Source organism: Aplidium turbinatum, chromosome 7 (assembly GCF_918807975.1).
Source record: "Aplidium turbinatum chromosome 7, kaAplTurb1.1, whole genome shotgun sequence".
Classification (NCBI taxonomy): Eukaryota; Metazoa; Chordata; class Ascidiacea; order Aplousobranchia; family Polyclinidae; genus Aplidium; species Aplidium turbinatum.
In genome coordinates this window covers 9,445,923-9,518,011 of record NC_137478.1, presented here as the reverse complement: position 1 = coordinate 9,518,011, position 72,089 = coordinate 9,445,923, and the positions used below count along the sequence as shown (strand labels likewise).

At 38.3% G+C, this 72,089-nt stretch overlaps 4 protein-coding genes across 4 annotated transcripts; 2 read left to right on the top strand and 2 right to left on the bottom strand.

The window, feature by feature from the left end:
• The first annotated feature begins 887 nt into the window (after nt 1-887).
• LOC145774487 (uncharacterized) lies at nt 888-9,863 on the top strand. The gene is made up of 4 exons (XM_082585745.1): nt 888-1,541; nt 1,906-2,022; nt 6,845-7,063; nt 7,813-9,863. Exons 1-4 carry the CDS (start codon nt 1,225-1,227, stop codon nt 8,717-8,719), a joined length of 1,560 nt encoding a protein of 519 aa, XP_082441871.1. The 5' UTR covers nt 888-1,224; the 3' UTR covers nt 8,720-9,863.
• Nucleotides 9,864-20,065: 10,202 nt separating this feature from the next.
• LOC145773730 (uncharacterized) lies at nt 20,066-31,979 on the bottom strand. The gene is made up of 16 exons (XM_082584865.1): nt 31,925-31,979; nt 31,717-31,833; nt 31,243-31,422; nt 30,949-31,065; nt 29,889-30,057; nt 29,103-29,237; nt 27,386-28,342; nt 26,870-27,026; nt 26,538-26,584; nt 25,603-25,850; nt 25,133-25,367; nt 23,882-23,911; nt 23,031-23,667; nt 22,066-22,874; nt 21,005-21,857; nt 20,066-20,598 (listed from the first exon to the last, which is right to left on the bottom strand). Exons 2-15 carry the CDS (start codon nt 31,807-31,809, stop codon nt 21,007-21,009), a joined length of 4,665 nt encoding a protein of 1,554 aa, XP_082440991.1. The 5' UTR covers nt 31,810-31,833; nt 31,925-31,979; the 3' UTR covers nt 20,066-20,598; nt 21,005-21,006.
• Nucleotides 31,980-44,132: 12,153 nt separating this feature from the next.
• LOC145774766 (cation channel sperm-associated auxiliary subunit theta-like) lies at nt 44,133-50,970 on the bottom strand. The gene is made up of 5 exons (XM_082586074.1): nt 50,820-50,970; nt 50,122-50,278; nt 49,094-49,255; nt 45,078-45,218; nt 44,133-44,651 (listed from the first exon to the last, which is right to left on the bottom strand). The coding sequence occupies exons 1-5, from the start codon at nt 50,938-50,940 to the stop codon at nt 44,531-44,533; spliced, it is 702 nt and encodes a 233-aa protein (XP_082442200.1). The 5' UTR covers nt 50,941-50,970; the 3' UTR covers nt 44,133-44,530.
• A 7,628-nt stretch (nt 50,971-58,598) lies between these two features.
• LOC145774709 (uncharacterized) lies at nt 58,599-68,336 on the top strand. The gene has a single exon (XM_082586001.1). It carries the CDS (start codon nt 58,718-58,720, stop codon nt 68,216-68,218), a length of 9,501 nt encoding a protein of 3,166 aa, XP_082442127.1. The 5' UTR covers nt 58,599-58,717; the 3' UTR covers nt 68,219-68,336.
• Nucleotides 68,337-72,089: the final 3,753 nt, after the last annotated feature.

Sequence of the window (72,089 nt, the reverse complement as noted above, 5' to 3'; positions counted from 1 at the left end):
GATTTTGGGCATCAGATCAAGCAATTGATATTTTATGTTATTGCATTTTAGGGACCTTGTTTTTAAATTTCCAGTATTTGGGGCAGTAACACTTTTTATCTTGTGAAGTCACCATCATAGTATACGGTAGGCACTTTAATGTATTACACTTTCCCAAAGTAGTAACGCAATCATGCGTGACATATGACATCACTGATGTTTGAAATCACCTGATTACAGCCAAAGATTCTTTTTGCACTCAGTTCAGTTTTTAAAAGAAAACGAGGTGAGAATCGAATCCAAGCAATCGAAATGACTGTATCTCTTGCCCAAACTCTTATCCACTTGTCTACGCTGGTGAGGGCGATTCGTTCTCTTAGTTTAGTTTGTACCAAAAATCTTTCGAGAAGATCGCTCACAATAGCACGTGCTGAGTCACATTACTACAATCAGCTGATTCCCGAGAAATCGTACACTATGTCACGCATGATTGCGTTATTGTTTTGGGAAAGTGTAATACGTTAAAGTGCCTACCACGGACAGTCCTTATGACTATTTGACTTTCAAAAATGAATTCGTTAGTTTATGTCCAAGCACGGTATCATTTTGTTATGACTTTTATCTCTTTGGGTAAAGATGGTTATTTCCAAGTGCAGTATTTGTATTAAAAATGCTTATTGAGGAAATTAAAGCGGAGCAACCCGGCTACCAATCTTACGTTTGCTGAAAAAAAACAAGCAACAAGAAATTGTGCTACATTTGAAAGATTAAAAATACCTCTGTACATCCATTGTTCCTTTTGTTTTGTAGTCTATGCTTATACAAGTCTCATACGCTTGGGCAACTGCACACCTGTCACAACAAGAGCGTGTTTAATACGTCACTGGTGTCTTTTAAACAAGATCAGGATCAGTTTGCAAAGAATTTTATTTCCGTGTTGTGGTAGGCTAATTCGCTTTTTAGAAGCAGTAAACCGTAGTCTGTTTTGTGCACTTAAGGTATTCGAAAGTTGTAGTAACATCGTAAACAGAGAAAATATATGTTTTATTAGCCTTAAATAACCACCTAAACAGTAACATGTAATCCATTTTTAAATAATATTAAATTTGTCCGTTTCGGTTTATACATCATGCTTTGCTTATGTCTTAAAGGTTTAGAAGTTGGCTTATAGAACTGACCTTTTTAATCAGTGCTGGATTTAAAGTGTTGACAGCGGAACGCCTACTCCCTACAATCCCTGACAAGATGGCGGCCGACACTGCATTACTCTCGACATTTCCTTTAACAAAGTCACATCCAGCAGCGGGAATTTTAAGAAATACCAAACATATCAATAGCAGAAGGCCCCTTACGACAGGAACAAGCAGGCACAATTCTGAGAACATATCTACTTCAATAGTGAGATTAAACAAGCATAACAATAGCATACCTCTGCCAGTTGCCTCCTACTACTACACTACATCTACTTTTCCTTCCCTGTACGCAACTTTTTCCACCGACAAGCTGCGAAAGAATTCTGTGACGTCCAACACGAGCCATACCAAAAAGCATGTGCAGTTCAGGTGTGTAGAAAATCGTGTATATGAGATTATTATGTACTTGTAATATATTATTAATTGGGTGTACATGTTTATCCTGTGTATACAAAAAAAATCGTGCATTCGGGGAAGTATTCGTGTACTTTTAGGAAGTAACTACAGTATAATTGTTTTACTGATCTAAAAAAGAGTAGCGGATCTAAAAACAAGTTAGGAACACTACAATTTCAAGGAAGCAAAAAAGTGTTAGTAAATATTAACGCTTAAGGTTTAAAGAAACAAATAATCTGGTAGGGGTTTAAGCTTGCATTCGTGAAAATTGTGACAAATTGTACCTTGGTTTGGTCTTTTCGTGTGCTTTAACGCTTTGCGTTTTTGTATATTTCAGAGTGTCAACAAAACCAAATTCAGAAAAAACTGATGGGCCAACAAAAATTTCTTCTCTTACAAAGCCATCTACAGAATTCAAACCTAGTCATGAAGAAGCTGTAAAAATTCCACTAAGGTAATTATACTACAGGTACATATTAGAGTAAACTGCAAAAAGTGTGCAAGTTCTATTTCATCTGCAGCTCCTTGAATGTTCTTGCATTTGATTTTGATGGTAATGAACGCAAGAATGGCTACCTGAAAATAGCAAGAAAGCAATTTTTCCAAGATATGTGGATTCAAATGCATTGAAGTTAGAATTCGAAAGTGTGACCAAGAATAAATAGGAAAAACAATTTACTTGTCCCAGCACGTCTCAAGATCTACATCTTTGAACACTTCGTTACAAGATCTTGAAAATTACACATCACTTAGAAAACGCAAATTTCATTCTCAAATATTAATAGTTTTGTTATAAAGTGAATTGCGTTGTGTACTGAACAGAGTAAAGTAAGATGGACTGCACAGAATATTAGAATTATTACAAAATAAGCATTGTAATTTGGTATATTTCATGCAACAACCACTATTTTAATTTATTTAAAAAAGACGTGCACATTTAATTAAGTCTTAAAACTGAAATCCACACTGAAGCATTGTCAATAAAGGTTCAATTTGCATTATTCAAAGCTTTGTTTTATCGGTCAAAGTTGCAATTTTGTGAATGAAAAGGTTGTGATCTTGCTAAAAGTAGATTAGCAGACATTTCAGGCGATAGCGCAAACTTGGGCAACTACGGCCAATCCGTCGAGTTGAGTCTTCCAATCCTGCACGCCTTTGTTGCTAGCCATGGTTGCTCTACAATACATTTTATAACATTAAACCGTGGTCTACGCAGTTAAACACTTCTTTTTTCTCGATTAAGACAACTGAAGCAGTGTTAAACGCCGCCAAACAAATTACTCCTCAGCTGCTTCGAAAACTTTCCAATTTTGATTCCATTTCACCTGAGTGGTAAGATCAAGCTGCAGGTTTAGCGCAGGCAAGTTATTATTTAAACTCAAAAACAATTGGCCTTCCATTTATAGAAGAGCTCAACTAGATGTAAACTTTAAAACGAAAAACAGTGTGCACCCGCGGTATGGCAGAGTCAATGCTAACTAAATTATTACAGAATGATGCTTTTCAACATAATTGCATCAGAAAAAAGCAATTGACGGTGAGCGCCAAGCGTTCAAAACTAAGCGGACAGAGAAATATTAAAAAAAATTTCACCAACATCACATCAACCGTTTCATATCTTAGACTGTATACCAAAGATGTTATTGTTTAAAACGAAAACAATATCCGTTTCCGTTTTGACACAAATCATCCTAACTATGTCAGCACTGAAAAAACGTCATCAACGAATGGCTACTTCCAGGAAATTGACAAAACAATCAATTTCAGCAAAATACTTTTATTCCACAATTTGCTATTCAACGCCCAATTAGTCACTATAAGCTTTATGCTGGTTTTTAAACTAGCAAAAGACAAAAAGCCATTTTATGATGAAAAGTTTTTCAACCACTAAACAGCAGTGTTGTACGCGTCAATGAAATAAATTGACGGCGTCAGCGTCAGCGCGAATTGCCTACAAACTTTGCGGCGTAAAGTACTGCGTAAGCTCTTAAAAAAATTGACGGCGTCAGCGTTAGCGCTAATTTCTAGCGCTATTTTAGCCAGGGTCTCACAAAGCGGAAGTATTTCAACCAAGTGTAGGCTAACAATAGCTATAAATAAAAATCAGGTTTTATGTGTATTGTAATTAGCTGCTTTAGCTTATTAGTTAGCCTATTTCTTTGTAGAAACACAAGCTTTTCAAAACGTTTGTCTGACAATCTGCTGCGTTTGGGACGCATAATATCCTTTCCAACTGAAAACATGCGTTCCACAGCAGCACTGGATGGTATTGGTGTGCAGGCCCGGATTTTAGGGGGGCATAGAGTGCAGGTACCCCTGGCCCCCTTTTTGAAGGCCCCCCGACGTGGAAAAATTGTGATTTTGTGTTTTTTTACTATTAGCCTTTGAAGTTTCTCCAAAATGCTGTGCAGTGCTGGATTAATGCTACTGTAGACGTAGAGGTGGTTTTTCGCGCTGAAGGCGCAAAAATGTTTTTTGCACTGGGGTTCCCGGGTCTAAACGTACCCCTGGCCCCCCATTATCTAAATCCGGCCCTGTTGGTGTGTTGTATTTCAAAAACAAGTCTTGAAAACGTTTACTCGGAAAGGTAGCCTATCACTGTTCCAAGCGTGCTGTGATGGCTTAGCATAGACCAGTGCCGGTCTTTGGGTATTTCGGGCCCTGTGCGGAATATGCTTTGCGGGCCCCAAAGGCAATGATCCAATTCAGTAGCGTAGCTAGGTATTTTGAAAGGGGAGGGAGTGGTTTGACGGTTAGCGGGCGAAGCCTGACGGCGTGAACGCCGAAGGCGACACCCAGCGGCGGGGGGTCTGGGGAGCCTTCCCCAGAAAATTTTGAAAAATTACTTTGAATTTGGAGCATTCTGACAGCATGTTCAAAATTTGGGTATGAATATTATTGTAAAATGGTGCTGTCCGGTGGCATCATGGTGGCATTGCAAAAGGATAAGATCATGCATTCTTTGGCATTTTTCGGAAATAAAGCTATGTTGGGTCTAAATGCAACCTATTTCGTCCTCTGAAAAATTCGTACCCCGATTTCGTACCCTGAAATCGGAGTAACAAAATCAAATTTCGACCTATTTCGTCCCCTGAAAAGATCGAGGGAAATTTGAAATGTTTGCGGCAACCCCGATCAGCAACTTCGGCTATGTTGTTTTTTTTTTGATCTTTTCAGGGTACGAAATAGGTTGCACCTCTTGAGTCTCTATGTTTTCTTGTTGAATTGACTTGTTGAATTTTTCCATTGGAAATGACAAAATTACTGCATTTTCTGAGTAAATTGCGGGCCCCCTAATTTGTGGGCCCTGTGCGATCACACGGTTTGCACACCCCAAAGACCGGCACTGCATAGACCCATATAAATCTTATTTTAACATGGTCCACTGCACCAACATCGCTCTTTTCAGCTCTTGAAATAAAGTTTCTTAAACCTCCGCGATGACATTCATTGATTTTTTGCTTTCTCTCTCTGGTCCCTTGTTCTCGATACTGCTCACAATATGAGTGATCGCCATTTGGCAAACGTCTTCCGCTTGTATTCCAGGGAGCCATTCTAACCAACGCGAAAGCGGGTAATTCAGATGAGTCACGTTGGCCAGAATACATTGTGAAACTCTCATTGTGAAACGAGATTTTCCATGAAAGCAAAAAATGACGCATAGCGCTTGACGCTTAAAATCGGCAAAATAGTTGGCGGCGCTATCACTTACGTCAACTAAAATATAAACTGACGGCGCTAGCCTCAGCGTCAACGTACAACACTGCTAAACGGTTCGGAGAGCTTTACTATTGTATCTAAATGCGAAAGACAAATATGAACAAGAGAGATTATCTTGATAAGCAACAGAAATCTAACCACAGATTTCTATTAACTCATGCACATATCACATCTGTTATGCAATTAACCATAACCAAACTAACACCAAAGTTTGATACTTTGGCAATATTTTGCCAAAGCACATCATTCATATTGGGATCAAATCTAATTTTGTGAAACGTTTGTCCTGTTTAGCAACAGCTGTCAAATGAAAGTCATTGTACATAAATTAACCGATAATACTAGTGCAAACACTATTTATACGCTATATACTCGCATGGCCCGCCTGTCAAACTTCGTGAAATTTTTAGCTCCTAAACCAAAAAGCTTGCCCGCCCCTGAGTTGGCAGTATCTTAGAAAAGTATCATTTAAATACAGCTTTCTCTTTGACCGAATTCTGCCCACAAAGATAGAAGTGCATATTTACACACATTGCTTTTGTGACAAACCGACTGGCATGGCAAGCTATAAGACAAGACTTTTTGATCAAACACTGAATATTGCACGCTTTGTTCAGACATGTCACACGAGCAAATAAATTCATCTTTTCAAGGCATTTGAAAAGATTAATTTGCAAATCGGGCGCGCCGCGAGTTGACAATGCTGTAGATTTTCGTTCAATAAAGGAACTATATTTGTTTTTCAATATCAATTTATAGTTTATTTGGACATTTTAATTCTAATTAATCGTTTGTTGAAAGTCCCTTCATTCTATCAAATAATATTTGTCCTATTACCCATTCCCAGGTCATCTGGTAAAGTATGTCATCTTGTGAATTAAGTCAAATCTTGCACAGTACACCATTTGGTTTTAAATTTCAATCAATTTATCATTTATCTGTTTCGGAAGCTAGTGAAATAAGCAAAGATTCAAGGCTAAAATATCAACGGCAAAAATTGTTTGACATCATTTGCTAACTTAAATGAAGTCACTTATTATTATTTTTCATTAACGGTATTATTTATCGAAGATTGATCAAGTATCTGTTTGTTGGTGAAGCTGTTGGCTTTATTGCGTTAATGCATTTTGCAAATTAATATTAACGTGAATATGTTGATGTGTTGCAGTAATATAAGTAGAGTTGCAAAACTTGCGTAAGATCAAGGTATCGAGTTGCTGCAAAAGCCGAACAAAAACTTCGCTGCACATAAAAATGTTCTTACAAAATATACCTTACAAAAATTGCAATGTTTGTGATTTTGAAAACATCCCCTGCTTTAGTTGTGTCTTGGTTGTTAACCTGCTTTTATTTCATAAATAAAAAGGTCATCTTTGCTTGAATGGATTAGCATCTTTCTGAACTTTCTGCACAACAATTTGTTTGTTATTTTATTGTTCTTGCAAAATATCAACTTATCATTCTGTCTGGACCATCAAAACAAGCATTTCTTATTTTCTGGGTAAATTAAAATGCAGAAAAAGCCGATTTGTAACGTTATATATATTTTTTTGAAGGTCTTCCGAACTTGACAAGGTGTCTAGTGAAAACACTACAACAAATGTTTCTGGAAATTTGGCTTCTGGGTTACCGGTGAAAGGTCAAAATACAAATCAGTTTTTGAAAAATGAAAATTTGCCAGCTTTTAAAGAAACCAATTTATCGAAAAACACCATCAGTGTCAAAAGTTCCGAGTGCAAGAACCAAAATAATCACGGATTGAAAACAACACCAAAGTAAGACAAAACATGTTTGCTGTGTTGATTTTTTAGATTCGGTGTGGTACTGGTAGGGTACCCTTGCTTTCTAAAGATATGCATCTCACCAAACAAACAACTAGCCTACTCATACACTTTTTGTACCTTTTAAAGTTTTGCCATCTTATTCTGTGTTAATGGCGTGCAGGTGTATTGGAACTTGTTGTGCTTTTCCAAAAATACGATAACAGCAGAAACAAAATGCATTTTATAGAGTTTGTTTTTCTTTAATTTATGCTATTAGTGATTACAAACAGTATGGCGCAACCGTCTTGTCAATAGGTTTCGTCTTGCTATAAACTGTGGACATTATTAGCAATTACATTGCCACTGAATTAACCGTAGCTTACTGTATCAGATTAAAAAAACTTGCATTCGATATTAATGTTAAGTTTCCATTTATTTACTAAGTGTATTTTGCTGTGTAAAACCGATGCAGTACCAAAACCAGTGAGGCCTGTATAAATATACACAACTATAACCTCCTCTCTTTTACAAAATAAACTAAAAATATGTTTGTGTTGAAACGATCTGAAAAATTGTAGCTTGATTAATTTTGTTGTACACCCTATGTTTTGTTATAATTGTTAATGTTTTGATAATGTACTATTTGTCGTTTTCGTATAACTTGTCACATACCTGATGTTTTCAATTTTGTTCTTAAAAAACTGAAAACTTGAAAATCTTGCTTCCGCTTCACGCAATCCAATATTGTTACTTTTTTTCAGAATTCGTCTTTTTGAAGAAAAAAACATCTCTCAGGCGCCCGCTAGCGTGCAAAGGAACCGTTCCACTTCGCTGACAAACTTGTATCGTGTACGCTCAGATGAGGTTACAAGCAGGTCTAGAAAGATCAGCTCTAGCACAACCCTTTCATTATCACCTATCAACAAAAAGAATCACAAGAAAGTGAATAGCTTTCTCATAGAAAATAATACCACACCTGAAAAGCCTGCTCTGAAAAAAGAACTACGTAGACACTCATCAGCAATTTACCCTAGAAGCTTGTCTCAAAGCTTTCTCATTTCCTCGCAGAAGTCTTTCAAACATACCACAAAAAATACAGTCGATGGTAAAGTAACTTCAAATAACAAAACTACTTTTGAAAAATATTATTCAGCACAACTGAAACTTTCTGATGATATTGCTAAGCGCTTCCACAACGGAAGCAAATTATCTTATTCAAATGGAAGACGCAGCTCACAAAGCAGCATCAACAAAGCCATCAACCGTTCAATCAACTCACACGAAGTTGAACTCACAAAGTCAAAAAATACTTCTTCATCTTCAACATCTCAGGAAGCGCATAAGCAAAACAGCTTAGAATCAAGCCAACAAACAGATCAAACACCTTCTACTTTAAATGCAACTATCACCACTTCTACAGTACCAACAGTTTCAAACTTAGCATACATTAACTCCTCTTGGGATCACGCAGACAATGCCAAGAGTCCAAGTTTGGATCATTTGCTGCACAGACCAAAAAGCGTAGGATCTCTCACAACTAAGTTTTTGACTCCAGAGCAATTAATAATACGTGAGTCTGTAGAGAAAGTCCAGCGTTGGATAAGAACTTTACCAAAGCATTTTGATGCAATACAAAATGTACTACCACCAGTACAGCAAGACTATTAGTCACATCACATTTTTTTGGGGTTTTTAATTCAAAGTCTTTTGATTCTAAGCAAATTGATAGTCTTCACGAAAATAAATTTATTGTTTAGCATAACTGGTGTTTGGAACGCCTGGTTAATCTAATCAAAAAATAAAGAGGGCAAAATGTAGATATTAAACCCATGTGCAGCAAACTTTAAATGGTACGTTTCCAGCACTGAAGATGAAGACAGTTTATTTTCGAAAAGACTGCTGAACATGAGTTTAGTATCTACATTTTAGACTCTTTATTTTGTGATTGATCTGTGTGTTATCTTTTTACAGTAAATAAATTTAGCCTGAAAAATGACTTAGATTAAAAACTTTATCACTTGGTTAAAGTTTGAAAAGTTTTCAATTGGACAAAGGTTTCGTTTAACAACGTCATAACATTCCAACTTTAAATATATTACGTAATAACACGTCAGTTTAAGTTCATAAATAGCAGTATCTTGTTCAATTTTTGTTCATTGCTTTTATGTAAATATTTTTTTATTTGCCTACGTTGAAATATCAGCAAATTGCTGCACAACCTCGCTTCAATATGTTGGATAAAATTTATGTATTTTTGGGGTGTATTTCCTTTTTTGGATACTTAATCCTTGCACATTAGAGTGATGCTTATTATGGTATACTTTTAATTGGTGTATTTCTTTAGTTTATAAAGAGTTTTTTTTTCTGTGCTCAAACGCGTTTTTAAATCGTTTTCTGTTCAAAGAAAATTGCATTTTATTAGGCGAACGAAGAATAAAACAAACAAAGAAATCTGATGAAAGACTCCAGATGGAGATTATTCTACTTAGCAAGTAGCACTGTTGTAATATTCTCAGTGATTATTATTCTTTTATGAGACTGTACGAACACGGCCTTGATGTAATACATTGCACAAGAGACAATCGCGTAACTTTGTCGTAACTTTTGGAACCTCATGTTTGATCGCTGACGTCAGCTTGTCACGAGTTTGCAGTTACACAATTGTCAAGTTCATTCCATTCTTTTGTTTATTTTGTTTTTCAACGTTCTCTTAACAACATGGATGCGGTATTTTTATCTCTTTGAACTTAAACAAAATAAATGAGTAAAAACACTTGAAATAAAGAAAAGGATAACTTCAAAGTCTTTTGTATATTTGATTTCAAAAAGTTGTGAATCAGGGCATGTTATCGTCATTTATAACGATAAATAAGTCAAACAAAAGCAAAAGTGTCGAAATACTTTTGTGCTTACGTTTGTTAAGTCTTTTCGGAGAAACCGGCATTGAATTGACAGAAAAAAGAATGTGTAGGTAATTAGTTTTTCACCAAAGTCAACGATGGGCAACAGTGAACATCAAAATGTTGATTTTGTAATGGGAAACTAAACACGTTTCCGCAAGACATATTGCAAATCTCAGAGGAAGAAAAAAAGTTTGCGAGAAAGATGCGAAGTCTATAAATTTAGCCATAAACATTCGCACTTTCTTTGCTATCGTGACAAACATCCAGACAAACCTTGTCCGCCCCGTTAGCTCAGTGGTTACGCGCGCGGCTCAAGATCACGCAACACTGGTTCGACTTTGGGTGTGCGCTTGAGCAACGCATTTCAGGACTGCTCTCCATTCAGCGGCACCTAGTGAATGGAACAATTCCCCGCCAACACCACTTCAACAATCGAAAAACTTCACTCAAATCATCTCGGTAACCGGCCCTGCGTCAAGTGTCTCTACAAGAATGCGAAATTACCAAGAAGAACCGATCAAGACTTTGTCAGTCCGAGATTCAAAACCAACCAACTACCTGTTTTTGCGGATTTTTGTTTACTGACGATTTCACAAAACAAACCGTTAGGTCTACAGTATATTCTTCTGCAAAACTAACAGAGAAAATCAAGCACTCAAACTATGCCCATGCTCCAGTGTACGAGTGCGCAAATGTCAAACTGATTTAACTTAGAATCAACTATGTAAATTACGGGGGTGCAGGGCCTCCGAGAGAAATCATGACTGGTCGGGAAACAATATGAAAAGTGGGCCCCAAAAAAACATTTTTCAGCAAAAATACAAGTACCGGTAACGAATTTGTATCATGCGTTGCGTTGCATCATGTGTCTTACACTTGGCTACTTTCCTCATCCTGAAATAGAATTCGTTTAAAGTTTCGATTTCAAACAACGTGTATATCTATATGCAGTGGCGTACGCAGGATTTTCTCAAGGGGGGGGGGGAGGGCATTGAGAGTAGCGTAGCCAGGAATTTTGAAAGGGGGGGTTTTGACGACCGGCGGGCGAAGCCCGACGGCGTTTTCGCTTAATACGACACCCAGCGGCGGGGGGTCTGGGGGGCCACCCCCAGAAAATTTTGAAAAATTACTTTAAATTTGGTGCATTCTGAGAGCATTTTCAACAAAAATGTGGGTATGAATATTCCTGTAAAATGCAGTTTTGTTTAAAATTAGGCTAGTTTTTTTAGACTGAAAGCATCATCCCCAAGCATAAAGAGACTGAAAGCATCATTCTCAATATCATGACGCCACACGCGTGCCAAGTGAGGTTGTAACCACCCCCCTTGGCTACGCCACTGGCCATTGATATCCCAGATGTCTTCATGATATCCCAGTATGGTTTTAGTTTAGACTATATCCATTTCTCTCTCACTAATCACTGTAATAGGCTTACAAAACACTATGCTACATTGGCATACCTGGGGTGGAGTAGGTGGAGTGGGCCATGCATTTCGTATTGGCTTAGTTTATAAAACAACATTGTTACAGTAATTGCTTTGACAGAGCAATGCAAAACAAATTAAATGCCTTAATCTACGTCGTTAACTACTAAAACAATTTTAAGAGGGGGGGGGGGGCATGGCCCAATGGCCCCCCCTGCGTACGCCACTGGCTGCAGTATGGGCGGTATTGCATGCGATCGGGCTGTCAACGTTTCGTCATTTTTAAACAATTCAAAGAGTTCCATAGTTGCAGTTTTGCTAAGACGGAAACGTTGACAAAACTACTTGTCGCTAAGTTGATTAAAAGGATCTGCATGATCGCGAACAGGCCTTTCAATGTGAATATTTGCATACACTTCATCGAAGAGTTGCCTAAAAGCAATGGTTTGCAAATTTGTGAGAAAACGAAAATACAATTATATGCAATAATATACTGTGACCAAAGTATCAAACCAAAACCTGTGTCAATAACGCCATGTTTCAGATGGACTAACTAACCCTAACTTTTTCAGCTGATCTGTGCCCAGACAGCAAGATTCGTCATTTTTACATTGATTCAACGCATAACGGGTTTTGCTCTCTGGGTGGTCCTTTCAGTAGTGCTGTTCGCGTTAAAAACTTTAGTTAAATCATTCCTCGCTTGATTATTTTGGAAAGGCTTTTTTATCATTTTTTTATTTATTTTCCACCACTGGAAAGTCTTTGATGAGGTCAATAAGCAGTTGACGTTCAGAATCGTTGTAATTAAATCCTCTTGGTATTTTTATTGAAATAAGAAATGACAATGCAATTTACATTAAAGGGTTACGGGAATTTGTATAAACTATGTTTATCTAAAAGCGCAGTAAACTCGCTCATCAAGTTGCTCACTGAATTTAAAGCAGTAGTTCATATCTTAGCGATAGTTAACTGACGCGAAGAAGTGTTTGCGTATAGCTGAGCTATATTCCTGCTAAATCAACAAATAATGCAATGTTGTGATATTTAAAAACCACGTTAAGACAACGTTATGCCAATAAGCACATGGTTTTCGTTTGCAATAATTCATCAATTTGAAAGAATCAGATAACTCAGGTCATTTTTGACGCCTTGAAAGTTAAAAATACCGTAGTACAATTGTAGGAATACTGTTGCCAGTTTATGACTAAAAGGGCGGGCGCATAGACTCTCTTTAGTCTGAAAACTGTCAAATGTAAGATAGTTAATAGACTTGTTTTTTCCTGGCATTGCAGACAAAGGAAAAAGTATGACCAATCACAATTGTATGTTTGCAAAAGTGATGTTACAAGCAGTATTACTAAACTGCGTGTCAGCGTCTGGTTATTCAACAACACAAAATAGGCATTTCAAAATTTACACCACCAGCAATAACACTAGTAACCTACTATTGTCAGCGTCTGAACGAAGTCTAGTTATTCAACAATCAAGCTAACTGTCAGACCGAAACTCTGCCTGCAACCAAGCTAAGATAACAGGCACACCTGCTTCACATTAAAAACTATCAAAAAAGTTTCGTGGCCTTTGCACCAGACGGTCTATTTTTAAAAAAAATGCTGTAACAAACCTCCTACTTTCAATACTTCCAGTATTATTAGCCAAACACTTTTTCCTTCAACAGAGGCTTAAACCACCTCCGCAGGTGGCTTATATCTTTCGGCTTTTAAGCCGAGTATAAGCCTTGCTAAAGCGTAAGTCTGCTTTCTGAATCGCAAAATCGACGCCGCAGACTTTTGTCCAGACAGACTTAAGCCGCCTTAAGTCTGGTTTCTGAATTCCGCCCTCATAGTTCCTACAACAACTTAAGCTTGCGAGTAGCCTACTTTCCAGCTTTCTGTAACTTTGATTACATCTTCCTTTAACTTCATTAAATTCATCAGCTTATTGCCCATTCGTCGTCGTCGTGTGAGCCTCCTCTGGGGCCGAAAATCATTGAACAGTTCTTTATCGCTGCATAAATAGGTTAGTAGAGTGAATCTCGCTTAGGACTGTAACCTAGGCTACATAATGCAGAGAAGCACAGGTTTGAAACTGCTCAAGTAGGCTGCTTGGAAATGGTATAGCTTTTTTTAAAATTTCTTATCTGGCTTGGCTGCAATTGATAATGACATACAGTAAGCTTAATCGATCAATTACACTACCGGTACTCAAAAATGGTATAATATTTCGACAGCAGTGCACACCATGAACTTCAACTCTAGTGCATTTAAGCAATGACATCCATAAGCAGAAAATAGGCAAGAAGGGTTTACTTTCTTCAATCTTGCTTGGACACTTTTCCAAATATGTTGGATCCATTATCGTTATCTATGGTCAGACTTAGGGATTGTAGATCATAGGGATGCGAAGCTTCATCCGCTTTTGGCTTATCCTCAACACTAGAAGGGTTACGTTTTTTTGTAATTTACAAAATATTTTACTTTTTATAGGTTATATAAGAAGAGTGAAGTTGGTTTTAAAGTAATTTAAGGTTTTTAGTTGAAAGCAAGCCAGCAGTAAAGCGTAAAAAAAATGTCAAATTGGCAATTGACCCTTCTAATGTTGAAGGAACAACGGAGTTGCGCGTCCCGTAATGTACCGTCCCTAGGTCAGACTGCACATCACACAGTAGCCTAAGACGATTGAGGTTTAAGATCCAGTTTAAGTTATTGTTTCTTGTCCTGCTGAGTGATGGAATGGATGAGCTGGTAGATGATGATGTCCTGATGGTGTTGATGAAGCTCTCATCTCCTTTTGCGATATGTTGATTATAAAGTGTTGCGTTTGCTGTTAATATCTACAAACACAAAAGTACAGCACAAGCAATCGATATTATTGTTATTGATTATGGTTATTATTGATTATGGTTAGGAAAGGTAGGACAATTTCCTTTCAACTGATTGCAGTCATTAAGATCCTTCTTGCACTCAGTTCAGTTACAGAAGAAAAAATAATAATAACAAGAGGTGGGAATCGAAACCACACCATCGAAATGACTATTACGTTGCCATAACCTATTGGGGGGGGAGAACAAGCACCTTCTCGTGGTCCCTCCCGTCAGTACCATATCTTTGAGAAAAGATATGCGAAACGAAGCTTGTCACACTCGAGCAAACCAGGCCCAGGTTCAGCCCAGGGTGGATAGGGAAACGCCCTTGTCAGGGCGCGGCAGCTCCTCTGTCGAAAAGTACCGACGACCCACCGTACTGCAGCTGAACACCGAGGGCATCACGGCCAGCAAGCTCAGCATCATCGAGTATCTGGCCACAAAACATCAGGCCCTCGTTATTCTCCTCCAGGAGACCCACTGCACATCTGTGGATAAGTTGGTATTACCCAACTTCACACTCGCAGGCGCAACCATCAGCAGGAAACACGGCCTCGCCACGTTTGTCCATGAGCAACTGAGCTGGACGCCAATAGACCAGTCCAGTGCCCAGTCGGAGATAGAGTGGTTATGCATAGACATATCAGGCTATCACATCATCAATGTCTATAAGCCACCACCCTCACGCTTAACACCAACAGCCATCCCAGTGTTCCCCCAACCCAGCCTCTATGCTGGCGATTTTAATTGCCACCACGTTGATTGGGGCTACAACACCACCAACACCGACGGAGAAAGCCTGGCCTCATGGTCAGCCAATAACAACCTCACCCTACTGCACGATCCCAAGGGTGCAGCGAGCTTCTTCTCCGGACGCTGGAACACTGGTACAAACCCCGATCTGGCTTTCGCAAGTGATGACCCCGATAATTGCCAACCGGACAGACGTGTGCTAGAGAAGTTCCCCAGGTCCCAACATCGACCCTCGATTATCACGGCTCCAACGCTCATAATGCCTGTCCTGAGCAAGCCTGTTAATCGATGGAACTTCAGAATGGCTAACTGGGAGTACTATAGCCTCCTCACCAATGAAGCCACACAGTATCTCCCATCCCCTCACACCAACAACGTGGAAGAAGCCTACCAGGACTTTTGTGATGCAATAACATCAGCGGCAAAACAATCCATCCCCCGCGGCCGACGAAAGACCTACATACCGTGCTGGGATAAGGAGTGCGAACGCCTCTACTCCGACTTCCTCCACGCCCCTCAGGGCAATGACACCAACAGCTCAGCCACAGCTCTGCTGGCAAGGCTGGACTTAAAGAGGAAGGAGCGCTGGACAGAAGCCGTTGAATCAATCGACTTCACGCACTCCAGCCGCATAGCATGGAGTACACTGAACAACCTAACTGGCAGATCACGTGCCTCTCGTCAACAATGTCCTGTTTCAGCAAACTCCATCGCCTCACAACTTGTGGAAAACGGGAAATACAAATCGAGAGACCGTGAATCTGATAGATCCGTCTTGCAAGAAATGACGGACCTCTGGAGGGTAACAACCCCAGACGGGGACAACATCTCGGGTGAGTTCACCCCGGAAGAATTTTCCGCCGCCCTCCAGCACATAAAGCCAGGTAAAGCCCCGGGCCCTGACCACCTATGCCCGGAGTTGATACTCCATGCTGCTGCCTCCTTAAAGTCCTGGTTAAAAGACTTCCTTTCCTGCTGTTTGCGCCACCTGAGAATTCCCAGAATCTGGAGAAGAGCCCTTGTGGTTGCAGTCCCTAAGCCGAAGAAGCCCCCAGGGGACCCGAAGAGTTACCGTCCAATCTCACTGCTCTGCATCCCCTTCAAGATCCTCGAGAGACTCATCTACGCTCGTGTCGAACCAATAATAGATCCGCAGCTCCCCCGTGAACAAGCTGGTTTCCGACACGGACGATCAACCGTAGATCAGGTCACACTTATGACCCAAGACATTGAGGACAGCTTCTCGGCTAAGAAGAAGGCTGGCGCCGTGTTTGTTGATCTCACGGCTGCCTATGACACCGTATGACATAGCGGCCTTACCTGCAAGTTACTCCGTCTGCTCCCTGACAGACACATGGTCCATATGATGATGGAACTTGTGCAAAACCGCAGTTTTACCCTCACAACCGGTAGCGGTCGTCGAAGCAGACTACGCCGACTTAAAAACGGCGTCCCACAGGGCTCAGTCTTGGCTCCTCTCCTGTTCAACATATACACCTACGACTTGCCCCCCACCACCTCCAGGAAATATGCTTACGCAGACGACCTGGCACTCCTGCACTCAGCAGGAAACTGGCAGTCAGTGGAGAGGAACCTCAGCCAAGACATGCAAACACTATCAGCATACCTCCAGAAATGGAAGCTACAGCTCAGCAAATCAAAGACAGTGTCGGCGGCCTTCCACCTTAACAACCGGGAGGCACAGCGTGAGATAAACATCAAGATTGATGGGGAACGCCTGCCCTACTGTGCCGAACCTACATACCTCGGCATAACCCTGGACAGGTCACTCACGTACCGCCGGCACTTGAAGTCACTGCGCAAAAAACTATTTACACGCGTCGCACTTTTGAGGCGATTGGCGGGTTCAGGCTGGGGAGCTGGTGCTAAAACTCTTCGTACAGCTACCCTAGCCCTTGTTCATTCCACCGCTGAGTACTGCGCGCCGGTCTGGTGTCGTAGTTCTCACACCCACCAGATTGATACCGCCATTAACGACGCACTGCGTACTGTGACTGGATGCCTGCGTCCCACTCCAACGGACTGCCTACCCATCCTAGCAGGCATCCAACCCGCTGAGCTACGCCGTAAAGGAGCCACGATTTCTCTCGCTCGCCGCGCTTTGGACCCCGACCATCTCCTCCATGCAACACTCAAGAGACCACCACCTATAAAGCAGCGCTTGAAATCAAGACGCCCCTTTGTGCCTGCCGCACAACAACTCCTTAAGAACGCAGAACTTAGTTTAAGTGCGGCACACTGGACGAACCACATGTGGAACACGGAGTGGCAAAATCACACCTCCACGCTCCGTGACTTCATACCCAACGCCGATCCCCGTCCACCAGGGATGTCCCTCGCAAGGCTTGCGTGGGTCAGGCTTAACCGCCTGCGAACTGGCGTCGGCCGCTTTCGTTCGGACATGCACAAGTGGGGCCTGGCTCCTTCATCAGAATGCGAGTGTGGTGCCACGGAACAGACCGCAGACCATGTCATCCACCACTGCCTAACCCACCGGCCTCCACACGGCGCGCATGGTCTGAGAATCCTGGACGACGAGACTGCCGAGTGGCTGAAGATTTCCTGCCCTCCAATCTAGCCTGGAAAGATCGCTCATACGCCATCATCATCACCTATTGGCCACGCTGTTGGTGGTGACACATTCACTCAATTTACTTTGTTTTAAAATTGGTTAAATGGAAAAAAGAATCTTCAGTCTTTTCGATAAAAATCATCAGAATGTCACGTGCTGAGTCACATGACTGTAATGTCATATGTCACGCATAAGTGCGTTACTGCATGGCACAGAAGAATACGTTAAAGTGCGTACCACATTTATGAGCTCCGATGATACAAATCTTCACCTTCGCTAAGTTACAGGTCAAGTAGCTAGGTTGCACAATGCACAGGCTAACAATGTTAGCTCAGTGTAGCGCCAACTTAAGATCACACGGCGCTGGTTCGATTCCTGGAGTGTGAGCTTGAGCAACGCATTTCATGACTGCTGCTAAAGGATGGAACAATTTCCTGCTAACCACATTCAACAATTAGAAACTTCACTCTGTCTTCACTTCACAATGTTGGAAATCGGACCTGCGTTAAAAAGCTCCTCAAGCATGCGAAACTACCCTAGCGAACCGAGGTTTATTTGAATTGTTTTAAAAAAGTGTCCAGCTACTTTATTGAACAAAATGGGTTCTTTTGTTTTTTGAATCTTTATATCAGTTGGAAATTTTTTTTAAAAGAATTTAAATAAACCTCGGTTTGTTTTGAAATTCAATCAATTCCGTTTTTGTAGGCTATGCGTTTGACACCAAATCGCAGCTCATGCGTAGATCAAAATATAGAAAGTGATATGAATTCAAACTTGATACCGTTCCTTGCATTAGGCTACATTAGGCTATTCGAAGATTATGTAATTCTACAAAATTACGTAATAATGTAATACTGTGAAATGTTATAGACCAAAAATTGCATGTGGCTAAATTTTCATGTCAAGTTAAATATTTGTGCTTCGGGAGTGCCCCGCCAATCAAATGAGTCACGCCACTGTTTTGACCTATTAAGCTTTTGTGTACAACGAAATGGCAGATATCAGTGAATCTCCGAAATCTCATGGACCTGCTGAAAATGAAAAGCGTGTCTCCTCAAGTTGATCGGACACCTCGAGGAGTGCCCGATGGCTGGAGTTTTAATTTACTCAACAAATTTACTCATCTGTCTTAGATTGCACACGTTGCTGTAATTGAGACTTAAGTTACAATAAAACTGTTATGCCCGACCGCATTTAAACATTTGGTAAGTTTAAGCTCACCACGAGCTTCTCAAAGAGGTTGTTAAGGTAGCCTATGCATGCCGCTCTGGGAGTCACGGTCGAAAATCATTTGGGTTGGACCACAATAGCCCACAAAATATAAAAGACTGTATGTTTCGCCACATCACCAAGTCTGTATTACTGAACAATGAAAGTAGTTTAATGAGCACCGTAGCATCTTCCTAACACCAAATACAGTAGGCTGTGCCATTTATTTTGCATCATGCAGACTTATTTTCGTGTAGATTACATTTTACTGATAGCTTTTTTAATTCCTTTTTTAATGTGTCCTCATCTACCCTACTCGTCATCCATTTACCACCATAAGCTATTAAAAGATTTTGTTGCCCCAAATGTTGAATCACTTCTATAAACACGCGTTCTGCCATTTCAGTCTCTAAACGCATTTGACCTAGTAAGATGATAGAGACAAAATATGGGTTGGTAGACTATTTTTTTGGTTAGACTATTTTTCCACCGACTATATTTTACATCACTTCTGTTCCTTTGGATCTTGATTGGTCTAGGAGGGACCATTCCCTCACCAAACACATTCTCCATAAGATAACGTCGCTGGCATTCAGAAGATGCTTCATTCTTTTTTACTGCAAGTGTTTTCTTTACAGTAGCTATTTTTCTCACTTTTTCTTAGAATAGGGAGGGAATGAACTTTTTTACTCGTTCACGTTTACATTTTTCTATGATCGATAAATACAGTAGCTCCCAAAAATAAGTTTTAACCTTTCATTAATAAAATAAAAGCCTTGCAAATATGGTAACGCTTAGAACATCACACAACTAAAGCGAAAGAGAAAATTGAATTGAGTCCTGTCTTTGTCATGAGTTACCAAGGGGGTGGGGGACTTGTATACCTGGGACTGGTATATAAGTCCCCCCCCCACCCCCCTTGGTAACTCATGACAAAGACAGGACTCAATTCAATTTTCTCTTTCGCCTTAGTTGTGTGATGTTCTAGGCTTTTCCTGCAAATATGGACAGACACAAAATCCCATCAGCGTTGCCAGTTTGGCCAGTTTGTGTTTGTGGACAAGTTTCATTTTTTGAACATATTCTTTTCGAAAACACTCTTAGTTGATTAGTAGCCATTTGTTTGAGACAACACAATTTTAAAGCAAATTGAATACTATGAAGTAGCCTACTTTGTTTCTGCTTAACATTTTCAGTCTTTGTTTTCGTGTCTGACACGACACGAAAATGACACGAAATTACAAAACATGTTATCTGATATTTGGCGAAACAAAGGACAGAAAATCTTGCAATTTTAATTCAGCAAAAACTGCAATAACACATTGGACAAAATTTCAAATGAAAAGAGATTATAATTGATACAGAATACAGACTGAGGCCTGTTTTTCAATGCATAAAAAGCCAAAAAGCAACTTTTATATATTTGTTAAAAAAACAACAGCAGAAAATGTTAAAGGTATCCAGAAGAAACAGCTATATTGCACACGAATTCACAATCAAGACAGAACTGGTACTAATAGTAGCAAGCAGCATCGTTTAAGTACAACGAACATACAATTGAATAGACGAACAACAATGCGTAATAGGCTATATTTTACAGCTTAAAATTGTACAAAATTTCGATTTGTTGATTCTCTGCACATTTGACTTTAATTTACATCGATTTGTCTAGTTCTGCAGAAAGCATATAACCCAGCATATAGTTCTGCATATATCCACTTGTTAACTTCCACTTGATCTGGAAAAAGAAAGTTGTCTTTCGCAGAAACAAGTCGCCTACTGGTGCAGCTTGGTCATTGCTTCTGAAAAACTTACGGATGTCAAAAATGCTGGAGAAACGCGGGTAAATGGTAGGCTATGAACTGTCGGTACGCTAAAGAAAAGTATAGGACAAAAGAAATGGGTCTGGTTCGATTAATTATTAATTCGTTAAATAAACTTATCAACCTGAGATAAAATAAGCTATACTTTGCTTATTTAATAAAAAAAAAGACAAATTGAATAAAAAAGTTAAATTTTGACAATTGAATAGAAACTGCAAAAAATAAAATAACTATATAATAGAAAGGAGCTCGGTAATTTAGTGGATAGAGTGCCCATAGTCTGTCTTGTATGGCGCTGAAAGCAGCGCATATCTGCGATATTTGTTACACTGGTAGGTAGGCCTACAACATACATTGTTATCAAAACGGTAGTTACAAAACTTACTTTTAAGTTGTTGAGAGTGGTTTCTTGTTTTGGGTGGTCTTCTGTTTCTCGATAGCTATCGCGTTTTCATATTGTGGTTTATACAGCCAGCTTTGATAAGTTGGGTTGTTTGCCAAAGACGTTTCATCACTCGCTTGGGATAAACCAGAACCACAAACTATTGACTTGGTACTTGGAAGTTGTTTCTGGAAGAGATATGAAGAAGATAAACCAGAGTTTTTCTTTGTGTTTTCCCGACACTCAGTAGTCTCTGCAGGAGAAGGAAGCTTACTCGATGTAGATCGAAATACTTTAGGCACGGACAAAGCTGTTACAATGTTTTTGGAAGTTGCCAGCGAATTATATTCTGGTAAACTTGCAGATACAGAAGGAGAGGAGTTGAAATTTTCCACCTTCCTATCTTTTTTCAACAACACAGGCAGGCTTGGGCGAGTCAACTTTGAAGCAAAGCCAGTGGGCTTTGAAAGTGGAACTTGAGGTTTTGGCAATGGACGCTTCGTTTTTGTACCCTGTTCTGAGTTAAATATAGAGGCCTTGGAGTTTAAATCACGTTTTTCAAATTCAGTGATCATGTCCCTATGCAAAGAAGTGGTTTCTTTATGACGTAACTCAGGTGAGTCGAAGGATGCGACTTCGTGGGCATTTATTAAACTTGCGCTGTTATTGCATAAAATTCCATCAGAAGGAAGAGATCCAAAACTAGATCCTGTTTCTGTGGATCTTGATGTTGCGACTTCCTCCGAAATGATTGAAGATGGAAAAGGTAATCTTTGAACATTTTCAAGAGAACTTTTGCACGAATTTTCGGGGATCATTGTTTCATCAACAAAATTGCTCATACATCTTCTATTGCCTGAAAACAAGTCGAAGGATATGTTAAGTTAGTTTGTGTTTAAATGATACAGTCATTACTTTTAAGCTAAGAGTATACAAATGCCAAAAAATAAAACCGTGTGGAAATTTGAAACAAATAATTGAGTGTTTGTCAAACTTATGACAAACAAAGAAACCGTCCAGACGCAATAATTAAAAATAGATTTCAATTGTTAACAGTCTCAAACCTTGAGTCGAAATTTGAGATTCTTTTTGTGTGGCGTCATCTTGGATTTTAGAACTTCCAATAAACGTTTGGGTGTCACACATGCTTTGTTCAGGTGCTGCTTTCGTTTCCACAAATGTTTTCATCTTACGATACGTAGGAGAAATAGGATTGATAGAATATTGGTTTGAGGCAGTTGTTTGAGTTTCATGAAAGTCTGTTTCAATATTTTCATAGTTGGTTCCGTCTATTGATGTTACCTTTCTGTTCAAAGGAAAGTTTTCATAATGTGGATCATTCGAAGGCGTGATTTTTGTCTGCTTTTCTCTTAGTAGCTTGACTTCCTTTTTCAATTTGGCAACATTTTGATATCGGTCAGCATTTTTTGAATTTGCATAACCGTTGTTGCCTGGTTTACTTGCATCAGGGTAAAGTTCATTTGAATCATGACGTTGTTTTCGTGCAAAGTTTGAGGAACTTGCATCCACACAACGTTGCAAAGGCTTAACTTGTTCGGAAACTTCACTAACGGGAAAGCTCTCCTTTTCAATTCTATCTATGGTACTTCCTTCCGCAAATCCTTCATCAGATAACACTTCTTCAGCGACAACGTTCAAATTTGTTATAGAACGAATCCCTTCTCCTACTCCGTTGGGAAAAGGTTGGCTTAGCTTTCTTCCCACAGCAGCATCACTATTTTGTCCAAGTTTCTGCCCAACAAACTTTTTAACAGATCTTCCTTTATCGTGCAATGGTTCATGGTTTGGTTCCAATGAGAGTGTGCGAGGATCAATAAAAGGTTTGTCAGGCTTTGGAATAGGGTCGCGGACTCTGTAAAGCATATTGGTTGTGGGCTATTACTGTGTGAAAAAAAAAAAAAACACTAAATGAAACGTATTAAAAGTTAAGAAAAGTGTGTTATGAGAGTATGGCTTTCAAAAACTATCAAAAAATAAACAAAACATTCAATCAAAAAGTCATCCTCACTTTTCATTGCTCTTCTTCTTTGCGGCGGAGCTCGCTCGACTACCAGAAGATCGATAAAACTTTGCTTTCATGATGTCGACAAACGATTTAGACTCTTTTTTGTTGTTGTTTGTGGTCTTTTCTTTGTTTTCCCGGCTTGACTGTTCACTGTTTTTGCCATCATTGCAATCATGAACTATTTCAGTGTTTAACATATTTTCTTCTGTTACTGACCGTAGTAAGTTCTCTGGTTGAGGTTTAATCGGTTTCGAAATGTTAGTTGGTCTCGAAGAAAATCCTCGTTGGGCTAATTTTCTTTCTGAGGACTTGATCACGGCGGCTAAAGGCTGGTTTGATATCATCACGCGTGATTCGGAACGTTGCGGGCTTGACAAAACACTTTCTTTTTTTGGCCCCGATTGTTCAGCTGGTTGTTGGTGCCGGGAGGGCAAGTTTGTTTTCGGAAAGCGAAGCTGGGAAGAAACACCTTTTTCCGATATTTGATGGCTTTCTGTTGTGTTGGAGTTAAAAATACCAGTGGCGAGCGATTGCTTTGAAAGTGGTTCTTTTTCTTTGTCCACTGTCACATCATTTCCAACACTGCGATGTCTTCTCATCTGGCTGCATTCCGTTAAATTATCTCCAGCCGACCCTGAAACTACAAGGATATAGTTTAAACTGCGAACATATTTCATATAGCATAGCCTACTGAGGAAAAAAAAACAATAAAATGGCAACTTCCATAGCAATTAAGTTTCTAAATTCAACACTAAATTTTGTCAAACCAAATTTTGTTTGCACGAAAGTGAAGTATAGGCTAGTTAATTTTCCATGTTTAACGCAAGGTCTAAAGAGATAAATTAATATCTTACTTTCACTGTGGTGTCGATTTTCATATCTCTCTGTAAAATAGAACATCAAGTTAAAAAGGCAACGTCTAGTTGTACAGCATGTTTTTCGCCTCACAGTGTGAATAGAATTAAAAAGTAGGCTACTCCAGCCATAACCAAGGTTTATCAACATTTCTGTAGCCGTTGGTTGTTGTAGGCCAACAAGCCTGTCGAGTAGGGCTGTGCATAATAAAACATTTTGAAAATGATCAAACTCCCAAAACTACTTGTGTAAGTGTAAACTTTCATGCATTGCTTCTGTTTCGTTTACTATCGAAAAAACGTTTCTTGAACAAAAAATCCGTTTTGCATGCAATTTTGTTTCATTCGAATAAAATAAGTTTTGTAGGTATAGTAAATGAAATTTTCAAACGGGAATTAAGCATTAAAATGCGTAAACTGAACATTCAAGAATACATTTCAAAAAAAAATTATCGAAAAAAAATTGTTTACAATGGCACTGGCAAGGCCCAAAGTTCAATGTTTCATTTATTTTATTTTTTTCAAAATGACCAAAAAGTGCTAACACTGCTCGAGAATACGTCACTATCGAATGCAATAACAAAAGCCACGTTAACACTAACATCAGATCTGATGTTTTGAGCAAACTGTCTGATGTTTTGATGTTGAAATCTGGTGTTTTGATGTACATACATACATAGCCTACAGTTAAATCGCCCGCAGTAACAACTATTGCGCGATCAACTGATTGCTCGCCTATAGTGACGTAGACTGTACAGTCGCACGCTTCGCTGCTCACGCCCATTCTAGTTTTAAAAGCTCTGACAAAAGCGGGCGCGGAATGCGGATCAGACCGCAATGGGGCACAATTTTATTGAAAATCATTTTATGGTAGCATGTTAAACACAAAGAACGTGGAAAATCGCCGTCAGGTTTTTCCTTTACTATCCCTTTAATAGTCTTACTACTACCGACATCCAAACGATGCATTGTCGTCTGCGAATCTTAACAACTAAAGCTAAGACGATGTTACACCAGTAGGCATATTGCTTCATTAATATAAATCACTGCTTGCATTAACAACTGCAATCCAATGAACTCAAATTGTTAATCAAAAAATCTGGATGGCTTATAACAAGAAAGAAATAAAACTCTATCTACAGACTTGAAAATCTTAAAGCCGTTGAACGAGCTCCTAAGGATTTGTGAGCTCATTACAAATCATTGTCTATTAAGTTCTAAGTTAACTGCTAAGTTCAATATTCAATTTACTTTGAGGTAGTGGATGCTGCAACTTCAATCCACTAACGCCTCCTTTTAAAGGACTCATAACCTCGTAAGGATTACTAGGTTGTGGTTTCTGTGAGCACTCAGACTTTTCCGGAAGAGCGAAAACATCATCATCATTTTTGTTCTTGGTGGGTGCGGTTTCCGTGCGCTTGTCAGTGCTCATTTCCGCAGGAGAGGTCGGTGACGTAGTTGGGTTTGTTTGGAAATCGTTGGAAGCCTATAAATAAGGTTGCTTTTTGTCACGTTGCTAAAGCAATGCTGTTGATACTAATCAGTTCAAAAATGGGTCAACACAATGTAAGAAATCTGTATTATATTAAACAATACCTAACTGGTACTGGAACAAATTTTTTAGACAAAAAGAAAAAAATGTGAATAAATGGTAAAAGCCTCATTTGTTTTGATAGCAGTTAGTTTCAATTTTTTAGATAAATTCTGATACGAATATTCACCATAACTTTCATGGCGTCTTTTAGCAATTTTTCTTGTTCGGCTGCCAACTTCCTCATCTTTTCGTTTTCTCTTAACGCCTGTTCATACAAATGATCCAGCGACTGTGACTTTCGACAAGCAGCTGCATATGAACCTCGACGATATCCACAAGGCTTATTTTGTGGCTTGTTGATTTTATGCTTGTCCGCGAGGTGGTGCTGTTGCGCTTCATTGCGGTTTTTCCACAGACTCAGCTTTTTTGAGAATCCTAAAATAATAGAAACATTTTTTTTTAAATAGGCTATGAAAAAACCGAAAAAAAAACAGGAAAAACTCATTTCAAAGTTTATCTAATCAATCTGATAACAAATAAAGCGCCCAGAAAGTAGAAACTAAACTTATAGTCAGCAAAATATTCAAACACTAAACTGTTTACATTTTCAGTACTATTAATTAAGCCGTGTAGCTTGAATCATAAATGTTTCTTAACCTTCTGAAAATATCACTAAGATCATAAGCCGAATCTTGTTCTGTTACGTTGTGTAGACCTAGTTACTATTCACAGTACAAGTAGGCTTATATTGTTACAGAAGAATGACACAGAACAAGTTTAAAAACAAATTCCAACTTCAAATGCAAAGAAATCAAATTCAATTTTGGTTCGTTTTTATTTCTTTGTTTTCAAATTATTTAGAACGTAATTGGAAATATAAACAAATCAAAAATATATAAGTAAGCACTGGGCAACCATCTAATGCAGCTTTATGGTTGAAAACAATTTTTCCAGGTTTGTGTGAAAAAAACTAAAAATGATTTGAAATAAGTGTAGAATTTAAAGCACCAAAATATCTTTATTTCTGTCGGTAGCTGCTGGCTTGAGCTTGTCGGCCATGGACTGCAACACTGTTACCTTGGTATACTCATTTCGTTGCATTTACAGTATTACTATCCTCACCTTTGGTTCTTTTTGGTTGACTTTCCTCTTTTGTATCAGAGATAGATCTGAAACAAAATAGTCGATTTGCATTAGCCTGCAACAATTTTGATGTAAATTTTATTAAAATATATAATAACTACGTCTTATTTCTTGGAAAAGTAAAATTGGGAAGGTAATTTATTAGGAAAGTAAATTAAAAATGAATAGAACGACAAAACAATGATCATCATAAAACGCTCAATCGCTCATGTACTGTACTACATATTCAAAACATGCACAAAAGAACGACATGTTTAAAGATAAAATTTTGTCTTGTAAACAATAAAATCCACATTAGTAAAGCAACCAACCTGACTGGATTGGGATTTGTAGTCGACGCATCGGCACTGCTGCATCGAGAGCGCCGGTTTAAACCTGATTGAGCCAGATTGAGTGGCAGAGGAGATGCTGAGTTGAAACCCAATTGTTTTTTAACTTCTGGTGGGGTTGGCGGTGGGGGTGGAAGGTCTACAACATAGCAACTGAGTCCCTTCCACCATTTAAGCGATCACTTTTTTATGCATCAAATAGATAAACCCATTTGGATTCGTATACAGCAAAAGGATATTGCAAGCAAATTACACAACGCAGTTTCACGCTTGTCGAATTTCAATTGTAAATCTTTAATATTCTAAAAGCATAAGCTATAATATACAGTATAACTAAATAACAAATCTATGTTATCAAACAGTTTTCATTTATGTTAAGATTACAATCAAATTGTCTCTTTTCACTGTCAACATGTGGATTGTGAGAGCTTTCCGTATGGCGAAATTAGTAAACTGCTCAATAATGAATGGTTCATATGGAATTTTCAAATCACTCACCTGAAGTGGAGGAGCTTCGTAGAGCAGCCTTGTTATCGTGTTTAGGAAAGGAATTGAGTTTTGGAGGTCCACGACTTTCGCTAACAGACGATGAAGACGACTTTCTGGAGTACCTCACATTCCCAACGTTTTTTGACTTGTTGTCAGCCTGCTGGTCTGTTTTACTTGCGGCCTGGCAGTTGCTGTTATTTTGATTTACGTTTACCTCAGTGTGTTGGAAGACATCAGAACTATCAGAACAATCATATGCAGTTCGCTGGAACTGGTTTTCTTTGGTGTTTGAACACTTACTTTTTTGAGAAACATCATTTTCTGAACTGAAATTAGAAGAACGTTGAATACTTGAGAGTGTGGGTTCGTGACGTAGCCATCCGTCATGGGATATCTCAAACCTGTTGTTCTGATTGAAGTTGACCCTTTGGTGAGGAAACTGTGATGAATCAATCGCTTGATCAGAAACAGCAAGCGGTATGTTTTGCTTAATTTCAACTTCTTCGTAGGCTTGATTGTCGAAGGACTGATCAGCAGGGTCCAAAGGTGTCTGTTTACTTTCCAGAGATCGGATGCGTCTGCAAGCACGCTTCTGTTTCAACGGGTGCAATCCGTTTTCTGCGTTGTACTCTTCCAGTGGAGAACATTTTGCTTCTGCCACTGAATTTTTTGACACATTGTTTGAGCGTTTTGTACAACACGAACAAGAAGCAGTGGCACAAATGCTTGAAGGAGAAGCGTAATCTGAAGCAACAAAATTTTCTCTTTGGTCATGCAGTTGCTGGTAATACTGATCCAGTGGTGGTATGGGGGGTTGTGCTACAGTAGGACTGAAGTTGCTGCCGTTCAAAGAGTCAGAAATGTCGGGATTAAATAAAAAGTCATTCGTTGTAGATTTCTGCAGAGTGGAATACCATTCTATGATCGCCGCAAGGTCCGAAGCTTTGTGTGCCTCAAATACTGAATCTAAACAAATAAATCATGAAACACTGATAGTAAACTGATAAGACTGCGATCTCAATCAACTTTTACCCGTGTTTGTTACTGTTTGAGTTTATAAATTATTGGTAAGATTGAATTTGGAAAGTTTTTTGCAATTTTAGTTCTGATTAAGTCCAACAAAATATAGTATAACGATTTTAAATAGTCATGGAAGTTTGTCACCACTTCCTCATCATTGAATTTCTGTCTCGATTCTCATTCTCATCATCACTCGGTAAAGTAAGTAATTCTGTTTCAGTATATCCAACGTATGTTATTACGACCGCGACATCTTTGACTTTTTTTGTGTACTTGATCATAATCAAGTGAAAGGAATTGTACTTTTTCAATTTAAATTCGGCAAATGACACCTCGTGGATGTAAACAATCGACGGAAAAATTTGTTTCGAAAACTATGTTTCCACAACCACAACCGGAAACTTAAAACTGTCAACCCCGGTAACCGGGTTTAGGTTTGTGATATAGGATTTTATGCACATGCCAAGTAATCAAGATCATGTTTTATAAAGGAATTTTCAATCCGAGAATAAGGATGGATTGTCAAACTCGTATTTATCATTTCATAGGTGAAATTTTAGAGCTATACTGTAGATAAAGCAGTAAGAACACTTTGCATGATAATTTGATCTAAACCGTTGAAGCTCATTTCTCAGTCGTTTGTATATTTGTTGTTCAGATTTTATTTATCCAAATCTAACTTGTCTTACTAACATTTCCAACTCACTGTTCGATCCACCTTGACCTGGAGTGCTGTGCAAATTGCCCAAGGCTTCCACAAATGGCTCCATACTGGAAGACGTGTGACGTTGAGAAGTGTGATCGTGCTCAAAGGGAATTCCAGAACTACTCGAACCGCTTCCTAAATGTACCCAACGATACTATTAATGTCAAAACTGTTTCATCTGAATCAAGTTCCGGTTTATCACATGGCAACTTGGAGATTGCTTTTGAAACATTAGCCGCCAAAAACATTCTGCTTTTTAAAGGTTAGATTTGCTTTTGCTTTTTCTACTCCCGACTTGGAAAAAACGAAGCCATTTTTTATCTCGTTTTTATTTAGATGACGTTGCAAGTGTGTACACTGTACAGCCTAACACAAGGGAGCACAACTTTAGTTAAATTTTATCTAACAATTGTTTTTTTGATTGCCACTTGGGCTCTGATTTCAAAATTACATAAGCTCTTCTGCATCAGGTTAGGTTTTTGAATTAGACGCAGTCACGGATTTCAGCCGATTCAAGAGTGGAAAGGAACCAGCGAAATTTTGGAAATATAATTTACTCAAATTATAAAAACGTCATGTCTCATGTACAAGATTTTTTTGCTATGCTTGTACCTACTATAAATTTATCAACTTCAGCTCCAATATTGAACAATTAATCTCATACCCTGACATTTTATAGTTTCATCAAATCAACACCGGTTAGGCCAAAAATGTGTACGTTTTCATATATATATGAAACTCGGTAATTAATTAAAAGAAATAAAACTAATTAAATAATGCACAAACCATTAGGAGCCCTTGGTGAAGTAGGCGAGCTAGGATTGGAATTAAAAAAGCGCTGCTCTTTCAGCCTTTTGTTGTTACCGGCAAGTTGAAGGACTTGTCGTCTGAGATTGCTACACTCGTTCAGCAAATGTCTCTGACTTCTTTCAGATTCGATCACTTGCGCTGTAACCTATAATAACAAATTAATGTAGCAATAGGAGCATATTTCATCATCGGGGGTTTTATAGCTTAACAGTGACTGGAAGAGTGGAAGTGCGCCAACTGTTCCGCATTCGTTGTCATTCACTTTGATCTGATGTAGGCCATCCATTGTTTGTAACCCATTGCTCTGTCAACTTCGTGTGCTAATGTCATTAAATCAATTTGTTTTAGGTTTCCCTTGAATATGTTTGTCAGATTGTACAGTGTTTTGAAATTGAAAATCTGACAAAATTTCAAACACCACAATAGTTCTGCAGCACATTGCTGATACACCAAACTCAATATATCAAAGAAAATGAAGGGGTGTACCAGCAAACATTTTTAGGATTGGCCCATGATACTAGAGAAGGATCCACAGAGGATACAAACTGATATGAATGAAACTGATTGTGTCCAAGAGGAACATTCATATCAGTTTGTATCCTCTGTGGATCCTTCTCTAGTATCATGAGCCAATCCTAAAGATGTTTGCTGGTACACCCCTTCATTTTCTTTGAATTTTAATACATTCATATCAATAAATCAAGTCTACAAAAACCCAAGCATAAGTTTGCTACATAATCCTGAATTGTCATTGCGCTGCTGCTTGCAGACCGTAATGAAAAGCAAAACATGGTTACAATGTAGTTTCAAAAACACAAAAATATTATTTTAAAGCCTTCCAGAAGAAACTGTGGGCAATTTTATCAGAAGAACTTGTATATACTGTATATCTACATTGTGAAGTAAGCAACATTCATGCACTAAAATCGATAACTCAATCTATTGTTTATCAGAAGAAATTGCAAAAATCTAGTTGATTCATTATTTAAAAATAAACTGTCACAAAAAATATAGGGAGTGTTCAAGTTGCATTTACCTTGTCATACTCTGCTTTTTGACTTTCAGAGAATTTCAACAAATGTATGTTTTGGTTTTCTACTTCTTGTATTCGCTCAGTTAGAAAGGCGCAATATTTCCGAATTTCTTCGACATTCTGCAAAAATGCAACAAGTGCATAAGTTTATGCTGCAGTTGCCCATTGAGCGTAACAGAAGACACAGCAGTGGGGTTAAGAAACGTCACACAAGCAATAGAACATAAAACGGTTTGACGCAGGAGACGTGTGTCTGCAACACCTCATTGCGACAATTGATTATTTGCAGTCACTCACACTAATTTGTAATTGGCTAGTGGCTGATGGCGGCGATGCATGTGGGACATCTGTTGGTTGTGAATAACTTAAAGAAGGGTGTGCGACATTTTCGTACGAATTTGAAAAGTTTCTGCAATTATTCGTAGGACGTTCGCGTTTGTACACAGCCAAATGTGGGTGATGTGAAGTGGATACATCCTGAAACAACATAATACAGTTGAAGTTGACATAGGATTATTTAATCTAACAAGTAACATTTTGCATTGACTTGGTTTTAGAAGGCTTGGTGTCAAATAAAAGGTTTTGAAACAAAACTAAATCCAGAGCGAATCTCTTTTTTATTTCGGCAAAACCATAATAATCACTTCAATCACAAGAACCATCTTACCGTAGAACTAATACATTATCGCTAACAACAAAACAACAATATTTTTTTCAATGTTGTAGGCCTACATGCAATATTGCACTTGGCGAGCATTCAGGAGCGCTCACCCCACCATAACTTGATCTAGGCTGGTTGGTATGAAGCTTTGGCCCATTCTGGCGACTGTTGTGCCTTAATGCATCTCTCAGAGATTCTTCCATGTTGTCGTATTCTGACTTGAGTGCCTGAGACAGACAGTAGTGTTTAAAGTAAGTGATGTTTTTATTTAAACTAGCCAGATAACTTTCGTATATGATCACAACTGCACAAGTTTACCCGCAGCTGTTTTGCTTCGTTGCGAGAACCGGCGTCTTGTCTTGGCGCATATGCGTTCGGAGCAACGCGATTGTGTCCAAGAGGAGCAGAGCGATTGTGTTCAAGAGGAACAGAGCGATTGTGCCCAAGAAGAGCAGAGCGATCGTGTTCAAGAGGAACAGAGCGATTGTGCCCAAGAAGAGCAGAGCGATCGTGTTCAAGAGGAACAGAGCGATTGTGTCCAAGAGGAGCAGAGCGGTTGTGTTGAAGAGGAGCAGAGCGATTGTGTTCAAGAGGAACAGAGCGATTGTGTCCAAGAGGAGCAGAGCGGTTGTGCTGAAGAGGAGCAGAGCGGTTGTGTTCAAGTGGAACAGGCATTCCTTGGCGTGTTTCACGGTCAGACTGAACTTTCTGAAATAAAACAAACTTTATTTTAGTTTGCTTAAAGATATCCAAACACTTTACATGAGGTATACACGCAGTAAAGGTAAAAATCGTTCAAATACAATGAGAAAAAATGAATATAATTTACGTCTATCAAGTAATATTGTATGTTCTTTAAAGGCAAAGAACTTCTATGGAAACGTTCTTTTTTATGATTATAAAGTAATAGACAAAAAGTTTAAACACTTTAATAGTTCTAATTACAAAGCAACGAAATAAGTAATATAATGTGTGAAAAACTGGTGTAGGTTCACTTGTTGTTTTGTGTGCGGTAAAGTGTTGAATTTGTCATTTTCGAGAAATAAAAGTAAATTTGTGATTCTCAGTAAATTTTTAATGGTAGAAATAAGTCACAGGCAAAAGTCCTACAAAATAATTGACAAAATCTCCTGCTTGTAACTTTTATTCGCAAGTTTTAAAGCTTGATTCTTCAAATTCTTTTACAATGCGAGTTCACATTATTGGAAATCAATTTAAATGCCTAACTCAAGAGAGCTTAAGACCGTCACACAAAAGCCTCTATAATCATTGCATTATCTCCTGATAATGATAATTTTAGAACATTCAATTCTCATCCTTCCGAAAAAAAAATACTGCTAAACTACTACTCTGCGTCTATCGTAACCTACTTTATACACAGCATTATAATAAATGATTGTATTTATTTACATCTAGAGTGAGACAATCAAAACATTTTTGTGTATCAGGCAGATGTCTACTTGCTACATGACGTCATTCCTGAAATTGAAAATTTTATCGATGCAAGATTTTCTTGACAGGCCACTATAGTTTGTTAAAAATACTCGAATGTGTAATGTAGCCTATAATACTTTCCAATTCGTATCACGTAAATATATGAAAATGCTCTTTATTGCTCTAATCTTCCTTTGTTTAAAAATTAAGAACAAGCAGCGAGAAGTTCAACTGATTTTATTACTTTATTTTGCATAACATACATTCTCGTTTCAATACTGTATGCTGTAATAGGCTTACGGTAGGTTTGGACTTTTATTAGCTCGTTTGTTTCTTCTCGTTATAAAATGCGAAATTATAAGTTTGTATTATGTACTGTACAAGGCTGGTGTCAACATCATCTTTTTCAGAGTAACAGCATAAGCTATCACATACTGTAGTGTGCTTGTAGATATTTACCATTTTTTTTCAAATTTTTTTCGCAAAGGTTCAAAACTTTGCACGATTTAAGTGAAGAAGATCACGTTCCATAGACTGCAGAGGAGTACTGTTACGTCATATGAAAGCATAAGCATCCCCCGGAGACATCTTTGCTAAAATGCAGCCAATTGTCAAAGTAACCTACACATCCTATTGAAGCTGCAAAACAGATTGTAAACAAAATTATTAATCACACCAGAACAGCGGTTCTCAACCGAGGGTCCGCGAAGCGTTTTCAGAAGGTCCGTGAAAGTTTTAAGCTTGCATCATTGAGAAATTACGCTTTGAAATGCTTTTTTTTTCGGAAATATGGTATTTCCAACCAAAATGCAAAGATGAGCCAATATTGGCAAGTTACATGCTTTCTGCAAGATGGCAAGGCAATAGCAAGTAGGGTAGCTTAAAGACCTATAACAAACCTGACAATGTTTTTCGTAAGGGATAAAGCATGAGTATTGATTAGCTACAACATTTTAATTAGTTTTTTATTTTCAAAGCTTGACTGCTTAATAAGTTTTCCTCCTCGCAAAACTGATTAAAAAACACAATCAGTCTGAAAGATATACAGCAGAAACAGCATGCCAGAATAGTGCTCGCACATGCTTTCGCTGTTGGGTTAGAAAATACATCTTGTTTTAAACCAAGAACAAGTAGCCTACCCCTACATGCTGTAACTCAGCAACACCAGCTGTTCATCAAATTTATAATGTCTTCATAAAACTTTAAAGGTTGAATGCATCAACAGTATCCATCATTCATGAACTAAATAAATCAGCCGATCAAGATATATAATTTTTCGACAAATTTTTCCATTGTGCACTAACCGCAATCTGCTGTTTAGAATCGCCAATTATTGATTTGCTGTTAAGTTTCGCAAAAACTAATTTTTGATAAACTTATTTAATATAGATATAACTCAGAGCTGGATTAGCCTTTAAAGCTAGAAAGGCAAGGCCAGAGAGCAGTCGGGCCCCATAATTAACATGACCTTGTTTATTTTAAAGACGTCGACATATTAACCAAAAGAAGGGCACCATTAACAAGAGGGGTGTTTTATCTATAAAGCCGTTATATGAATGTGGAGTGGGACTCCGGAGGCCCAAATACTTAGGACATCTCTAGAACTTATTTCGGCCGTGATTTGACTAACTGAATAATTCGGCATGCAATTATTTTCAAGTCAGAGAATGACTCAGAACTTTCATTTTATGAACGAAATTCCTGGATGTTTGTGGCAGTAATTGCAAGTGTTGCGATTGTATAACATGGAAGCAAATTTTATTATATTGATGCTGTATTTTCATCAGAAAAAAAATATGAGATAAAACTTACTTGAAATACGCCTATCCGCAACCGCCTAGCTCTTCAAAAGCTAGACATACAAAGTTAAGCACTTCTATTGCTACACAAGCGAATGCTTTCAGTCAATTTCCGACCAATGATAACTGATTTCTGCTCCAAGATGAGCACTGTTGCATGTCAGACATTGGTAAATCGTGGGAAAATAAAATTTAAAAGGTTTAAAAAAAGCATTTTTCATATATCGTCTTTCCATGATGCAAGCAGTGACGAACCCAGGTCATTAACTTGTTTTACAACTTCACACCTTGATTGCGTGAAAACGTATCAACAAAAGTTCAATTGCAGTGCATTGGGTCTTACCGCACTTCGCAGTCTACATTGAACAAGCCACTCATTGATTTTCATCCCAAACTAATAGTAAAAATTGTAAAATGACGTGGCGCATCGGCTCAGGATGGTTTCTAATGACGATGATTACGAGTGTAGGTTTGCACGTAGTCTAAGTGAGGAGGTACAATTTATTTCTGAACAATCACGGTTAGATTTTAATTACTAAACAATAAAATACCAAGTTTTTGTAATTTTTTGCACTACTTCGAAAAATTATTAGGCTAGGTATATATTATTTATTATAATATACAGTATAACGTACATTTACTTTTAGCTTGAACATGGTTGTAAACAGATTACCAATGCTGGAATCAAACCAAACCCAATAACACTGACTTGAGAAAACAATTCAGCGCTTCACTGTGGCCAATAATTTAGTTTAATACCACATAACACTAAATAACCTAGCCTATTAGATAAAAACTTTCAACATTACACAAAAGTACTCAATGCCCAACAAAAAGTCAAGCAAAGCAAATTAAAGTGAAGGGTCAACAGAATATTCAGCCAATATTAAATCACTAATAATTGAGAAAGGCAAAGAAGTAGCCTATGTTATTATTACCTCAACCCGATCCACAAAAAGCGCAAAAAAAAGTGAAACATTTGTGTCATTATTTGCTGCAGTTCTTATTATGGGCAGCGTTCAGATAACTCTACTTTTTTTTCAAATATTACCTATTCACTAAAAAGATAAAGTCTTTCGGAAGATTCGTAAGTAACTTATATTTACTTTGAAAACTTAGTGTCTGTGTGTTTTTGCTTTAAAAGCCTGCTGGCATGTTCTAAAATAAAATTGTTTTTCCAAACTAGCCCGGCACCATTGGCATTTTTATTCATCCCTTCTGATCTGAATGCAGGTTATGGTTGAGTGGTTTACTGTGATCACACGCAACACTTCAAAAACGTCTCATGACTCGCAAGAAATGAAAATAAAATTATTTAGCTTTCTAGTTGTGAGGTCATAAAAGCTGAAACAAATAATTACGAAATGAGAAGAGTTGATTTTCTATAGCACTGATGTTAGTTTATTTTGTCTAAAAGATATTTATTTTTTTCTTTTAGAAAGCGACAGAACAATCATTTGCGTTCGGCAGTAACTCATCTTTCCTTTGCAAGACATTGAATCACTACTACTGACATTCAATACTCACTACTGACATTAAATCAACAAAAACTTACAGTGTGATGACAAACTTCACGACAAACAGTTATGATTTTTTTCATTTGTCTAGCTCACAATCAATCACCATTAAAAGGTTACGTCTAATTTTAAACAGGAACCAACAATTAAACTTTGCACCTCTCCTCTTTTGATAACACAAACAACCGTGCAAAACAAGATATTCCATACAATAGCCAGTCCCAGTTTGGGGATTAAAAGACTGGCAGCACATCATCTGTGTTTCGTGTAAGATTTCTTGTGAATTAAACACAAGCAGGTATAAGTTTCTCGGTGAGATAATCCGTCTAACTTCGTTTGGAAGCCCATGTATTTTTGTTTTTATGCGAGTTCGCAACGGAAGTCAAACATACGAGAACTTCAGAGCTCGAAAAATGAGCCGACTTTGAAAATAGGCTTGGTAGCCTTGCGTCACATGTTTTATAGATCAGCCAACAATGACTGCTCTGGCATATTAATGTGTAAAACAAAATAAAAATTTTCACAAAAAATACCTCATGGGCTACCTGGTTTCTACTACCATTTTGGAAAATATTATCATGCTTGGTTTCAATTTGTTTCGAAGAGTATTTTTATATAAGTTCGTTTTGTTTCGACCAAAGATAATTAGTTTTGAACTCCCCAAGTTTACATAGTATTAATACTAAAAACAATAAAAACTATTAATACTACAAAAAGTGCTCAATGCTAAGCAAAAAAGAAAAGCAGAGCGAATTACATCAAATATAGTTATTACTATCTGAAACCTTAACAGCCTGTTTCATCTTTAACGGATCATCAGAAGGGTCTTATTCAAATAGAATCATAAATAAATATAAATAAATATTCTGTTTGAATAAGACCCTTCTGATGATCCGTTAAAGGTGAAACAGGCTGTTAAGGTTTCAGATAGTAATAACTATATTTGATGTAGTTTAATACTACGTGTTTTATCTTCATACATAGAAAAAAACCTAAACGTAGTTGACCATTCAACATCATTTTATGGTTACGGCAGTCATGACAACAACTACAGTCTAAAAGCTATCAACTATAAAACCTATTGTTTGTTACATCCGTATCGAATACACTCTTTGTTCCCAGGCACCTTTTACTGTAATAGATGTTAGTCATCAACAAACATTTACACAAACAGCAACCAGTAAACTAAGCGTAAAACAATAAGTTATAACTCTTTCACTCCGTCTTTCTACTTGCCCTTTTGCAATTCAATGATGCTTCGAGGAAAACTGCACATAATTGCAATCAGATAAAATTAAAACCGTGACCTTGCGATTCGACTTTAGCTAATGTCTATCAACGTGAAAAATAAAAACATAGAACGTTATAAACACAAGGCAAACTTTGAGAGCCTCGGGCTAACTCAACGGTATTTCTGTCGTTAATTAAATCACCAGCTTGATGCTTTTGCATTTTAAAAAAACACTGCAGAATCTTTCACTCTTTTACGTTAAATGAACCTTTTCCGTTTTACTTTTTTTAAATAACATCCAAAAATGATAACCTGAATAAGTATTTAAGGTAATTTAAGGCCTGCATTTGCAAATTAATTTTGCTTATAGGCTACCATTTATAAATTTTGCGTCATGAAATGTAAGTTATGTTCAAGCGTAATTTAATGCATTCTGGTTGTAATTATTTGACGGATGTAGAAGATCTCGCATTTGAGCGGACCATTTGGAACCACAAAAATCTATCAGTCATTGGTGAAATCGGTGCTAAGTTTGAGAATCAGGCTGACCGCTGACATCAGGTTAGAAACTTTCAAAAATGTGATTCTCTATGGGCTACACATTAAACTTGACCTGATGGCAATCTCCGTCAGAGCCATGGTGGCAGGTGGTCTATAGACGTAGTTTTTCAGATCTGAAGTTAGTGCTCCAAATTCTCCCTAAAACATTTATAAATCTCAAACACGTATCATGATTTTTTGTTGGACAGCGTTATATAATTTGCATCATCAGATTCCCAATGGTATTAAATCATCTTTGCTCGATAGCCTACTGCTTACAACCAAATGGAGCCAGTAGCCTACGTATGCTTTACAAGCAATCTAAATATAGAATGACATCAATATGTAAGCTCTCTAGAAGAGACTTCCCAAGTGCTTGGAATAAAATATATCATCTTCTCTGCTTCTATATAATTGTATAACTATGATCTCACGTTGCACTTACTCATCACTTTCTTTGTCCTGAGCAAGAATACTCGCTATTGATGCATAAAATGTGATTGGGTTTGGGTAGACGTACCACTACATTTAATAAGTTGGGCTGACTTGCTTTTTATATTACTTGCGGTTGATTTTATTCCTTACTGGCAATGCATCGTTTCAAGTGTAATCTCACATGCGTGGTTTGTAAAAAGTTACTGCAGTTCGACACAGATAAAAAGAATGCGTTATCAAACCTGACAGGCTCGAATTTATCCAACTCCAAAACGCAGCCAAGCGAACCACAAGATAAACTTCAATTTAATACGATGCCTCAACGTAGGCAGACCTTGAATAGATGTAATAATAACAACACATTGCCTGCTTCACTCTTCGCCTTTTTTCGAGAAGCTTGATTCTCAGCGATTGTGTCAAAAACCTTGCTGTGGTTAGCTAATTATCTTAGCAGTATCAGCACGTTTTAAAAATTTAGAAGCGTACATTAGCACTGCACTCAACACAACAAAATACCATCCAAAAATCTAACTCACACAAAAACTAAAAAACTTTACAGTGCAGTTTAGTACTCTGCTATAATGCAGTAATGGGATTGGGATGTATTGTATAGTAGCCCATGTATTCCTGTAATTAGACTTAGTTTCTTCGAGGTACAGTAGAACAAATACTAGACCCAAATGCTGATGTCCAATTCGTATTGGCTGATATAATTGCAACAAAAAGTTGCATAAATTGAACTTAGAATGTAATATAACACAATAATTGTATTAATCTGTAACAACCTACACTATGATTAATAAGTAAACAAAATCAGTCAGTTTTGGAAACTTGTATACAGTAATTTATTGATAATGCTTTTGCCACTGTTAAGGCCACTTCTTTAGCATCTCATTCAAATATTTTTTGAATAAGATATGAATAAAATTTAAACAATATTTTAATTTTTAAGTTTTCGAAACTGGTTGATTTTGTTTATTTATTATGTTTAATCGTTCGGTTCATCGGTTGCATCCTAACCAAAAGATCCTTGTATAACTTTTCATCCTCAATAACATCGAAGAGCCAGAACAGAGGTTGAGAGACATTAACATCTGTTCCTTCAATTACAGTATGATTGCCATTTAATACAAGTAATTATTGTAATATAATATATGCTTCATTTATATACTGTAAAGGTTTACACTTTAATTCATATTATACGGTTATACCATATTTCAAGCAACTACAGTAAACCATGTGGTTCAAGACAGATTTCCGTGGGATGAAACGAAACGACCGATTCCTGTATGGGCCTTAGTTCAAAACAAAATGTAGACCTACAGTATTCATCAGTAAGAAAATTAATACAATTGGAAACGAAATGTGTTTCGCATAATTCAATTTCTTGATCGATCGAGGTAGAACTTTTGGAAATATTCTCATGCTGAACACAAGTTTTAAAACAACTTTGTATCTAATATTTATCACAAGATAATAACTTAAATAGCTTTCCGCTCTCACTCCGATAAGGTCGCTCATTTACGTTTTTCAAGAGTAGAAATTTAGCGGATGTTATATAGGCAGAGTAGTCTATGCTACGAAATTCAATATTCTCTGGAGTAAAAATTATAATTGTGGCATTCCTTTTGAAACTATTTCTAAAAAACCATGAAAAAACTATCAACAATGCTTTTTTATCAATGCGGTCAATGTCATGAACTTTGGTGCTGAGACGGTTCGAATTTCCAAACCCAGCTTTTATTTTTATCGATGCACAGTTGAGAGAGTTCCAACAAAAGACTCACCACTTTGAATGGTATTTTGTATCCACGGTTTTGAACCAAACTCTATTCAGAAAACCCTTGTTTCACATTTTTCTGAGAACAGTTCTACTAACAGAAAATTTGTAGATTAAATTTCGGTTGTTTGACGTTTTATCACGTTTGCAAACACCATGTTTCATCCGGACTTTTTTTTTATACCAAAAAGTGGAGGTCTCGAATCAAACACTAACAACACAAATTACTTCACAGATGGTAAAATGGTTCGCTGTTCACACAAAGAAACTGTAATCTATCTGAAAACCCACGCAATAGGCCTGATCGATTTGAATTGTTTTACGTTTTAAACGACTTCAAACACAACAAAAAACTTGGATAATTGGCTCTATTGAAATGCCGCCCTTCCTTGTTATGGATGGAATAATTGGGTAGCCTAAGTTCTATATCATGAATACACTACATATTCCACGTCGTACACGCGTCTCTGGAAAAATCCAGGCGAATAACTCATTACAGAATAACAGCTAACGTTGAAAGGATTAGGCTATTGCACCAGGATCGCAGATATTTGCTACGATTCCAAGGGAGAGGTTTTCATCCGTTGGGTAATGTTGCATCATCTCGGGTTCAGAAAAATCATTAAAACGCTGAGCTTGAAAAAATCATTAACATTTTTTGAATAGTCTATGATTGAAAACTAGTTTCGTCACTAATTGAGATGCAAATGAACAGCTAAATACAACAGAAGTTCTTTGTTTGTATCTCATAATAGTTTACCATTACTGTGTCTATTGAACTTTGCCGTAGAATAAAATAAGTAATTTAGCACAATTGAAAAGTAATGTATTTTCTTTCCACTGAACATATTACGCGTGTATGCCTCCATTTCACGTTGCTTTCTCAAAAAACGACATTGCCATTCAGAAAGCGTGTAGCTGCAATTTTCAAGTGCTGCTCTTCACAAGCCTGAAATTGCTCAACTTTGTATAAAACTAACAAATTGGTGTGAATTTACTCAAACAAAGGTGCTCGTTTACGTTTTTGACATTCATTGCAGCAACAAACAACCGTTTAGTGTTTAGTCAAGCACAACAGCAGCATCATGGTATTTTCAATAGTCTGCTATTTTAAAGTAGGCCTAGGAAACGGCAACAAAATAAAAAAATAGCCTCTTCTCTTGCAAGAGTTGTTGCGTGACAAAATTGTTAGAAAGGTCAAAGTTTCTGCGTTTTTTTTTTTTTTTTTCAAAGACTGACAAGGAGAAGAACATTTAAAATCTGTCATGAGCACGGTCGATGGATGGACTTTGTCATGATGCTGTCATTAATAGACTCATCTATATTTATAATGTTTTTCAATACAATTACAAAAGTCGGAACATCTCTACAAAAATGGCTGGAATAATTAATGTTTTTGAAAATACAAATAATGTTCACAAACTTCCGCATCCTCCACTCCATTCACCCCAATACCCACGAGCAACGTCTGCACATGAAACGTTTTACATCAAGGAGGGGTGAAGTTTTCAACCAAAGTGTCATACTGTATAATTTAACGCTTTGCTTAGTTACATTTTTTCCGATTCCTTGTGTGGATTGTAACTCCACAATATTGGTTCTGATAAATTCCTTCTCTAAGAATGCAATACTTGAAAATCTATGGATAGACTCACATAATTAAACGATTGCAGTTAGTAATTTTGCAGCAGAATATCGATTAAAGTCTCTTGAGGAAACATTTTTACTACTTCGAGCAGGGACGTCTATATCTGTGGCTTCAAACAAAGTCTTAAAAAATAAAATTGCAAATTTTGAAATGACTGGTGCAGCTGAACGTGACGAAAATGAGTGGAACTTTGTACAAATTACTTGTTTGGCTGAGTTATGGTAGATTGTAGATGCCACTTTTCCCTACACAGACTACAAAGCTACTGGAACAAGCTAAACCAAAGACCCAGTACCATTGGCTCAACCGAACAAGTGAGTGGGTTACTGAAGGTTTGCTCCTGACTTGAACTGTCACAGGTAAGCAGATGGTATGAAGCTACTAAAAACGTCGGTTGCTTCTAAACCTAGCCTAAGGTAAAACAAGCCTAATCTGCAGTGACATTTCTATGACATGTACTGTAAATTTGCTGGCCTTATTTTGCTTAACGATCATTCAGTTAGGGCAAGTTTTTTGCGTTAAAATGCAATATCAACTTTCAAGTATTTTTAGTTATTTGAAAAAGACTCTGATCAATTGTTTGAGCATGGTTTAGTTGCGCAAAGACTGTTTGACCTTTTGTTCTGGATTTTTAAACAACTAAGCTTAACTTTCTACTGTAGAAGGGTTATTTCAAACTGTCTTGTTTCACTGCAGCCATAACTTCCAAAAAGTGCCTTTTACTTTGACGCATGTAGCGAGCGAAATCTCACATTCCTTTGTGAAGAAGTTTTATCACGTAATCAGCGCGTCTTTAACCTGAAGGCGATGATTACTGTATCATATTTCTCACTTGCGTCATCGGTAAACAGCATTCACATATCCACTTATTCTGCCACAATTTGACTTGCAAAAATTGCTAATCATGCATAGATTTTAAAGGATTTAAAATTATCACTTTGTTCAGACTGAATGATGTAGTGACTGCAGATCATTTTTATTCTTTACTGACCTGCATAAAAGTTGACCATAAACAAGTAAGACAATAGAAAATTGAGTGAGGCTGTTCACCAGGCATTCAGTTACGGTTAATAACATGATGCGTTGCGCCAGTAGAACGCATCATGTTATTTAAGACAATAGAAACTTAAGTAGGAAAGCGCTTAAAAAAGTTGAAAGAAACCAGAAACTTGAATGAACATTGAACAAACAAAAACAAATTACATAAATTAAAAGTATTCAGCACACAACCACTTATACTGTAGTTCTTGTGGATATCATAAAAAACGTTTTGTCGTGCTCGTGTGGTATTTTGCTCTAAAACGTTATTCAAGACTAAACGTAGATTACAACGTCGAACCACGCAACATTCCGTACTTTACCAGAGTAATATCTGTTTTCTGTAGTCACGAAAAACATGTGTGAGATACTTATTATCACTCACAATTAAAAAACGGTAACATTAACCTCAACATCTTCAACAGAAATTTTACGCATAGAATCCAAATCCCATAAAATACTACTCTAAGGTTATGATGTACAGGCGTACGAGCCAGGGAGGCAGAAGGGCAGCTTCCTCCCAATTGTATTCATGCCTATTTGGATAGGCTACTCACAAAGAATCAAATTTGGTCAATCTGTGCATGTAACGATCCAAAGTAACATGTGGTTGCTCATTTTATTGAACATAGGCTGAATATAATGAAGATCGTACAAATTTTGTGGTTTTAAAAAAGGGACACGTGACCAGCAAGTACCCCCTCTCTAGATTCTCTATTGATGTTGCACATTGTTGTTTTGAAACAACGGCGCAATGCGAGCTTTTATTGCAAAAATAAATTAACCATCTTCTGTGACAACTTTTACCCATACTTGTAGAGGCTTTGACACATGGCTGGTTAGTGGTTACAGAGATTGGCAGAGTGAAGTTTCCGATTGTTGAAATGTTGTTGCCTGAGAATTGTTCCATACACGTGTTGCCACTGAATGGAAAGCAGTCCTGAAAAGCATTGCTCAAGCGCACACCCCGAAAGCCGAACCAGCACCGCGTGATCTTGAGTCGAGCGCGTGAGCATTGAGCTGACGGGCCACTAACCACTAATGTTACCTGAACGCACAAATGCCACCAAACAAATTCATGATATTTTTTCGAATCTAAGTAGTTGAAAAAGTAATAGAAAAAATGTATAGCAATTGGAGTAAATACAAAACATGATAAAAGTTTCTTTCATAACTATAGCCTACTTAAAGCACTGAAAAGAACAAAATAAATTTTGGACAAATTTACTACTTACAGTGGCTATAGTAAGTCAAGCGACCCTCTCTAGTCGGGCATTGCTGTATTTTTATAAAGTTGATGATTAACACGTCAACCAATATTGCGTTTAAATGGCGTATAGTTTCATTGAATATATTGGTATATTTTTTCCTCTAATTGCTGTTTTAGGTGCACAGTATACTCATGGCAACGCTATCTCCAAAGAAAACTAGACAATGATCCATTTTCCTCAGCAACTCAATGTCTTTTTTGAAAGCAGAACCATTCAAAGCTCTTTCATTGCTTAGTAAAATGCATCTAAGGTAGCTCTGGTTATGGTTATTCTCTTGACTGGAGGTTTGAGCTTGCTGTGTTTTTTAGGGTGCCTGAAGAACGTTGCCATATTGGTGTGTCGGACTATGTGCCTGAATAAATAGAAAATAACTATCAAGCGAAACCGCTATCGGTAGCCAAAAGCTGGGTAGTTTTATAATTAAAGATTGCATTGTATGTGCAAGTTGCTTGTAGTCACAAGTCTACGTTAAAGAAATAAATTACTGAACAGTGTTGCGCTTTAAATGATTTTTAACATCATGCTTTAATCACTTTCAATTGAATCCTCAACACTGCACAATTAAAGGAGACAAAAAGAGTTCATATTGTAAAATAAAATAGTTCTTATCAAAATAATTTGTGATTAGGTTTGTGATTGTATTTAGCTTTGTTAATTCTATTGCCCCGATAGTTTTGGTCTTCTTTTTTGGTGACGACAATAGTGGTTGCATCAATGTCACCAGTTATGTGAAGCATTATAGTCCGAATGCTGAAAAGAGAATGTGACATATACTCACGCAACAGAAATATCTTCTGAATCAAAGTAATTTATATTAAGTCGAAAAGCCAGCTTCTTTGCCAGTTGTTCTAATGCTGCTTTGTTTGGTGTCATTGCTGTGATTTGCTGTTCTTCGATGCGATAACCGTTTAGCACCAAGCTGAAAAAACGGAAATGAAGAACTAAAAGTAAAAACAAAATATTTATTTTTGTATTTTTTTAGATTTTAAAAGTATTTTTATATCATGACGACTTATCGCTGCAATACTAAAAAACGAAAAAAGAGTTAAGTTTAAAATTGGTATCAGCACAATGCCCAGAACTCACTAGCAGACATCCGGTATCTTTTGTTTTCTGAGAATGGCATATTTTATTATTATTAAGCATTTACTGCTTGGGTAAAGACAACACAAGTGATTTATTGAATAAATGATTGTCGATTAAATTACCAACTACACAACCGGCTTTAATTTTGTTCAGTGCCACCGTTAAATCATCCATGTACACAGAGAAGAGAAAGAGGCTCAACACACGTCCCTGTTTTACCTCGTTGCTCACAGAAAAGCTACGAGAAAAGTGTGACCCCATTGTATTTGCAAAAGTTGCTAGTCATACCATTGTACCAATAAACGGATAAAACACATTGGTAAACTTCGCTAAATTAATTTTTTCCAAACCAAATTGAGGTTGACTCTGTCAAAGGCTTTAGAAGAGTCTAGAAATACTGCAAACACAGGACTACTGTGTCCAACATAATAAGAAACAGTTTGCTTCAGCAAAAATCACACACACCAGTGCTATAATTTTGTAAACCAAATCGATTGTCATTACAATATAGAAAGACTCAAGTTGCACAACAAAGATCTGATTTTTAAACATTCGAAAAATCGTAAATTAAGTTTTTTTTTTTCATATCGAAACACAAGTCAACAAAAAATTGCTTTGATGTCGGGAAAATTAAACATATTTTGATGCAGGCTATACTTGGGAAAGGTATTTCAAAAAATGCATTTTGTCCACGAGCTCTTGATTTTGAGATATGGTGTATCAATTGTGTTGCTGGACTTGGCCTAGTTTCACATAACTCGATATCACCACAATTAGTTTTAAACCTTCGGCATGTTATTGCAGAACATCAACACAACTGTGTTATACCATCAGTCATAGGTGTACGAGCCGGGGGTGCAGGGGGTGCAATCGCACCCCCAATCTGTCGAGAATTTGGGCAATTTTTCATATTTGGGCAAGGTTTCACACCTATCTATCCTCCTTAGTCTTCAAAAGGAGAATTTTTGGAAAATGCAAATAATGCCAACCAACAAAGCTTGAAGTTGATATTTGAATTTTACACCGTGGAACAGGATTTCCTGGAATCGGAATATCAACTTTTTCACCAACTCACTCGCAACAGAGAAATCAAAACTGCTGTACAATGTACAGAATTCCTAATTTCAAATAGATTAGATAAAACTATGCCCCACTTTGCCAAAGCTGCAAAAATTCTAGCAACAGTTCCTGCAACTTCATGTTCAGCTGAGAGTTCTTTTTCCGGATTACGACGATTGCAGACATATCTGAGATCAATAATGGGCCAAACACGACTGTCAAACTTAGCTTTGTTGCACTTAGAAAGAACAACAACAAATAAAGTGGATGTCAATCGCATTGTAGATATATTTGGACAACGAAGTTGGCGAAACAAATACTTCTTTTAAATTTGTGTAGCCTATACCACCAGTCTACCACTAATCAATACTTTCTAGTTCAGTTTTGCAGTTTTAGAGCCATGCACTGGTAGTACTGCATTCAGCATTCTACTGGTTCGTTAGTGTAGTGTCAATTACACCCTTCAATTGTCTTTTGATGAATTTGTTGTTTTGCAAATTTGCATAGCCTAATGGTAGCCTATACCGTACCGCATAGACGTAGCCAGGGGGGGGGGGGGCGAAAGGGGCGATGCCCCCCCCAAAATTTTCAAAAATTTGATTCCGAAGTTGAGCCCTTTGTTGAAAATGTAATAAACAAAATTTGTAGAAATTTATAAAGTTTTCCAAGACATCTGGCTATTAACACCCCCAAGGATTTGTTTTAGACACACCATGGCCACCTAAAGATACGGCCTGATTTGTCACATTTTGTAGAAATTTTCAGGTTTTGCTAACTTTTGGCGAATGTTTCAATAATTTTTTCTAAAAAATTATATTTTTACACTTTCTTTACTGTTTTCCTCATACGACACAATAGGTTTTAACATCCTCAGATGTTGAAAAACAAAGAAAATTTGATTTCGAAGATTTTAGTCAGACTGTTGATTTTTCAATCACAGTCTGATTCAGCGTTTTTCAACTTACTTTTTCACATTTGCTACTGCTTCCTCAAGGCAACAAAAAGCTTTTATATTATTAAGAGACAGCAAAAAGTAAAAAAAATATAAGAAAATGTCAATCAAACACTAGCAGTAGCTGTAATCAAAATCTGCAAAATGTGAGAAATCAGGCCGCAACTCCACTCTCCAGGTGGCTATGGACACACAGAAAGACACCAATAAATTTTTCAAATCGTAAATCGCGCAAAATTTACGCGATTTACGTTTCTTTTAACTAATTTGTAGATCAATTTCAGAATGGCTTACTTTGTTGGTTTTTTGTGTAGTTATTGAGTTTTTGTGTAGCTGAGTTTTTGGTGTTCTCTAATTTTAGCCGCAGTTTTTGCCCGTTCGTGTGTAATAGCTACCTTTAAATAACGAGGAAGGAACGTAATGATGATGAGCTGTTTTTCTGCTAATAAATTTCATACACATATTACCCTAAAAGTGTTTCCAGAAAGCGCTATAATCCATTATTTGAGTTTAAATTTGGAAAAATTTTCCGGGGGAGCATGCCCCCGCACTCCCCTAGAATACGCGTGCCTTCGGCACGCTCTAACCTCCACCACTTTTATTAGTTCCCTTGCTCAACCCACCAGGATGCGCCACTGCACATCAGGTGGCGATGGCTTAATCAAACACTTTGTTGTTCTCATCATTTCATCAAATATTTGCCCCCCAAAAAAATTTTTTTCTGGCTACGCCACTGCCGTACCGTACTTATCATGCCAGTGGTTTTGTGGAAGCCTAAAGCCTTGTCAGTTGATGCCTTATGCTGTTTGTTTAAGGCTATATTATTGATTTTTCTTACATGTGTAGTACTTTTGTTTAGGCCAGTTGATTATATTTGGGCAAGAATTCTTTTGCACCCCCAAAAAATATGCTTCCCGTACACCTATGCCATCAGTGGTGGGAGGCCGCAATAATGGCTGATTTGTGATAGAGCAGAAAACATACTGCCTGATTCTATACACTTCACAAAACCCCTCAAACCACAATTTCAATGATTGTGAACTTAGTTTTAACCATTTCGTGCATTTATGATGTCGTCTACGTCACTCTACGGCTTTGCGATACCTGAAACATTTCTGGTATCAACTGCTTTGATATTTTGCGAATAAGCTGCTAAACCTACAAATTTTTAAACAAATTCTGTTGTTATTAAAGTAGGCCTATACGGAAACTAAGCGAAATCGGGCGTCACAGGGTTAGGTCTTCCATATCTCAAAAACTAAAGCTGATGGGGAAAAATGATGAAATTTTCTGAATCAGCGTCCAAATCATATCAATGTGTCATCAAGTGATAACTATTTAACCTGCTATTTTTCATAGTCAGAATGCGCTGTAAAATCTGAACCTGGTAAATTCCGTTCGTTACCATAATGTTAGAGAAATGCTTGGAATATGCATTTGTAAAAGTCTTGAGAAAAGCAAATCAACCCTAGATTAACAGAACATTACTGCAGAAGGATGAACAGGGAAAAAAGATAGAGAAGAGCATTCGCATGCCGAAAACATAGCCGCATGCTTATCTTTTATGCGTGAGTTCTATATTGATAGTCTCGTCGTCTCAAGAACGTTCGTAGTGACGGTGGAAGCCTACCTTTCACAGTCAGTCAGAAAGGTAATAAAGGCCTAGCTAGTTCTTAAACCGAAAGCCTACTTTGTACCGATAATACGTTTTTCCGTTGCTGCTGTTTTGACCACGTAATCTCAAGTATATGTTATAGATTTCTCCTCGATGAGCCAATTTTTTACCGATAAAAAAAAAGTAATTTTGACCATCCTTTTCCATCATTATTTTCCGCTTGTTCCAATTATGTGTGATCAACCTAATAACATAATAATAACTTAATTCAGTAATTATTATTGGATAAGTTGTAGCAAAACTAAAATTAGTTACGGTAAGATATATAATATGAAATGCCATCAAACAATACAACAGTTAAGTCACCCTGCTATCACTGCAATAAAGTATTTGTCAGATGTGGAAGCCTTTGAGTTAGTACACAGGTTTGTGCTGACAAGTAATAATGCAGTCAATTTGACTTATTTGGAAATCAATAACCTAACTCTTTCCACAATACGTTTACTGCAGTAACAGATATAAAATTAAATCTAACCTTAAAATATAAATTGTTAGATAATATTTGATGGATTGTATGTATGGGTGCTTTTCACGATTACAGAAGCGCTAAGCCAACCGCTACTTATTATTTCAAAATAATACTCCTCTTGAACTTCAACTGCGTTCACAAAAGCAATCCTTTTGCTTTAATACTGTAACATACAGAAATTTTAGAAATTGAGCATGTATTGAGATAAGCTAAATGGTATTGCGTCTACTCCATAAAAGGCCTTTGGCACTTACGAGAGTGGGGTGGCCCGTTCCTTTCTCTCGGCTACCTTTCCTTCAGCAACTACATCCACTCAATTTATTACACCCTGCTGGGTGTTTGAGCGGTGTTTGTCAATAACCAGTAAGAGGCGGGAGTTGAACCAGGATTGCATGATTGGAAAGCGAGCGCCTTACCAGCTACGCCATCCCACCGCCAATCCTACTCTATAATTGTCAATTAAAAAATTAACGTGAGATTTAAATAGCTGAAAAGAAGCGATACTTTTTCACACTGACTCTTCCTACAAAACCTGCATTTGGATTTTATTTAGCTAGTAGCTAGACTATGTATTTTCTTACCTAAAAGACCATAATAATAAAAGAACAAAAGCTGTATCAAAAACTTCATTTGCAAAACGTTGCATTTGGATCCAGTAGTTGATTCCTCCTAAACCACTAAGAACGAGTAGAGCTGTTCCTAAGTATAGTGGAGTGTTTGGGACTTCAAACACAAAATCTAGAAAACAAAAAGTTAACTTTTCAACAAGTAAAAAGGCATACAATTTAATACAGGAAAGAGGTTTGTAAAACGAGTGCTTGCAAATTTAATTTACTATATTTTACATCGATCAATCATGCATAATTATGAAATATCATCTTGCAAATGAAGCATTGGATAAGGGGACCATAGATGAGTTCCGTTTGTATTTGAAAGAAATAGCTTACTTTTGATCGGAGGAAATTAAACATTTAGGTGACCTACCAGCTAACTGCGGACTCAAAACGATGGTCTGCGAATACATGATGAGCAAAGATACTGGGGTTGAGCTACTGTACATACAGTTTTGTCACTAATCCAACATGAATCCCTGATTGGAGTTCAGATGCAGGTGCGCTTTAATTCTAAGAAGTTTTTTTCCAAAAGCTTATTAGCCAGCCACGTTGGTTATGTAATTCTCACTTTTATTGATTGCAACTGAATGGCTGCCAAAAATAATAGCACGTATCATGTTGACAAAAACTCATTCAACCAAGATAAAGCTTAAAACATCGCATACCTTCTTCCGTTTCATGAAAGGGATGCAAAGGGTTGTGCTTTAGTTGTCTTTTTAATTTGATTTCCGGGGTGTCCCATAAGTGCTTAAAATTCCAGACTGAAGTTGCTTTTTTATTTGCCATTTTTCCTAATTTTTGGCTAAAACTCCAGCTTTTTTTACATAATTAAGTTAAATTTTGGAAAAAAAATTATTTGGGAAAGAAAATTTGTAATGCTATGACATCATAATATACAATTAAGGTTCTTCAATATTTGTAATTCAGCCACAAAACACAAGCTCTTTTATTGTTTCGTATTTTTTGTTTCAATGTCTAAACATTTTTGTTTCGTCATATTTTCGAAACGAAAATAAAATATACAAGAATCTCAGAAATCAGACAGAAAAAGCACAATTTAACGTCATGGTATTGTGCTATTTTCTTTGAAAAACAAATATTCTTTACCTTGAACCAGCCAAGCGGGGACCTATCGAACCACATCGGTGCTGATGATGATGATGGCGTATGAGCGATCTTTCCAGGCTAGATTGGAGGGCAGGAAATCTTCAGCCACTCAGCAGTCTCGTCGTCCAGGATTCTCAGACCATGCGCACCGTGTGGAGGCCGGTGGATTAGGCAGTGGTGGATGACATGGTCTGCGGTCTGTTCCGTGGCACCACACTCGCATTCTGATGAAGGAGCCAGGCCCCACTTGTGCATGTCCGAACGAAAGCGGCCGACGCCAGTTCGCAGGCGGTTAAGCCTGACCCACGCAAGCCTTGCGAGGGACATCCCTGGTGGACGGGGATCGACGTCGGGTATGAAGTCACGGAGCGTGGAGGTGTGATTTTGCCACTCTTAAGGAGTTGTTGTGCGGGAGGCACAAAGGGGCGTCTTGATTTCAGCCGCTGCTTTATAGGTGGTGGTTTCTTGAATGTTGCATGGAGGAGATGGTCCGGGTCCAAAGCGCGGCGAGCGAGAGAAATCGTGGCTCCTTTACGGCGTAGCTCAGCGGGTTGGATGCCTGCTAGGATGGGTAGGCAGTCCGTTGGAGTGGGACGCAGGCATCCAGTCACAGTACGCAGTGCGTCGTTGATGGCGGTATCAATCTGGTGGGTGTGAGAACTACGACACCAGACCGGCGCGCAGTACTCAGCGGTGGAATGAACAAGGGCTAGGGTAGCTGTACGAAGAGTTTTAGCACCAGCTCCCCAGCCGGAACCCGCCAATCGCCTCAAAAGTGCGACGCGTGTAGATAGTTTTTTGCGCAGTGACTTCAAGTGCCGGCGGTACGTGAGTGACCTGTCCAAGGTTATGCCAAGGTATGTAGGTTCGGCACAGTAGGGCAGGCGTTCCCCATCAATCTTGATGTTTATCTCACGCTGTGCCTCCCGGTTGTTAAGGTGGAAGGCCGCCGACACTGTCTTTGACTTGCTGAGCTGTAGCTTCCATTTCTGGAGGTATGCTGATAGTGTTTGCATGTCTTGGCTGAGGTTCCTCTCCACTGACTGCCAGTTTCCTGCTGAGTGCAGGAGTGCCAGGTCGTTTGCGTAGGCATATTTCCTGGAGATGGTGGGGGGCAAGTCGTAGGTGTATATGTTGAACAGGAGAGGAGCCAAGACTGAGCCCTGTGGGACGCCGTTTTTAAGTCGGCGTAGTCTGCTTCGACGACCGCTACCGGTTGTGAGGGTAAAACTGCGGTTTTGCACAAGTTCCATCATCATATGGACCATGTGTCTGTCAGGGAGCAGACGGAGTAACTTGCAGGTAAGGCCGCTATGCCATACGGTGTCATAGGCAGCCGTGAGATCAACAAACACGGCGCCAGCCTTCTTCTTAGCCGAGAAGCTGTCCTCAATGTCTTGGGTCATAAGTGTGACCTGATCTACGGTTGATCGTCCGTGTCGGAAATCAGCTTGTTCACGGGGGAGCTGCGGATCTATTATTGGTTCGACACGGGCGTAGATGAGTCTCTCGAGGATCTTGAAGGCGATGCAGAGCAGTGAGATTGGACGGTAACTCTTCGGGTCCCCTGGGGGCTTCTTCGGCTTAGGGACTGCAACCACAAGGGCTCTTCTCCAGATTCTGGGAATTTTCAGGTGGCGCAAACAGCAGGAAAGGAAGTCTTTTAACCAGGACTTTAAGGAGGCAGCAGCATGGAGTATCAACTCCGGGCATAGGTGGTCAGGGCCCGGGGCTTTACCTGGCTTTATGTGCTGGAGGGCGGCGGAAAATTCTTCCGGGGTGAACTCACCCGAGATGTTGTCCCCGTCTGGGGTTGTTACCCTCCAGAGGTCCGTCATTTCTTGCAAGACGAATCTATCTGATTCACGGTCTCTCGATTTGTATTTCCCGTTCTCCACAAGTTGTGAGGCGATGGAATTTGCTGAAACGGGACATTGTTGACGAGAGGCACGTGATCTGCCAGTTAGGTTGTTCAGTGTACTCCATGCTATGCGGCTGGAGTGCGTGAAGTCGATTGATTCAACGGCTTCTGTCCAGCGCTCCTTCCTCTTTAAGTCCAGCCTTGCCAGCAGAGCTGTGGCTGAGCTGTTGGTGTCATTGCCCTGAGGGGCGTGAAGGAAGTCGGAGTAGAGGCTTTCGCACTCCTTATCCCAGCACGGTATGTAGGTCTTTCGTCGGCCGCGGGAGATGGATTGTTTTGCCGCTGATGTTATTGCATCACAAAAGTCCTGGTAGGCTTCTTCCACGTTGTTGGTGTGAGGGGATGGGAGATACTGTGTGGCTTCATTGGTGAGGAGGCTATAGTACTCCCAGTTAGCCATTCTGAAGTTCCATCGATTAACAGGCTTGCTCGGGACAGGCATTATGAGCGTTGGAGCCGTGATAATCGAGGGTCGATGTTGGGACCTGGGGAACTTCTCTAGCACACGTCTGTCCGGTTGGCAATTATCGGGGTCATCACTTGCGAAAGCCAGATCGGGGTTTGTACCAGTGTTCCAGCGTCCGGAGAAGAAGCTTGCTGCACCCTTGGGATCGTGCAGTAGGGTGAGGTTGTTATTGGCTGACCATGAGGCCAGGCTTTCTCCGTCGGTGTTGGTGGTGTTGTAGCCCCAGTCAACGTGGTGGCAATTAAAATCGCCAGCATAGAGGTTGGGTTGGGGGAACACTGGGATGGCTGTTGGTGTTAAGCGTGAGGGTGGTGGCTTATAGACATTGATGATGTGATAGCCTGATATGTCTATGCATAACCACTCTATCTCCGATTGGGCACTGGACTGGTCTATTGGCGTCCAGCTCAGTTGCTCATGGACAAACGTGGCGAGGCCGTGTTTCCTGCTGATGGTTGCGCCTGCGAGTGTGAAGTTGGGTAATACCAACTTATCCACAGATGTGCAGTGGGTCTCCTGGAGGAGAATAACGAGAGCCTGATGTTTTGTGGCCAGATACTCGATGATGCTGAGCTTGCTGGCCGTAATGCCCTCGGTGTTCAGCTGCAGTACGGTGGGTCGTCGGTACTTTTCGACAGAGGAGCTGCCGCGCCCTGAGAAGGGCGTTTCCCTATCCACCCTGGGCTGAACCTGGGCCTGGTTTGCTCGAGTGTGACAAGCTTCGCTTCGCATATCTTTTTTCTTAAAGATATGGTACTGACGGGAGGGACCACGAGAAGGTGCTTGTTCTTCCCCCATCGGTGCTAAATGGATAAGAATACCAAAAATTTGTTTGAATTATCTAAGCATAAGCCCTTTGTAACCTACTGCTCGTCCCAGTGAAAGCTATCCTAATGCCATCCTTAAAAACTTTTATCAAGCTAACTCGCAATATCTGTTGGAAATAAAGTATTTTTGGAGTTAAAAGGAGAAAATAACTCATTTCGGCATTTTAGGGGAATCAAACCTCCAGGCAATTGATTTTTAAGCTATTTTGGTCCCTACTCCCACGGCACAAGTCTTGCAGAACGACTTTATACGGATATGTCCGTCGATTGCAGTGAATGCAGCGTCGATAACGTTTGATGAAACCCTAACTGAGATTCGGATTCAGTTTTTCAGGCTCAAGCCCCATAAAAAAGTGTTTTTTGTTGATATGTAATGAAGTAGATGTCACTCCTGGCCGGAAGTTTCACGAGAAGTTGCAATACCTTACTCAGAACATCCCGATCCGAATAAACTGTTGACTCCGTTACATCAAAAATACTTTAAGTGATTAATTCAGGCGTTGCAGACCTATCGTAAGTTGGAAAGCCACAACTGTGGTTTTTCTTTAGTTTAAGGGGAAGCATTTACTTTCCTTTGATGATAAAATTGTTAACAATTAAATATCTCTAACGACACCACAGTAAAATCCTCAAACCCCCATTCAAGAATGTCTTATTGTATCAAAAGCATGCACATACTTCACATAAAAAAAGTTAAATGATGAAAACCTATGCATTGAAACTGACAGGAAGTTTATTTAAGGTATAGCAACCTCATTCGAAAAGTTTTAAAATGTCAATTTAAAAAAAGTTGATCTACCTTATTCCCGGTAAGTCGTTGTGACATTCGAATTGTTTGGTTTGCCATAGTCAAACCAAAGTTTGAAAATCTCTAGTCTACAATCAGTTGCTTCTAAGCATAGCCTGTAACCTCAAAAACTTCACTGTATTCTTATCCTTTGCTCTGCTGATAGTTTTAGATGATAAATATTTTCAAACAAAAACGTTTTTGTGCCAAGACTAAACCAGCCTACAGTAGGCGCAATCGTAGTAACTTTTATTTTTGGACAAAAACGAATGTCAGCTTACTAAATTTCGGCCTTAAAATGGTCATAAAACGATGGATATACTTGTACTAATGATTTTTTGTCGTATCCATGCTCATTGCTCATACCCGGTGGTTAAAAATTTCAACTTTTTAAATTCAACGTCGAATCCACTATCATTGCCAGATAGAACGACGCGTACAGTTACGCTTGAAATAGGGTATTCTCATAAGCAAACAAAGATCAAAAGTCAACAACCTTACAACGTGCCCAGATGGAAGAATTAGCCTACAACACTTAATTTACTATTAATTAACCGCTACTATCACAGCGCACTCGCAGCATCAGGCTAAAACAAAACTGATCTTTTCTACAGATATAAACCAGAAAAAAAAACTTGGGGGAGCACTGAATTAATATTTTAAGAAAATATTGACAGTGGGAAAGCGGAGTTTTAAAAAAGCAACCAGATTGGCAGGGAGTCTAAGAGCTTGCCCCAGAAAACTTTGTTAACTTTTACTTTGTTTTGGGAGATGTTTTCTATTTTGATGTCTATTTGTGGATGGTGTGGCTCGGTAATGGTTTATTGGTCAAAACTGTCACTTTTGACTTGACCAATTGCATCAAATCAAAGCTAGATTGCTATAAAAGTTTTAGTTAACTCCCAAATTTGAAGTTCAATTTTAATCATTTTACCCATTCCATGATTGTAGAAGGATTCCAATAAGGCTAGATTTCTATGACTATATAGCCTAGTCTTGCTGTTTCAATAAAGTTTTGAAAGTCGCCGAAATATGTCTACTTTTCCCTGTAATAGGCTCCATGGAAGCCGCATTTTAGCTTACCTTACACCTACTTTCAGCACTGAGATGGGTTAATTTAATTGCTTAGCCTGCTAGTTGAATAAGCAATGTGGTACTTCAAAATATTGTATTATTGTCTTAGTTTTTGAAAGGCACATAAAATTCCAACACTTTAAATATGCTGCTAAAACAGACTTGCCTGTGACAATGACAATGCTACGATTAAGTAAAGAAATGAGATTGAGAGAGTGCATTGGGAGTGAGAAATTTTGTAAAAATTGAAAAAGATTATGTTGTGTGTGTTTTCTCTATTTTGAAGGACACGTAACCAAACACTTTTCCCTGGATTCGCTGCTGTGTATACATATTTCAAACATTCTAACTTAAATAAATTTGCAAAAATCGGAATAACGAAGCATAACGATGGGATTTTGTCAAGAGAAAGCAAATCACATCGTGTTTTACAAAAAGTACATTCTCGAACCTCGATTAGCCTACAAGTAGCACAAGACGCGTTCTGGAATAAAAATAAACATGTTGGAAATTACGATATTATTGATTGAATATGAAAGTTATTGACAATTTTTAAAGTTTAGCAGAAATTTTAAAATGGCTATGTTTATAGCCCAATTTGTAATATGATTGATTGAATCTTTATCCTCGGACTGGGAAAGCTTCTTGCAGAGCTAAATCCTAGCAGTTTCGCATACTTGTATTGGCTTTGAATCACTGACGCAGGCCCGGTCACCGAGATTGACAGAGTGAAGTTTTCCGATTGTTGAAGTGTTGTTGCGGGGAATTATTCCATCCACTATAGGTGCCTCTGAATGAAAAGCAGTCCTGAAAGTGCGTTGCTCAGCGCACACCCCGAGAGTCGAACCAGCGCCGCTTAATCTTGAAGCTTCTTTATTTAAGAAGTCACGCGCTAACCAACTAAGCTATCCGGGTGAACATGCTAAACATTATGCTAAGCCATATTTTAAAAAATGCCACTTTGACAAAACTGGGAAAAAATCTACTTTTATGGTCAATTCTTTCGTAAATGGTGCAGCAGAATAGAAGCCTGATAGAAACCATGCAGCCCTGATGGTTGGTACGATTCCATAACTAATTGACCTAAGTTTTGCATGAAAGAGTTAGAATCATTGAACTATTTGTTTGCTATGGTCGATTTCTCTCTCATAAAATAAGTTAAATTACTTAAAGTTTCGTGGCTTAAACATTTTTTTAAAGAAGAAGAAAAGAGGCATCGTCCGATGGTCACCACTTGCATATGCCACTGGTCAGATTTATTTTATTATGCTGGTGATCCAACTGGGTCCACAGTAGCTAACTTTCACTAGAGAAAATATTACAACGCTTGGACTAAAAACAACAAAAACATGGCCGAAATTTAGAAGTTTTAACACCAGCCAGGATAGGCCTCCTTTTTGCCTTTTGTATTCCACCGTAAACAATTTCTTGGCCAGATCACTACAAAATTATGTCTTCCTTAAATTGAGACAAAAAAACAACAACATAAATTGGTTGCCACAACTGAGAAAAATGGAAGACAACTTATGCAAAAAAGCCATCATAAATAAGAGTAATAAAGTGCTTTTAATGTCTCTTGAACCTCCGTTTTGGCCTCTCAATGTTAGGAGAATTACAAATTTAAATTTTAATAGAATCTATGTTTAAGGATTAGATGCAGTCAAAGAAATAAAATAATCAGCACGAGTAAACTTTAAAAAAGTATGATGTCCAAAACCTAAAACCACTCCAAAACCTTCACTTCAAAACCCCACCTCAGCGTACGCCAATGATTACGCAATGTGCATTGCGCTCGGTTAAATTGATAGTGTTTTTTACAACTATAGTATTAGGCTATGACTTGATCTTTGGCATTTATAGACCACTGTTTTTCATTCATTTTTGTTTTCTCTTAATTTGTATAACTTTAGCGGCGATAAAGTTTTCATTTTCGTCTGAATGGTTTAAAATAGATGGAAATGTTTTCGCCTTATTTTTTCTGATCGCCATAACCAGTAGCAATCTTTGTATTTTTACAGTTTTAGAATTATTGAAACTGGTGCGTTGACACTTTTCAAATGGGAAAAACGTCACTTTATTGTATGTTTTTAATCTTACAAAAAGCCACCAAAAATTGAGGTAAGTAGAAATATGGCAATTGTGACATCATAATTATTTTTACAACGCAACAATAATTGTTTGTGATCAAAACTAGCAAACAATTACTTAAAGGTAACTGTACCAAAAATATTTAGTATTTTATTTTATTTCTGTGAGTTTTGGAAGCGGAATTTTCTCTGGATTGTTTCTGGAAAGTGTCAAAGCAATTGTTTCTGCAAAAAGGCCACCATTGTTACCAACTGCCAGTTCTGAACAGGTAAGGTTTTGGCCGTTGGTCAAACATGAAAGCTTCTATAACCAATACGATTGCTGCAATTTGTTTATTTGTATGGATAAATCCAGTAACCTTTGGACAATACTTTGCTCCCGACCAGACACTGAAAGACTATGCAGGTCTTGCAACAGGACTCGGATCTTTAATTGGGGGAATTGGAAAAGATGAAAAACCGGATTTGAAAGGTCTTGGCATGTCTTTGGATAGAATGGCAACGATGATGCAAGGCATAAGTCAACCAAATGGTGCACCGCCGTTTACTGACGAAAAACTGTTCAAAGAAATTGAAGAAGTTTTTACAAGAATGGGTCCTTACGTTTGCCTGCTGCCGCGTAGCACTCCAAAGAGTTCACGCGATTTACCACCTGTTTTGGGGGGTGTAATTGGAGGAATGATCGGGTCTAAAGTCAGTGCAGAAAGGCTAAAAAAACGAAAAGATTTTGAGAGTATAGTTTCTATGATGAGCGGGATTGGAACTATTGCTGGAGCTTTAGGTGGCATGTCTGGATGGGAAGTGGTGAGAGGGCCATTCGGAAAACCAAAAACTAAACTCATTGTTGAAATGATTCCTAAATTTGTAAAACAGATGGGAGATATGAAAAGCATGTTGAAAGGATCATTCAAACCACTTAGCGAAACAAAGCATAAAAATTTGAAGCTTTTAGTTGAAAGAGATTTGGGAAAGGCTACTGGGAAAATGAGCAAATTCTTTAAAAGCACAAAGAACGTCTTCATAGGGAATCAAACTGCTGCAACAGCTGATGCCAAATCCAGTGCTTTCGATTTGCGTTTTCGAGCTGTAGATTCGGAACTTGCCGAAATTGCAAAGTCCATTTCTTCAATGGCTGGTGTATACGGTGGAATTGTTGGATACATAATGCCCCGCTTTCATGAAGAGAAACCTGGTGGTGATAAAGGTGGACCTGATCATAAAGGTGGACCTGATCATGAAGGTGGACCTGATCACAAGAAGCCTTCACCAGGGATGAATAAATCTTCAGCTGGCGAAGGAAATGATACGGTTTTGAGAAATGATGTGCAAGATGTAAAGAAATCGTTGAAACAAATGCGACTCAAAACGACAGACTCCAACGGAAGAGTTAAAATTGACAAGTGGGATGTTTTTGGTGGAGCTCTAAATGATCTTGCTGACTCTGCCGGTGAAATTGGTGGTTATTCTGGTGTGATTGGAGGAATGATGGGAGAAGTTTTAGCAAATGGGGCAGCGGCACAAGCAGGAAAATTTCTTCACTGGGAATTAAAAAGCGAAGAAGATGACGATGATGAAAAAGGTCCTAGAATTTCCAAAGACGATGTTTTACAAAAGTTGACAGGATTTCTTCCTCCGAATGGAATAAGTCGGCTTGATCAACATCAAAAGCTCTGCGTAGAGTCAGTCTCTGTAGGATTAGAGCACTTTGGACGACTGCATAAATTTGGCGATAATCTTCCCGGGGCTCTTCAGTTCAATGGACCTTATGGAGATGAAAAAGACAGCGTTTCCATGGAAGGCATACGACGACATTTAGTTGGAAATCAGTGGGATGGAGATTGGAACAAACCATTAAAGAAAAAAGAAATTGACAAAACAGTGTCTATAGAAGGTCTGAAAGACATCATCCAAGAACAAGATCTTGAAGATAATTCTTTTGTTGAGGCTATTAATAATATTGTGATGGCAAAAGGAGAAGGTTCCAATGAAGTTAAACTTCTCACAGGAACGCTTCCATTTGAGGATGCTTCTAAGGATGAATTACAATACATGGAGATTAGAATTTTAGCTGCATTAAAACCAACCATTGTTGAAACTATGACTACCAGTAATTTTATTGATATTTTAACATCAGAGAAGGCACCGCAAAACCCAATAGCTTTTGAAAAGATTTTAATGGCAGCCACGGATGAGCAAATGAACAATGTTTTGACAGCGGTAAAGGAGAAACATGACAAAAAGGAATGGTATATCTATAGTGGAACCGCCGGAATAATTGCCAAACATCTGGTTGACAGGTTTGGTTCAAGCGTTTATAAAGACCTTTGTCCTTTTGCCCCAGGAATTACTTCAAGTTTGATTAAACGAGCAAGTTCAAATGTATTCATGGAAACAAATCTACTGACCTGCATGCGCGATTATAAACCAGACTATCCAGAATCGGTGAAAGAAGCGATTGTTGACAAAGCGTTCGAAACAAAAAAAAACATTTCTGTCGAAATTGTGGATTCCTTAAGAGGTTTTACGGACCTGTTTGATCGTAAGTTGTGGAATAAGCTGAGCAAAGATCAAATCGCAGAATTGATGGATTCGGGACATTTTCTTGCTCTTAAAAATGTATGCCCCGATAAACGAAGAAAAATTATGGATGCTTTAATAAAAATAATGAATATATCATCCGAGGTGAATGAAAGTACTAAATATCTAAACAATTTAGGAGAAGTTATTTGCGGAATTCCAGTTTCCAAGTTGGAAGATATCGTTCCTTCTGCAGATTTAGAAGATGTTAAATCCAACTGGACAAGAGAATGCATTACTGTACCCAACTCACAAAGAAAGGAAACTGAAAAACAATGTGCGCATAATTGGGGAAAAGCAATGGGCAAATGCAAAAAAATCCATGAAATGAGCCAACCCAACTTCCAGAACAGATTAAACAGCTACAAATGGACACGATCATCTGTAAAAGAAGGCCTCAGCAGCTTGTCAGACAAGCTTCCAGTGTCTATTCAAAAATCTATCGACGGCTTAACAGTTTCCGAAATATCAAGAATTCCAGACACAGTTTTAGTTAATTCTTTAGATGTGGTAAGTGAAAATATGAAACTGAGTTTTTCGCAGCGAAAAGAAATTTTAAGTAAACTTATCGATGCTGGACAAAAGCTAGACACTGTGGAAAATTTGAAAAAAATTGGAGGACTTTTAGCAGCCTTAGATTTGAATAATGTTAAAGCTACTTTAATAAACAAGGTTTTGACGGAAAGACCAAATTTACTCATGCAGTTTCCAAATGTTCAAAAAATCCGCTTGATGAAAGCACTCTTTGATGACATGACAACTGAAGAATTAATAAATAGCAAAACTCCACTTTCATTTCTTATACCAACGTACAATTTACGGGAACTTTCCTCTTTAAATTTAACGGCTATATCAAGAATGCGCTGGAACTTGCCTCAAGGTTTAGCGATAGTAAATCGATACAAGACTTTGAACAGCAAATCAGATTTGAAGATGTCGGACATCAAGGCACTAGGAATGGCAAGTGTTGGAATAACTTGCCTAGATGTTTCTAAACTTCCGTTATCTTCTATGGTCTACCTGTCGGGTTTCATCGATCACGTTGCTGGAAAACACATCTCTCCTCCTTTAGCCAGTTGTATTGCAACGAAGCTTTATTTGTGCATGAAGATGAAATGCATCAAAGGCCCAGATGTCAATAGTTACATTAGCAAAGTAGTGCCTGGAAACATATTAATATTTTTGCCTCCCACAGTCTTAGCCCACGTTTCCTACGGAAAGCATTGCGCTAAGCTAGTAAGCAAATTAGGAAAAGCAAACATTGAATTGCTGGGTGCTGGTCCTGGTAGTCTTGCTGTTGGTGGTATGTTACAAATAGCGGAAATTTGCTTTGACTCCCATGAGAATATGTACAAAACCTCATCTGGTGGTTATCCAAAAAAAGGCTTCATGCCACACGTAGACAAATCCAACGGAACGAAACCTGAACAAATGAACAAAACTCATGGGAACATGACTAAAAATGAAAATAAACAAGGCTCTCCTCCTCCCAACCAAAATTCAAACATGCACCCTCCTCCCAAAAAAGAAGATATGGATAGTACTCCTCAACCCAAAAATAACCATTCTTCTTCAAAGTCCGATGCAAATAAACAAGGCTCTCCTCCTTCCAAACAAAATTCAAACATGCACCCTCCTCCCAAAAAAGAAGATATGGATAGTACTCCTCAATCTAAAAATAACCATTCTTCTTCAAAGTCCTATGGTGCTGACCATGGAAAAGGTAAAGAACTACCACAGATAAACGGAGAGGCGGTAAGAGTACTTGGAAAGCTCGTGTGTAGTGTAGGTAGGTTTGATAAACGTTTTAAAGCGTATGCAATGGCACAATTTGGCAAGGTTCTTCCAACATGCGCAGGAAGTGTAACCAAGAAAGGTAAACAAGAGATAAATAAAATGTTTAAAAGAAACTTAAAAGCATTTAATGGAGATTACTTACCTTTACGTCCAATGTTAGGACCGATACTGCCTTTTGTTGATGCCGAATTTATCGACGAAAATGTTTCAAGCACTTTAGCTGCTATTTTAATGCAACATCTCCGCCCCATGGAGAAAAGACATGGTAAAAGAAGACCATTAGTTGGAGATAAATCTTCGGCCGTGATATCTTTTACCGATAACCTTGATATTGAAACTCCCAACGGAACATTTGAAGTCGATTTGGAATATAATCCCATAAATATGCGCACATTTGCCGATGCTATTTTCCCTAAACTTGTAGACTACATAGAAACTAAAAATAAAACAGGAGAAGATCCAGCAGCGCAAGTGTCTATGACTCCTCGAGGTTCTAAAGGTGGTGATGAATCTAATAAAGAGATGACACGAAAACGAAGACAGGCAGAAATCACAGCTTCAGGCTCTGGAGAAGAAGATTTAGAAAGTGATGAATATGAAGCTTTTCCTGAAAATAGTATAACATACGAACTTCTAGTGCTTGCAGGTCCTGCAATAATAGGACTGAAAGTTGAAGATATTGAAGAAATGAGTGAACGATTATTTAAAGACTCTCTCCCTCTGATGGGAAGGCAGCGTGGTTGGAGTGAAGCTCAAATCGACGCCATCATGTCTAAAATGTCTGTATATGGAAAAGTTGGTACTTGGTCCAGCGCTTTGTTGCGTGACTTAGGCCAACTTTCCATAATGCTTAACGTTACCAGCATAGAGTCATTACAGAATATAGATCTTCAATCTCTCGGCCCGCTGTCTCGTGTAGCATGGCCTTCCAACGATCTTCGTCGTGCATTACTCCACCGCTATACAGAAGTTCAGAAAAAAGATATTACACAATTAAGCGGGCAGGATATATTGGCTGCAGGAAATTTATTATGCGGTATAGATACAGAAGATATAAGCAATCTTGACAACGAGCATGTAAAATATGCATTTGCAAGTCTTGGAAGAATAAGATGCTTTAGCCAGGAAAAACTTTTAGCTTTTAAAGATAAAGCACTAGCTGCTGTTGAACAAGATGTTACAGTACCATCAGTGTTATACGAGCTTGGAATTCTTGGAGGAGCAATGACAGTCAAACAATTTGAATCAATTCCACCATTCTTGGCATCATTGGTTTCTTCCGATGCACTGCGCGTTGTCGAAGCTGAAACTATCATCAATGCATGGAACGAATCTCATTTTGCATTAATGGGTGTTGAAAATGGTGCTGCAATCATCACAAGACCTGATATTTTTAAATCTCTCAGCAGTAAATCAAAAAATGCTGTTTTTAGGGCAGCTTTTGGAAGCAACTCTGGCATTGTGTCAACTCTCATAGATTTATTAAAACACGGAAAAGAAAGAAGTGCAATGGCCTTTAAAAGTATGATGAATAAGATGTTAAAAAGCATTGCTATGTTGTTCAACATAATGGTTCCAACTGGAAAACCAGTTGCTCAAAAAGGAGGACCTGGTTCTGTATATGGGCTTGTGGATGCAGAAAACTTTGTGAAGCCTCCTCCACCTGAATTTGCCATGGGATTGGCTAAGGAAGATTTTGAAAAAGCGTTCAATTCAAGATTTTTGGAAAGTAACCAAGTTATTAACTTTATTAACAAGGTTTCCAAGGGATCTGAAAACCTTTTAGAAGTGATGAAAGGAACAATGTCCTTTGATGATCTTCCTGAAGATGACATTAAAATGGTTCCACCAACAGTGTTTGTGGGTTTAAAGGTTTCACAGCTTCGCAGTATGTCTCCTAAAGTTGTAGGAACGATGCTGGATTCACCTCGTGCTGCCAGAGATCCTACATCTATGACAAAGGTTATTAGACGTCTAGATACTTCGCAATTTGAAAATGCTATGGATTTACTGAATAAAAAAATGAAAGAATCAAGCGGGAGCGCCATAACATGGAAACCACCGATTAAGACCCAAGAAGCGATGGCTAAAGACTATCTTGTAAGATTAAACAAAAACAACTCTGTCACTGATGTTGAAATTTTGGATAAGTTTATTGAAAGGATTTGTTCTATTGTAGCAGGGTTACCATCGTCGATGTTTAAAAATTTACCTATGGTGGAAAGCAAAAGGAAAGAGGCTCTTGGTTGCATGGAAGAGTCGTACCAAGACCTTTCTTTAGTTCAGAAAAAACAGATTGCAATATGGGCATTGAAAAAACCCAAAAATGTAAAAAGTAGAAGCAGCGAAACTAAAAAAAGTCTTCCCACTTTGCAAGAAGTGAAAGATTTAGGAAAATTTGTAATGGATATTCCAGTCCACCAAGTTCGTCAGGCACTCTTTGAGCCACAGTCCGCTTTAGAGTTTGTAGAAAATGGCAATGTGGAAAAATTTGACTCTCTTCATCCTAACTTTAAAGTATTAAGTAAAATGACAGTAAGAAAACTGGTGAACAATAATAAAGAAAAATTCAATGACAAAAGCTTTTTGAAAAAACTGGGATCGTCCAAGTGCGAAATTCCTCTCAAAAGAGTAAAAAACGTGATGAACAAAGATTCTATGAAATACCTGGCTAATTACACCATGACACAATGCAAGGAAAAGGGTACTGTTTTAGCAGAGTCGCTTGAAGAATGTGAAGGAGAACAGGCATTGCGTTTACAACGCTGTCAACTTATGCAAAAACAAGCCAGTGAAAGCTTTAAAGCCAGATCCAAATCTTCCGACGGAACACAACGTCGCATTGGCTTGAATCAGTTTAACATGATGAGAGAACTTGCCGATTCACTTTTAGGAGACCTTGATTTGAGCAAAATGAAAGCAGATGAAATAAAAAACGCTGCCGGGGCATTAGGAGGTCTTAATCCTATGGACATGGACAAATTGCCTGATGACTCCATACTAGAAGCAATGGACGTAATCAAAGATAATGCCAATCTAAGCCCGAAACAGAAAAAAATCATGTTTAGAAAAGCTAAAAAAGCTGGACTCACTTTAGACGGAGATTCAAATCTTTCGGATCTTGGTGAACTTGTCAGCGAAGTTTCAGTTGCTGATTTTCTAAAGATTTCTCCAGAAAGCATAAAAAAAAGCTTAAAGGGATTGAATAAAAAAGCAGGCGATTTTTCTCCTTCCCAAAAGCGCGCTATAATTGGAAGACTTCAAAATATCAGCATGGAAGAAATGCTAGAAGACGACCTAGGTGCTTTGGCTGCAGAAATACCTCTAAAAAAATTGAAATCTTTAAAAAAGGTTAATCTTACTCAGTTGAAGGATCAACCTTGGGAGAGAGACCAGGCTTCTGAATTGATCGGTATATATCTTAATTCAAGCGAAAATAAGGAAATAGACGTCGAAATGATCAGCGAAATGGGGTCCACTGTTGTTGGATTGAAGTGCAAAAATGTCATGGATACTGAATATTATGAAACGAAAGAAGTAATAACACTTATTGATAGCCAAGCTGACATGGAGCCTGATATGGATGAGTGCATGCAATCTAAACTTCATTTTTCAAATCAAGTTGAATTGGGAAAAGATTACATGACAAATGATACAGAAGAAGCAGATCTAGAAACAACACTTGAAACATTTCCAAGCGATGTTGCACTTTTCCTTGAACCAGAAGTAGTTAATGCAACACCTGATGCTCTATGCGATATTATTTACCAAAAAATTGGAGAAGCACAGTTGAGTGCTCTTCCTTCTGGTCCAGGAGACGAGCGCCGCAAAGCGCTTGCTAAAGGAGCAATTCATTGTTTGAAACGTGATCCCGATCGTGAATTTTCTGTTCTAGAAGAAGAAGATGTTGAAATTTTGGGAAAATTAATCTGCGAAATTCCAGCTAAATATTACAAAGATATGTCTTTGGAAGCTTACGATGCAGCTGTAGAAAATATGAGAAACTGTTTTCAATGGTTTACAAAAGATCATGTTACAGAGTTGCAGACACTAATTAAAACCCATAACGGTGACGTAACTACGTGGGATGAAACAACATTGGCATCTCTTGGACCTTTAACCGCTTTCATGGAAAAAGAGGATATTGCGAATATAAATGCTGAAGATTTTGCAAGCAATTACGATGAAATCACACCAGAAATTGATCCGGAGTCGACTTCATATTCCCTGATGAACAAGGACGCATTTTATGAAAAGGCCCGAGAAGTGCTAATTGAAGAAAACGAAGAAGAAAGTGAAAGAAAGAAAAGAGAAGGAAAGAAAACACCAACCTATGACACTATTGTGGCTTTAGGATCAGCAAATAGTGGTTGGACTGTGGATGAGTTGAAAGGAATTTCGGATGATGACATCATTGCTACTCTTGATGTACTAGGAAGTGTCGTTGACTGGTCTTCCTCACAAAGAGAAGTTTTGATTGAAAGAATAGAGTCGGCCAAATCTCAAGAGAAGAGTGAGTGGTCTCCGTCAGATGTTGCAGACGCCAAGCACATTCTCACCGATTTAACGCCTGAAATGATATCAAATCTTCAGATTTCAAATGTTGAAACAACAACTGCATTGTCCGATGTTGCTTGGAGCTCTGACCAACGAGTAGCTGCCTTTGATGCGTTTATGACGAGAGCGGGAAAAACTCCTGAAACGCTCACTTCTGAAGACGTTACTGGATTAGGAACTATCTTTTGCGGAATTGACGGTATTAAACTATCACTTATTTCGGTATCTGTAGTCAGTGAAGCGTTGAAGGATTTGGGAAAATTGACATGCTACGATCAACAACAACTCGATGCTCTATACTCGCTAGTTTACGAGTCAAACAACGATGAATTCCCAGATGGAGCGTTATTGAATGCAATGGGATCTATTGCAGCTGGCATGACGACAGAAGAACTTCAAGAAATTGAAGTGGAAGATATGCCAATGCTGAGTGTTTACGCCATACAAGTGATGTCTCCCTTGCGATTTAAAGATGGCATGTCGACGACACAGTTATCAGCCGCTGGTGTGACTAATCTAGCAGCAGTCATACGCAACAAGGCTGTTTATGAGGTTTTGAGCGTAGAGCAACGGAACACAGTAAACACTGCTGCCTATGGAAGAAGTGCCACTCTCGAAGAGCCTGAAACAACTACAGCTGTAGATTCTTCTTCATCTGAGAATAAAGCTGAAGATGGTGCTTCTACTACCAGTGCTACTACAACTACCACTGTGGAAAATCCTGATGACCCCGACGAAATTCGCGCCGGTGGTACAGTTACTACCACGACCAAAATTGTTACCAGCACCAGTGGGTCATCAATTTTGAACGCTGGCTACGCTACCTTCGTTATCGGAAGCTTTCTTTTTTATTTTTTTATGTAATGTCTGTTAGCTAACAAGGAGTTGAAACAAACGTAGCCAAAGGAGTTTGCCGATAAAATTACGCAATTGTGTAAGTTCGCTAATTTTATTTTCAAGTAATAAAATATTTTCATGCTCATTACAACGGTTTGTTGAATTCAGTTATATCCGGAGACAAAGCCTACTAGCCTACAGCGTAGGCCTAGTAAGCTACAGCCAAGACAGTGTTTTTTAGAGTTATCGCCCAGTTTGGAGCATAGGCCCATGTAATCTCACAGTTATAGAAGCTAACATGCACATTTTTTCATTTATTGTAAACTATACTGTAAGATGAAGCCATGGATGAACTAAACAGCCTTCCAGCAAAGAGAATTCTCAGCAGACACAACTTAACTTCCAATTAAACCTTGTTTTGAAAGGAAAAGTCTGCAAATGTTAAATCACTAAAAACATAAACCGACAGCATTCAAGACAGCAGTCTCAAGCCAAACAAAAGAACTGCATAAAACAACGACACACTGATTTCAACACCATTCATCATAGCACATGACTGGGGAACTGTTCCAAAAGCTAGTGCATATCGCTATTACCACAGCGAACTCGCAGCATCAGGCATTCAGGCTACAACAGGTCGTTAATAGGCCTATCTACATTGTGAAGTAAGCAACCTTCATGCAACTACAAGCGAAACTCAATCTATTGCAATTAAAAAGACTGAATAAAAAATACCACCTGCGCCAAAATATGAGCACAAAAAGAGACTAGGATACGATGTCAACGTTTTATTCAAATTGCTTTTGCAAAAACAGCGGTTATTTTTTTTAAATTAAAAGAGTGGACTTAAAAACACCATAGTAAATTTGTTAGGCTACAAGTAGGCCTACATTATATAGATTGAGTTTGATCACGTTGTTCCATAGGCTAACCCTGTTTATTGCACATTTTGCCCAAGTCTCCCCTAATTTTAAGTTTTAGATCAGGGGTGGGGAACCTGCGGCCCTCGGGCCGAATGTGGCCCGCGTGACTGTTCCATGTGGCCCGCGTCAAAATTTTTTTACCCAAAATATATTGAAACAACAGCTCAAAAAAGAGTAGGCTCTGCATTCTCGGTATATTGCGAATGGCCTTCTATGGCTAGTTAATCCATCATAGTCATGCAGAAACATGCTTTGAAATATGTGTCTCTGTTTGGAAGCACCTACCGTTGCGAGCAGTTTTTTTCCAGATTAAATCTAACAAAAAATCGGCTTCGCTCCAGACTGACTGATAAAAACGTAGAGATGCAGTTAAGAGTTGCAACATCTTCCGTGTCAGCAGACATCACACGACTCACCAAAAATAAAAACTTTCAGCCATCCCACTAGCTGTAAAAGCGAAATAAATCATTGTCCACTTCGCTGCATTTTTTATCTGTAAATAAAATTTCGAAATTTTTAGTGGCCCGCCTGTGTTATTTCTCATTTTATGTGGTCCGCAATACTAAAAAGGTTCCCCACCCCTGTTTTAGATGTTGCTATGGTGTTTCTAAAACGAACTTTGCGTCAGTAGTTTACTTTTGTTTCATTTTTTTATTTTTTTTGCAGATTTTTTTCATATTAGTCTGGGCCTATTCCTTTTCAGTCTTCTACTAGCAATACAATAGCTGTAAGCAACGTAGCCGATATTCAACATTAGTCCAATAGAAAAATAAGAACCTCATCAACAAAGAAGAGTTTAAAAACGTTCAGTCAAGAGGCTCAGCTAAAACCACAAGGAGGATTAATAGAACCACTTTTATTATGATATTGTTCGGCTACATTGGGTAAAACACAAATTTGAAACCATGTTTTTTTGTAGCCTATTTATTAGTAAATAAATAAATAATGTTTTCTCATGTCTCCAGATGTCAGTAGAAAAGTTATTAACATTCTTTGTGCAAAGTATCTGGAGGCAGGGACGAAAGAACCATTTTAAAAGTAGTTGGGCCCAGAGGCGCAGCAGTCAAAGTCAATCCAACTTCTGGGGGGCGAAGCCCCCCCAGACCACCCTTAGCATTGCTGCAATCCAAATACTTTATATCATTTTTACATTGAGTTTTCATGATTGCCTTTCGTACCAACAAGCGAAAAGTTTCCATTTTTGGGCCCAATTTGGCCGAAACATTTGCATAATTGTTAAATTGCTTTATAGTGATAAAGCTTTGGTAGAGAGTTTGCTTTGTTGAACCATAGAGAAATAAAACATAGTAACCTTAAAAGGGTTTGTCAGCAGTGGCGGATCTAGGGCAAAATTTTAGGGGGCGCCAAAGAAGTATGGAACAACCTCGCTGCAAATGGCTTGGAAAATTTTTTGCGTTTTTATCAATAAAATTGCCTATCTAAGTCAGGCAGGCTACCAGCCATTCCCACATCACAAATCAACACCACAAGTGACAATCAGTTGTAAAGTTGAAGCATTGCCATAATGCCGCTCGTAGCAATTAAAAGCAATAACGAGCGTGAAATGATAATTTAGGTAGTTTTCACTAAAACTTTAGGCTATACAACATTGATTGCTCCAAGTGAATGAAAAGGGGTAGGCTAACTACCAAAATCCATTTCAATAAATCACCAACCTAGAGTGCCTGAAGCTTACCGGTGCATAGCCACAAAAAATGTGTAGGGTTCTTAGCTATTCTATGTCCCCTAGTGTAGGGATTTGCCTATCTTAAGTTGTCAGCGTAGGGTTTGGCTGTCTAATTTGTCGTAAATTTTGTTAACAAAAAGAAAATAAAAAGGGGAATTTAAAAGAATATTGAGAGACTCTAAGTCTCTAATTAAAAAAGGATAATTTAGGCTTCTGGCTGTCTAGTCTAGGGGTATGACTTCCTACAAAAAAGCAAACGAATTAAATAGGATTAAACATTTTTTATTAATCAGTGTTACAAATTTGCTATGCGGGAATTGAAAAATATCTCTAATCAATATAATTTATTGCGACCGGTGTCAGAAGAGCGACATTCCCCAGTCGTGAATTTAACCTTCTCGTTCTAAAGTTCAGTCCGTTCGCTTTGCAAGTCTAATTTCGAATGCTTGTCCTTTTTCAATTCCCCGCTCACTTCATAATATACCGGTAGAGCCTTTTCATCAATAATGGCTATCGTAAGAATCAAGGGAAAAGTTATACCGGTTTCATAGTTATGTCGCATTAGAAATACAGATGTGTTGAGCTAGATTCTGTGTGAGTGGCGTTTGTCAACAGGAAGCTTGACTTATGTTCTGTGAGAACGTTAGGTTTTGAATTTGCAGCATTAAAATGCATTTTGCAATAATGATAAATTTCGGTCAAATGTTAAAGTATAAATTTGTTAGTTAAAAACGTGGTACATGTTACAAATGCATTATAAAAAACATTCAAAAGGTGAGGCCTAGGTGTACTTAGTACAAGTGAGTGGTAGGCTACTCAGTTAAGATATTGCAAAAAAAAATTCAAATATGAACAAAGCGCTTGCAGCAATAAGAGTATACTACATTTCTATTTTGTAGAATAAGCGAAATCGAGCCTATGCCCTATCAGCTAAACAAATATTGTGAACTGACAATGATGCAATTGAGCAAAAGAACAACACGATTAAACTACTCACGCTGATAATGTTGCAAAAACGTCTCAAGACGTAATTGGAATTTGTAACAACCTATAAAAATGACATTAGATTTCCTCAAACAAGTAATTCGATCACAGACATGTTTTGAATAAAATACGTAATAAATTTAGCAGAGATGTGTTCAAGACCAGATCCAGCTTCGCTGTCCAAAAGGTTGATGTATGGCATTTCATTCTATTTCTCTGCCTAAACTGCCATAAAATCTGGATTGTTACCATGCATTATATTATTTAAACTTGAGTTAAAAAAAGTTTCTTTATTAGTTATTAG

Excerpts from the sequence above, each read along its gene's own strand:
- LOC145774766 (XM_082586074.1), bottom strand. The coding sequence starts at position 50,940 with ATGGCAAATAAAAAAGCAACTTCAGTCTGGAATTTTAAGCACTTATGG. Across the intron at positions 50,279-50,819 it reads CTTTCATGAAACGGAAGAAG|ATTTTGTGTTTGAAGTCCCA; the intron begins GTATGCGATGTT and ends TTTGTTTTCTAG. Across the intron at positions 49,256-50,121 it reads TTATTATTATGGTCTTTTAG|GTTGATCACACATAATTGGA; the intron begins GTAAGAAAATAC and ends TTATGTTATTAG.
- LOC145774709 (XM_082586001.1), top strand. The coding sequence starts at position 58,718 with ATGAAAGCTTCTATAACCAATACGATTGCTGCAATTTGTTTATTTGTA.
- LOC145773730 (XM_082584865.1), bottom strand. The coding sequence starts at position 31,809 with ATGGAAGAATCTCTGAGAGATGCATTAAGGCACAACAGTCGCCAGAAT. Across the intron at positions 30,058-30,948 it reads AAAAAGCAGAGTATGACAAG|GTTACAGCGCAAGTGATCGA; the intron begins GTAAATGCAACT and ends TTGTTATTATAG. Across the intron at positions 29,238-29,888 it reads TTCACCAAGGGCTCCTAATG|GAAGCGGTTCGAGTAGTTCT; the intron begins GTTTGTGCATTA and ends GGGTACATTTAG.
- LOC145774487 (XM_082585745.1), top strand. The coding sequence starts at position 1,225 with ATGGCGGCCGACACTGCATTACTCTCGACATTTCCTTTAACAAAGTCA. Across the intron at positions 1,542-1,905 it reads AAAAAGCATGTGCAGTTCAG|AGTGTCAACAAAACCAAATT; the intron begins GTGTGTAGAAAA and ends TGTATATTTCAG. Across the intron at positions 2,023-6,844 it reads GCTGTAAAAATTCCACTAAG|GTCTTCCGAACTTGACAAGG; the intron begins GTAATTATACTA and ends ATTTTTTTGAAG.